Below are 72089 nucleotides of genomic sequence, written 5' to 3' on the forward strand. Positions count from 1 at the left end.
AAGCACAAGCAAGCCCTAAGTGTGTGTCAAGAGACAACAGGTGCATAAAGCAAACAGACAGGAGGGAAGGGGGAGGACACATTAACAAGGTGTTGACTGATCAATGTAATAAACTGGTCAGAGCACATCAGCTACCTATTCATTGTAAATGGCTTTGTAGACATCACAAAAGAGGTAAATTTTAAGGCTTACATTAGCCATGTGCAGCTCAAATGTTAGGGAAGACAGGACTGTTCTTATTCAAAGTCAGTTGATGGAAGAAGTGTGTACCCAGTGCAGTAGGGTAATTACTTTGCATTTACACAGTGTCTTTCATCCACGGAGATTGAAGCACTTTCTAAGGGTAGGTAAAGAATAGGATGGATGGGTGGATGAAGAACACTCACATAGCTTCCCCATCCATCCTATACTCAAAAAGAGTAAAATACCAACCAAGATTATGACAGAACTTTGGTGTGGATTTTCATTCAGCAGCTCCTAAATACACAGTAACAATCATCATCATCAAAGAAACCTTCAGACAAGATTTAAAAATGATACATTTAGTCTCCTCAGGATTGAAATGCTTTAATCTAACTAAAGTCATTGGGCTCACAATAGGGGTAGCTGGGTTAAAGGTACAGTAATAGCTTACGGCAGACCAGAGGTCAAAGTAGATCTAACAGTCCCTTCCGGCCGGAAAGGTTACGAAACAAGTCAAGTTTCATTACTGGAACATCTGAGCAGCCAGTAGCCCAGCATTCAACAGAAATAACCCCATCTTTGAAACCCCCCGTGTTCAGAAAGTGTCAAGGCCTGGACAACTTGATGAAAGAGAATTTCAGAATATCTCACCTTAAAACACTGACTGTTGATGGATTTAATGTGGAGGATAACTGCATAATTTCGCTTTTTCATGCTACGCACTTTGCAGTGTTTCTTTTAACAAGAATTTCTGTTCCACCAGTCTCACATCCAGCAACATAAATATTTAATATAGAATCTGTGAGCAGCATTAAGCAGCCATTATTTAACACACATACATCCCACCGCCGCCTCAAAAAACTGCCACTAATGTGTTTTTCTTCTCCCTCTCATGTAGAATTCTCACATGCCATCATTCCCCTAGATGTCACTAGTCTGAACTATGGGATGGCCATCATTCAGACCTGGACCAGTGACAGATTCAGGTTCTGAGCCAAGGTCCATGGAAGTGGACCTCAATGGAAAAGGCTCCCACTGATTTCAAAGGACTGTGAATTGAGCCCTTCAAGTCCAATATCTCCTGAACCATCATGGCTAGAAATAGCAGCTGTGAGATACCAGGCTTTAAAATCTGGATTTACAGAGCATCTCTATCAAGCTCGAACCATATTTTTGGTGATCATTGCTCTCTCCCTCCAACGCCTGCCTAGTTGGCCTCATGGTCCTATGTTGCCTGGCTGCAGAAGCAGAAAAATATGAAAAACTTGAACCAATTGAAAATGCTGCATTCCACAGGAGGTGTCAGATTTTTTTTGGTAAAATCTGAGGGACATACAGCCAGCCAGCCAGCCAGAGGCACTATGGCCCTCTAGGCTCCCAGAGTCATGGGATTATGTCAGAATCTCAGCTTGCTTTTTTTTTTTTTTAAACATGACTGTCAAGGTTCCTTCCCCACTCTGAACTCTAGGGTACAGATGTGGGGACCTGCCTGAAAGACCCCCTAAGCTTATTCTTACCAGCTTAGGTGAAAAACTTCCCCAAGGTACAAACTTTGCCTTGTCCTTGAACAGTATGCTGCCACCACCTAGCATTTTAAACAAAGAACAGGGAAAGAGACCACTTGGAGATGTCTTCCCCCAAAATATCCCCCCAAGCCCTTACACCTCCTTTCCTGGGGAAGGCTTGATAATAATCCTCACCAATTGGTAGAGGTGAACACAGACCCAAACCCTTGGATCTTAAGAACAATGAAAAATCAATCAGGTTCTTAAAAGAAGAATTTTAATTAAAGAAAAGGTAAAAGAATCACCTCTGTAAAATCAGGATAGTCAATACCTTACAGGGTAATCAGATTGTCCCTCTAGGCAAAACCTTAAGTTACAAAAAGACACAAAAACAGGAATATACATTCCCTCCCTCCAGCACAGCTTATTTTACCAGCCATTAAACAAAAGAAAATCTAATGCATTTTCTAGCTAGATTACTTACTAACTTAAGAGGAGTTGGAAGGCTTGCATTTCTGATCTGTTCCCGGCAAAAGTATCACACAGACAGACAGAACCGTTTGTCCCCCTCCCCTCCAGATTTGAAAGTATCTTGTCCCCTCATTGGTCATTTTGGGTCAGGTACCAGTGAGGATACCTTAGCTTCTTAACCCTTTACAGGTGAAAGGGTTTTGCCTCTGACCAGGAGGGATTTTATAGCACTGTATACAGAAAGGTGGTTACCCTTCCCTTTATATTTATGACAGGACTGTGAAGAAAAGCTTGAAAAGTGACTCACGTGTAACTGGTGCAGTGACATCTGCCTGAGTCTGCTGACAGCCCAAACCAATAGCTCTGAAAAGCGCAAACTGTCCCATGCATCTCAGTGGCACATCTGGGGCCCTGGCAAACACCATTCTCACAGAGGAGGATGCTGGAGGAGAGAGCAGCAGGCCTAGCCCACTCACTAAAGCAGAACTGGTGGGGTGAGTACTGGAGAGCCTCTTTGACCATCAGTGCCACTTTCTAAGAGAAAGGAGATCCCTACTGCTGCTGAGGGGAAACCAGGCCCCATTCCATTGCCCCTGCCTCTCTGGGAGGGGAGGGCCCCCTCCCACCACTGCAAAGGGCCGGGGCACACACAGGGATGGAGCCAGGGGGTTCCTCATGTCATGGAGCGTCTAGGGCCACCTGCATATGCAATACGCATGATGGCACAGTGGGAGGCTGAGGTTGTCTTGTTCAGGGTGGCTTCTCTTGAGGTTTAGCCACTCCTGCATAATGCGGTTCTTTCAGACTCCTGCCAAGAGAACCTGTAGACCACGCCACAATGTAGAGAATTCCCTGATTATAAAGGGCCTGATCCTCAGCTGATGTAAATAGGTTCAGCTCCCTTCATTTCAATGGCGCTAAACCCCAAGTCCCCAGCAATACACAGAAAAGTACAGCTAATCCAAGTAACAACATAATAACAATAAAAAATAACAGCAGTGTCAAAGTAAAACGCTGGCATGATATTTTGTCTGCGTGGTTAAAAAGTATAATGAGTCCTGATTTTATGGGAACTGGAGCTATATAAATACCTTAGGATAGATGTCAAGTATCAGGGGGTGGGCATGTTAGTCTGTATCCACAAAAACAACAAGGAGTTTTTTACCCACCAAAGCTTATGCCCAAATAAATGTTAGTCTTCAAGGTGCCACCGGACTCCTTGTTGTTTTTTTAGGACAGATGGAAGGCTAGGAAAAAAGGCAATTTAGGTAGAAATTAGCAGTAGGTTAATTCTCAGGCCACTTTTCTCCATACAGCTCCCTTTGGCTGCAGGAGGAGCGTTGCCCCGGAGTAGGATTGAGACAATATAAATGGATTTTCACTAAATCGAATGAGTGATCAGCGTTTCGTTGCGTGTGTGTGAATGTGGTGGGTCACCCCGGCCCCAAGTCTCCTCGCGCTAACCCCGTTACTGCCTAAGGAGATGTCGGGATAGGATGCCGTAGAGCAGGGATTATGATCTCGGAAAGAGCTGGAGCTTTGTTACAGGCACCGTTGGGGACACTTGTCGGGAGGGGGAGACTCCCTCGCCGCGGAGCTGCTGCCCCCCGAGGCACCTCTGGCTCCCCCATGGGGAAAGGGACGAGTCCCGGGTCGTGGCACGGCGCGGGGGGGGGCTCCTGGCACTGACACCGGGGAGGTCGCCGCGAGTTGGCTGCAGGAGAAGCGGGATGTACTGTAGGATGAGGCTGTACAACGCCCCCTCTCCTCCCGAGGGCTCGTCCGCCCATCCGCCCACGTGGCTGGGGGCCACCCCCCGCTGCTCCCGCCGGAGCTGCCGCCCCAGCCCTTTCCATAAGCCAGCAGCGCTCGGCGGCTCCCGGAGCGGGTCCCTCCGCGGCTCCCGGGGGGCGCTGGCTGGGGTCGCGGGGTGCCGCGCCCAAGCGAGGACGGGCGCCAGGAGCTGGCCCAGCCCTGCCCGGCTGGGAGCCGGCGGCCGCGCCCCACCCCCGGGATCAGCGGCCGGGGCGGGACCCGCCTTCGCGGCTCACTCCGGTGCAGCCGCGGCCCCTGCCTGCAGCCAGCGAGCGGGCGGGCGGGAAAAGTTGCGTCCGCGGGGCAGGGACTTCTCCGGGCGCGGGGAAGCTGGGCCGCGCCGCCGGGCTGCTGCCGCCGCTGCCGCCGCCTCCTTAGCCCGGGGGTCGGCGGAAGGAGCCGGGCTCATTTGCCGGCTCGCTCCCACCGCCAGCGGGATGGGCCGGGGGGGCAGCCCCGGCGCGGAGCCCCGCCCAGCCAGCAGCCGGGCGCCGTGAGCCCCGCACGCAGCACCGCGGGGTTGGGGGGGAAGCCCATGAGCCGCCCCCGGCCGGAGCTGCCCCTCGGCCCCGGCGGGGTGCCCCGGGACGGGCGGGCCGTCATGCCGGGCAGCGGGGAGCTGGGCAACGCCACCGCGCCCCGGGGAGCGGCGCCCGGCTACAACTTCGCCGCCTTGGTCTTCGGCGTCTCGCTCATCGTCTGCGTCGTGGGCGGGAACCTGCTGGTCTGCCTGAGCGTCTGCTCCGAGCGCGCCCTCCAGACCGCCACCAACTACTTCATCGTCAGCCTGGCCGTGGCCGACCTGCTGCTGGCCCTGCTCGTCCTGCCCCTCTACGTCTACTCCGAGGTGAGTCAGACCCTGCCTCCTCCAGCAGGCGGCCCGGAGCCCCGGGCACCCCGGCGGGTGCCCCCTGGGTGCTTCCCAGCCGCCTTGAGCCCCGCTGGGTACCTGGGGTTGTCACTGCTGCGTCCCCCTCTGCCAGACGGCGCCTGGCAGCTCTTCTGACTCAGCTCTGCGGCTTGAGCCGCAGCCACGCGGCCAAAGGACAGGGCTTGGACCCCAGTCACGGTGGGAATGCGGCTCTGAGCCCCCCAGAAGCTGGGGCCTGAGTGCTTGCTGCCCCCTGTCAGATTGATTTGTGGGGGGGGACGGAGGGGTTTGGTCTCAAACCTGAGTCCGAACCCAGGCCTGGTGTGCAGTGTAGACGTAGCCTCTGGGGCTAGTTCCACCAGGCTGGGGCGAGGGATTGTTTTACCCCTAGGGTTGTGTTTGTTTCTTTAGGGGCCTGTCAAACGGGTTCCAAATCAAAAGTAAAAGGCAGTTTCCTAAGCTTCTTTCAAGATAAGTCCACTCTGCCCAGCTGAAATGCAAGGTCAGGCGCATGGATGTGAAACATCTCAGCAATTGGAGTGAGGATCCGGCTGTAGATATTTGGATGGACGGTTATTATGCTGGTTGCACGAGTGGTGGCCAGTTTTGCAGAACGTCTGCCATCCGGGTCTGTAGGAGAAATCTCCTAGTGGTAACCCAGCCAAAAATACTTTGTGAGAGTAACTTTTCTGCTCTGCGTGGGGCTGGGGAGCGAGAGGTAGCAAATGTGGAACAGACTGAATGTCAGGCCTGTGTTAATTAGAAACTCTGATACAGCATATGCCTGATCCTATTTCGTTATCTCAGCAGAACTGTTATGATCAAAAAGAGCACTTATTTTCTGAAGCTTAGTTGTAGCGTATGCAAGAGGGAGAAGCTATAGAGCTGGGATGCTTTTGCCTTGCAGGTGTGAATAGGAATAGTTATCCTGCAGTAAAGCTCATCAAAGTCAATGGAAAGACTCCCACGGCCCATGAAAGACAATGCTTGGGCACTCAAGCTAGTGTTTGGATGTGCCCAAATCGTTTGAGAGGCAGCAGTTTTTTGCTCCAAAGGTGCACGTTGTGGGGGAGGGCAGACCAGAGAGAATTCCTGGAATTTAGTTGGGGATTGGTCCTGAGCAGGGGGTTGGATTAGATGACCTCCTGAGGTCCCTTCCAATCCTGATATTCTATGATTCTAAGGCCCAGCAGGGCTTGGAGACATTAGTAAAGCCAGGAAGCCCAGGTTAAAGTGATCAAGCAGCAGTGTCCTCCCCGTAATTGTCTGAAATCCCTGAGGACACAGCACACGGCGTGAGAACACTTTTGTGCTCACGCATGCACACACAGACATGAGTGAGAGAGACAGAGGCTTTACTGAGGGATTATAGGATTAGCATGGGGCTGGAGGAGAAGGTTAAAGTGCAGGTTAAGAGAGCTGGACAGGGTTGGGGCAGACATTGAGGATGTTGGGGAAACTGGAGGTTGTAGGCAAGGAGATCAGCTCTGAGGAGAGACTACCATCCAGCACCTGACCATATTGGGTCTGTTGTATATCATGAGGAAAATCAGGGAAAGGAGGCAGCAGGCTAGGGAGGGCAAGGTTTGGGGTGCCCTTACCTTCCTTGCAGCGTCCATGGACTGCTGAGCACTTTCCGTGATCTTCCTGGGGCAAGGGTTGTGCAGAAGCGTAAGCTCAGCTGTAAAGCCATCCAGCACCTGTGAGCCCTCGTGACACTCGCCTAGAAGAGCCCCATGCTCTGCTTCCCAGTCAGCCTCACTACAGGCCAGATTGTTATCTAGGTATCTAGGCATTGCTGCACTCATTGTTGCAATGCCTAACTGATTTAGGAGCCTACATCTAATCTTCAAAAGGAATTTAGGCACTTAGGAGCCTAAATTCTGATGACAGCTGATAACTGATTTAGGAGTCTAAATCCTATGTGTTGTAATGCTGAGTACAGCAATGACTAAATACCTTTAAAAATCTGTGTCTAAGTGACTTAGCCTTTTAAGTACCATTTCAAAACTGATTTAGGTGCTTAAGTTCCATTGACTTCCAATGAGATTTAGGTTCCTAAGTGCTTAAATCACTTTTGAAAATGGGACTTTGTTGTCTAGGTTAGATCTTGCAATGCTGATTGGAGCAACTCCTAAATACATCTGAAAATTTGGGCGTGTAGCACTCCACCATCTCGTCTCAGGGTCTTTGCAAAGGACCATTAGAGATACTGCTTGCACCTATGTTTGCCACTTGTGTGTGTAACCCTTCTGCCAGGCCAAGTTGATAGCAGCAAGGGTCGGGTTCAGTACACAGGGGTTCCCTCTCATCAAAGCAAATGCAAAACTGGCTTGAGCCCCCACCCAGTGACCTGGGAAAATCTTACACACCCCCTGGGCGCCTCAAAGAGGCAATACTTCCCCTCTCGCAAGCACAGAGTCTCGGTGTAGTAGAGAATCTTTAATAACATGAGGTAAACGACATCAGCATTAAATTGGGGAAACACCACAACTAGCGTTCATTAACCAAACCATGAGCAAAGACCCACCCCAGAGTCCCAGAACCCAAACGTCTCTTGAGTCCAGCAATCTACAAATCACCCAAAGTCCAAAAAGTCCAGCCCCAGAGTTCAAAAGTTCATCTGCATAGTGTTACTCCCCAGTCTGGCTAAAATGTGCCTGTGTGTGGGAGAAAGAGGTAAGGGGCACCTTACGTGTCCTGAAGCTGACTGCCCCACAGGGCTCTGCTCTGCTACGCTGTTTCACGAACAGCTCTGCTCCACCACGACCGGCTCTGCTCTGCACAGCTCGCCGTCTCACGAAGACACCGCTGTCTCACGACCGGCTCCGCTCTGCACAGCTCGCCGTCTCATGAACACACCGCTGTTTCACGAACGGCTCCACTCAACCATGACTAGCTCTGCTCTGCACAGCTCGCCGTCTCACGAACACACCGCTGTCTCACGACCGGCTCCGCTCTGCACAGCTCACCGTCTCACAAACAGTTCTGCTCACCTCGCTGTCTCACGAACACTCCGCCAGCCTATCCACGAACAGCACCGCTGCACTCTAGATCTTCCAGCACCCCACTACTTGACACAGTGCTCAGTGATTTCAGCTTATAGTAGTGGGAGCCTTAGTGCTGGTGCACCATAAGGCCAAAGTGAATGCAGCACAGTACCTGTAGCAAGACTCTTAATAGACCCAAAATTAGCTCTGACATTCCACAGTGGAGAGAGACAGAGGTGCAATTGGTGCTTCAGGCCCTCACAAAGGGGCCCACACCACCAATACCTGTCTCAAGTCTCTCTCAATTCACAGAGTTTTGGAACCCATGTCCTTTGCCTAGGGAGTGCTACTCAGTTGATGGTGAGTCCCTCCATCATAACAAAAGGCCAAGTACAGTTCCAAGCACAGTTCCCATAATCAGGGTAATAACAATTTATTCTTCCCGCCCCAATAACAGAGACACTGGGGATCCCACAACAGCCAAAGTGACCATTTGGGCAGTTATGGCCTCATTCTAGGCAGGGTGGGTGTGCCTATGCAAATGAGATCAGCCCCTGAAGTTCTTTTCCACAACTTGCCACACCTCACCACCAGATGTCAGGGTGGAGCCCATCCTGACTCTGCTTACATGTGTGCAAGTGCATAGATGACTTCCTAATGACTATAACCCACAGGGTTGCATGAGCACAAGTTCCTCTGTGGACTGACAGTGCCCAGCACCAAATACAGCAAGAATTGTATGCCATAGAGAGCTTCCCCTCTGTACTGGGCATTGTAGATGGCACAATGAAGTGCAATGTGTGCGTTTGGGGTGGGAGGGTGGGCGCAGAAGGACAACTGACACAATGCAGCCTCTGGGAAATACACCTATTCCTTGAATAGCATGGCTGTATGTGATGCCAACCAGGTGTTGACAGCTTGGATGGTTGGATACCCAGGATCATGCCTTTACTTGTATGTTCTGCCATTGCCTCCTCTGTTCACTCGATTTACAGCCTGAACCCCGAGCTTCATGTTGGTGAAGAGGGTCTGTGAGCACCTACCAGCTCATTCTCAGGGGGCATGCATGTCACTTCTGTAATCATGGTCTCAATTTCTGAAGCTGGGATTTCTCTTGTTCCCTCATCCTCTCTGCCATCTTCCCGATCACCTGTGCCAGCTCCAAATGCTGTGCACTGAGCCCCCACCAATGTTGTCTGAAAATAGCTTGGCTCTTACACTGTAGATCTAGGCCTCATTAGCATGTACAATGTGCTAGTTTACATATGTCTGTGAATCTAGAAGGCATTTCCATTCAGTCCTGAGTACCTGGGGAATTTCCTTGAGTTGGATGCACTTGAAAATCCCATAAGTGCTGGATACTCAGACAACCTGGGTGCAGCCAAATACCAGTTTTGAAAATCCCCAAGCTGCCCAACTCCCATGTTAGCCCCTTGATGGGGATCCCAGTAACTATTTCTGTTTCCATAAGCTTTTGAAAACGTTGATGCTTCAGAGGTGCTGAAATCCACAAATCAGTATCACCATTGAAAATCAGGCTGGAGTTTGTCAGAAGTGTCCCTTAATGCCTCGTGCTGCATTCCTACAGCATTTGAAAGCAGCATGGGAAAACTGTTTGTTTTCATATTACTTTTAAAAATCAGTAACCACCCTTTTCCTATCCCACACATCCAGTCTAATTTCAGAGGCTTTTCTAGCAATTCAGGTGCTGGGGCAAACACCAGACTGTTCCAGCCTGCTACAGGTGTCTCATTGCTGAAGTATGTTACACACTCATCCCAAAAAGTCACTTAACATCTAGATATAGGGAGAACAGCAGCAATACTGAAAGAGCATAGCATCGTAGAACAGCAAGGCTTTTAAAATCCCTTTGGCTGGGATGGAAGTACTTGGACAGCTGGGGCACACAGTAGTGGGAGCAGGTTTTCCAAGAAAAACTTCACCCACATTCTGTTTTGAAAGTTTACTTTGTTGTCTGAAAAAAGAAAAGAAGTACTTGTGGCACCTTAGAGACTAACCAATTTATTTGAGCATGAGCTTTCGTGAGCTACAGCTCACTTCATCGGATGCATACCGTGGAAACTGCAGCAGACATTATTCACACACAGAGATCATGAAACAATACCTCCTCCCACCCCACTGTCCTGCTGGTAATAGCTTATCTAAAGTGATCATCAAGTTGGGCCATTTCCAGCACAAATCCAGGTTTTCTTACCCTCCCCCCCCCCCCCCAAACTCACTCTCCTCCTGGTAATAGCCCATCCAAAGTGACAACTCTCTTTACAATGTGCATGATAATCAAGGTGGGCCATTTCCTGCACAAATCCAGGTTCTCTCACCCCCTCACCTCCCTCCAAAAACCACACTTTAGATAAGCTATTACCAGCAGGACAGTGGGGTGGGAGGAGGTATTGTTTCATGATCTCTGTGTGTGTATAATGTCTGCTGCAGTTTCCACGGTATGCATCCGATGAAGTGAGCTGTAGCTCACGAAAGCTCATGCTCAAATAAATTGGTTAGTCTCTAAGGTGCCACAAGTACTCCTTTTCTTTTTGCGAATACAGACTAACACGGCTGTTACTCTGAAACCCATTTGTTGTCTGAGTGCTCAAAAGGGGCTTTTGAAAAGTCCCCACTACTACTTGTTCAAGAGGTGACCCCAAGTCTTCTGCCTCCCAGTCCCCTGCTCTAAATTAGTGATCATGCTGTCTCTCATTCAGAATATGACCTTGTCTACATGCAAGTTTGCACCAGTTTAAAAAGACAACTTTCATTAAGCTGGGTCAATTTAATAGGGCTAGTCTATATTATATTATCACAGCCAGACATCAGTGCATCTAGAGGTTTGTTTCTGATTATATCTTGCTGGGATACAGTCTACATGGGGGAGAGTGTGAGAATGAATATGGGGTGCTTCATTTTCAGTGCTTGATTTTTTTTTTTTTTTCTCTGTTTCAGTCCAGGTCAATTCAAACTGCCCCACTAAAGTGGGCCAAGTTATGCTTAGTTATATGCTGGAGTAAATCATGGCAGTAACCCATTGAAATCAGTGGTGTTACTCTTGGATTTACACCAGTGTAACAGTTCAAGTTTGGGCTGAGTAGGTTTTGTGTAGTGAGGAGAACATTGGATCTAAGAATCCCAAACTTTGCATCCGATGAAGTGAGCTGTAGCTCACGAAAGCTCATGCTCAAATAAATTGGTTAGTCTCTAAGGTGCCACAAGTACTCCTTTTCTTTTTGCGAATACAGACTAACACGGCTGTTACTCTGAAACTTTGGAGTGGAGATCAAAAATTGGATCTGAATCTTTCAGCTCAGATACATCACTTGCCATAGAAACTAATTCCCTCATGGTCTTTCTTTGTCTCACATGTCACTTAGGGAAGGAAAGGTGAGCAGACACTGCTGCAGGTCAGAGAGGTGAGTGCGGATTCCCCCCTCAACAGGACAGGCCTGAGCAGCTTGCGATTTCTTGTTGAAATGCAGGAATCTCTTACTACAGATTTTTAGAGGCATTAGTGGTTCTATGGATAATGTGATTGAGGTTTACAGAGCTGACTAAAAGATTTAGACACAATTGGGGGTGAAATCATGGTTCCACTAAGTCAATGGGAGTTTTGCCATTGTCTTCAGTGGGTTTCACCTGTGACTCCTGTAATGCTTGCTTTCTCCCACCTTTTTGTCAGTGATTTATTCAAAGCAGGAGTTGTCATGCGATGTGCCTGTTTAGTGCCTAGCACAATGAAGCCCTGAACTCAGCTGAGGCGTCTGGCTGTTACTACAACAACAACAACAATAATAATAAATCAAAAGAGCTAGTTGAGGTTGTTGACGTGGGCTGTGTTTCTGTATCTCAAACACAACTTTCTTTATTACTGCTAAAACTCTAGTCCTCAAGAGAGGATTAAGGATGTTGCACATTTTTGACTGAGCAAAGTTAGGCCCTCTACTCAACATGATGGCCTTTCTCTGTTTGTCTTTAACACAATAACTTTGGAAAACCACACCTGATCAATTCCAAAATTTCAGGGAATGCTCTAGGCATTCCTGCGCAGAATCCTGTTGATTTTGATGAGAACTGGAAAAGCCATTTTCACTTATTTTTTAGCAGGACTGCACTGGGGTATGGCCAGGCTTGGCAGCATAATTGCACCAGTTGTTTTGATGACCCTGTCACGGAGTGTGTGGGAGTCAGTGCCCTGCACCCCTCTTCCTGGGATTCACCGTGACTCTCAGCCAGCCAGTAAAATGGAAGATTTATTGGACAATAGGAACACAGTCTAAAACAGAAAGCTTGTAGGTACAACCAGGACCCCTCAGTCAAGTCCTTCTGGGGGGCAGGGATCTTAGACCCCAGCCTTGGGGTTCCCTACATTCCACCACCCAGCACAAAACTGAAACCAAAAGCCCGTCCAGCAGGCTCTCTCCTCCAGCCTTTGTCCAGTTTCCTGGGCAAAGGTGTCATCTGGCCCCACCCCCTTCCTGGCTCAGGTTACAGGCTCATCCCCTACTATCCCATCCCCAATGCAGACAGTCCCAGTAAAACTAGACGACATTCCCCGGACAATTCGCCCCTCTCCATAGTGCGTCACAGACCCCACCGGCCATTGCCATGGGAACCATATCATGAAGCATTTCTAGTAGAAATCACAGGGATGAGGTCACGTGGGTGTGGCCTTGGGCAGAGTCCTAGGAGAAACAAGGCAGGGCATCCCCAAGTCTTAGCCTGTTGGCTTGGTGAGGTGGAGGATGCAGCTGGCTTTTGGATTTGTTGAGACCCAGCTGCTCCAGAGGGAGCAGCGTCAGTGTGTGCAGCTTGGGGAGACCATTCCACGGGTAAGAGCCTGCCCAGGGGATTGTGGGAGTGGCTGGGCCAGTTGCAGCTATGTGACTGAGCGAACTCAGGAAGAGAGAGGGCACCAGCTCTCCGTCCTTCCCTTTTAATCTGGGGGTGGGTAGAAAGGTACTTTGGAAGGGGGAGAAAAAGGAGAGAGACATATCTGGCATGGGGTAGGTGTTGAATGGGGAACCCTAGTATGGGGGAGCAGAAAATGGGGGGGATGACATATGGAGCCCCTGACATAAGGCAGGGTGTGTATACTACTTAGCGTATGCGCAACGTGCCTCAGGTGGCATGTGACCAGGGTTCATCACTGTGTTTGATTTGCTGATTGGATCATTAGCTTCCTTGGCACAGGCGGAGTACTGATGGGAATGCTGATCCATGACCCCGGGGTGGGTGGGTGGATATGTGTGTGTGTGTGTGTGTGTGTGTGTGTGTGTAAAAAGAATGGAAAATACTACTTTTTAAATTGTGAGTTTAAAGTAAGTTCCTTCATAGGTGTATTTCATCATTACCTGAATTTTACACTTTGTTATCTATATCATACCACAAACAAAATTGATATCTTTTAAGACTAAGTGACAATCCAAATGCCATTGATGTGAAACTCCTCCTTAGTGAGCTACCAATGAGTGCCGTGCAATTGCCCATGCTATGGAAACTACACGATATTGGAACTCGGAGTCTGCGAGGTGACCAAAAGCATCATGCTAAAATAAAATAAAGGATTATCTTAGACAACTTCACAATCAAATTGAGGTTTAGTTGAGCATTCTTTAAAATTGCTAGAGGTTATACATAGATTCTATGCATAGACTGTTTTTGTTTTTCAGAAAACCTGAAAAGCCATTTGCACCTAAAGTTGGCTAACCCATAGAGCTCAGCCTACAGAAGCAATGAAGTGTGCAGCCTTCTGCCTTAGGCTGAATTTAAAAAAAAAAAATTAACAATACCTAGGTCTACAGTTACAGTTAAGCTGTTTCTCAGAACAAGTTTAGGGAAAATAACCTTGTTCTGAGAAATAGCTTAACCATTTTAACAGAAACTATAATATATATATAATATAAAATCAGCTCAAATAGTTTTGTCTAGCAGAGTTAGAAACACTGAAAAATGGGGTCTTATAATGTTAAGAGTGTCTAGCTTTCATACCTGTGCTGTTTATAATAACTGAGAAAAGAAAAGATTGATGTAACGGTGGTGAGCTGTAAAGATTTTATGGCCAGGAGTTTGGGATGACTGTATTATTCATGGTTGGCGAAATGTATTGTTTTTTGAGTAATGCTGAGAGGCCATGTGACACAGAGGCCCATTGGTGGTTCACTATTCTGTGTCAGTAACTCTTGTGAGGCCTGACATACTCACTACACCTAACACAATGTTGTCATGATATTTACCCAAAAAGTGGCATGTAATATATCGTTGGAAAACTACAAACTCACTGATTATTAATATTCTTGCATGATGTATGTATGGTAAACCCATAAAGGACTTTATAGATATATGCTGGAAATACATGACTTTAAAACCGTGCACATCAGGGGGAGTTGATAAATAGGTTTCTCCAGACAAAAGATACATGATTTCAAAGATTTACCGAACTATTAAAAAAAGGGATAGGGATGAGAACTCCATAGCTGTCCATCACTTGGGGGACTCAAATGGCCAGAGCTCTTGAAATCACAGAATGTTGTGTCCTTCAACCAAGGAGGTTGATGTCTCTAAGAACTGAGTTTACGTGAGAAACCAGCTTAGGCAAAGATTTTAACTTGCTGAAATTAAGTTTTAGTCTTAGAAGTATATTTTTACTTTTGTTTTCTTGTAACCCTTTCTATCTTTATTCCTTAAGAACATAAGAACAGCCATACTGGGTCAGACCAAAGGTCCATCTAGCCCAGTATCCTGTCTTCCAACAGTGGCCAATGCCAGGTGCCCCAGAGGTAACGAACAGAACGGGTAATCATCAAGTGATCCATTCCCTGTAGCCCATTCCCAGCTTCTGGCAAAGAGAGGCTAGGGACACCATCCCTGCCATCCTGGCTAATAGCCATTGATGGACCTATCCTCCACAAATTTATCTAGTTCTTTTTTGAACCGTATTATAGACTTGGCCTTCTCAACATCCTCTGGCAAGGAGTTCCACAGGTTGACTGTGTGTTGTGTGAAGAAATACTTCCTTTAGTTTGTTTTTAAACGTTCTGCCTATTAATTTCATTTGGTGTGACCCCCTAGTTCTTGTGTTATGAAAGGGAGTAATAACACTTCCTTATTTACTTTCTCCACACCAGTCATGATTTTTTAGACTGCTGTTCTGTTCCCCCCTTAGTCATCTCTTTTCCAAGCTGAAAAGTCCCATTCTTATTAATCTCTCCTCACCACGGAAGCTGTTCCATACCCCTAATCATTTTTGTTGTTCTTTTCTGAATCTTTTCCAATACATCTTTTTTGAGATGGGGCAACCAAATGTGCAGTATTCAAGATGCAGGCGTACCATGGATTTATATAGAGGCAATACGATTTTTTCTGTCTTATTATCTATCCCTTTCTTAATGGTTCCCAACATTCTGTTAGCTTTTTTGACTGCCGCTGCACATTAAGGGGATGTTTTCAGAGAACTATCCACAATGACTCCAAGATCTCTTTCTTGAGTGATAACAGCTAATTTAGACCCCATCATTTTATATGTGTAGTTGGGATTATGTTTTCCAATGTGCATTACTTTGCATTTATCAACATTGAATTTCATCTGCCATTTTGTTGCCCAGTCAGCCAGTTTTGTGAGATCCCTTTGTAGCTCTTTGCAGTCTGCTTTGGACTTAACTATCTTGGGTAGTTCTGTCTTATACTTGGTATCACTTAAGCCTATGGCTTTTTGTTTAATAAACTTATTTTCCTTCTATTATAAAACAATATAGTGTTGTGTTTGGTCCAACTCCAGTTAAAGTAATGAGCTGCAGTGGATTGTCTCTTTAAAGGAGCAATGAAGAAGGTTCTTTCTGTGAGTGTTCCAGGAGAGGGCTGCACACTAGAGGGCAGATGATTTGAGGGAGGCTGAGAACTGGGAGGGTATTGGGGTCACCCTGTAAAAAGTAACTGGGCAGTGGAAGCCAGGGTGTGACCTGCATGCTTGTAAAGCTGGCTGTTGGTGTCAGGGCTGTGAGCCACAGTAGCATAGCATGTAAGGCAGTGGTCACCAACCGGTAGATCACTGAGACTAAGATCCACTGTCAGAGGCTCCACCATCGACCAGTCGATCATAGGGTTGCCAACCCTCCTGCAGCCAAACTGGGAGATCGGCCACTAACAGTCCAGTGATGCATCAGGACTAAGGCAAGCCCTGGCCCTGCGCCACTCCCGGAAGTGGCTGGCATGTCCAGCAGCGGCTCCTGGGAGGGGAAGGTCTCAGCGCACTGCCTTCGCCTGCAGGCACTGGCCCCCGCAGCTCCCATTGGCAGAGGGGCCAATTGGACCCAGATCCCATAGGCTCAGTCCAGTCCCTTAACCGCACAACCATCGTCCTCCTTGTAAGAGTTCTGCAGGTTGTTGTAAAGCTCTGCCAATAAAACCGTCATTCTACCACTTGTATCTGTCTCACGTTGTTTCAGAAAAGAATTAGTTTAAACATTGGAGAGGGGGAGAGGGGGGTTGTTTTTAAGCTATTTCAATCCCCACCCCACATACTCTACTTTTCCTGTTGGATTTACCTGCCTTTGCAGTATGAGTCAACTCTTGAGAGCTTTACAAGAGAGAACAACACTCTGTAACTAACTGAGTGGAGAAGCTTCTAGAGTAAGTTTTCTATAAATCCTAATGTTGTGACATAAGGTTTGATATCCTGCAACTGACCAGGGCTAGAAGCCTTATCTTGATGGACAGGAGCGGGAAATGCCAGCTCCCCAGTGGGACAAAGCATCCATTTCTCACCATAGTGGCTCATGAGATAGCAGATCTTAGATTATTGCCTGTCCGTCTGACACCTCAGACCAGTAAACTTAGGGGTGGAAGGGGCTCATTTCTATGTCAGGTTAATTCTGTCAGGCAGAGGTGGATTAGCGGGCAGAGTGCTGGAGAACTGTCAGAGGTGTGCAGGACAAATGTAGTTGATCATATGTATATCGCTATCTAATACATGGAAACTGTATGTTACACATGTGTACTGTACATGCATACATCTTGCACATGTGTACACACACCCGGGACTTACCTGCTCTGGGGGGTTTGTGGCAAAATATGGTCTTGAACACGCTTCAGTGAACACATTTTTAAACCCTACTTAGCTCCTGGTGTAGGCAAAGGAAGAGATATTTAAAAGCAAGTTAGCCGGTCATGGTCAACCTATGAGGGACTGTTTTATACATGGAAGGGGTTGCTTTGCCTTTCAAATGACTTTCCTTGCAAGTGTGCCTAGGGCCCAAAACCTGCTGTCCCCACCCAGGTCCATTTCCCATGGCTTCACCAGGAGCTGCACCTCAGTAAAGGCTGGGGGTGAGATCCTGGGGAAGGAACCACACAGTGTCCTTGTCTTGCTGGTGTGACAACCTCCAAGCAGCTGACTGGAAGGAAGGTCATGGGGAGAGTGTGGAGTGTCCCCAGGGATCCCAAAGATACTTCCGATGGAGCCACGCTGCCCATCGGTGATGGTGGTGGGGGCAAGGCGTAGGTGTCAGTGCACCTCTGGAGGGCTGGTGGCACAGTCGGTGTGGGACACTGTTCCTCTGGAGGCAGAGTAGCAGTTAAGAGCCCAGACCTGCAAAGCTTTGGGGGAAGGATGAGGGGCTCCCCATAATATTGTTAGGCTCAGAGTGTCTTACCCAATAAAGTCTGGTCGAGGCCTCAAAGAATCTCTTGTATCCCTGCTCCATCTGCACCCTGCCCAGCTTTGATGTCTTAAAAACCTGACTCCGCAAAGCACAAGTGGAGGGGCTTCTGCATTTCCTCTGAGGGAAAGGGGGATGCGACATCTCGGGCCTGCCCGTGCTTCAGCTGAAAGGAATGGGAGTTTTACTCAGCGCCTAGGGCAGGAGCAGGACTGGATGCATGCTGTACCAGTGTAAAGTATCGTGCACCGTGTGAGCGTTTTTCTTAATCCACGCTGAGCGATCACACTTTGAGACAGAACTGAACCAGGAAGTTCTACCGGCAAGCAGATTTGTGTGGCTTGGTTACGTAAACTACTTTGTCTCTTAGCTCTTTATAATTGATTAAGGAGGAAAGGAGAAGATTTTCAGTGCATCTGCTAAACTTAACATGCTCCGATTACAGGTCATCAGTGTTGGAGCCAAGGCATTTCTGGGTCTCTGGGCTGGTTATTTGCCCCAAACAGATACTTGAGACAAAGTACTTCTCAACCATTTATTACCTATTCCTTTAGACTGGGGTTAGATACTCTGGGTTTCTGTACAGTATAAAAGAGCATCTTGCTTGGCATGTGTGTCATGTGAGTTTGTTCACCTATTTAGAGAACTTTTCTACTGAAGTCCTAGATGAAGAATGAGAACACCCCTCCAGTATTTCCCATGGCTTTTTGGAGACCTGTATTCTTTCACTGATAACACTTAAAGATTCTATTGGAATAATGCAGTCTTAATAGGGCACACAAATTCATTCATCCCTAGAATTATAAGGATATTTATAATCTGGTGCCAGAATGGTTTTGAGGTGGTGGTGAAGACTTGTGATTACAGTCCAAAGCCTAGATTTTGAAAAGTGACTATATTTGGGTGCCTCAGTTTGAGTCCCTAACCTGAGACAACTTAAAGGGGCCTGATTATTCAGAAAGTGCTGAGCACTGACCTTCTGAAAGTCAAACCCCTTCAAGGTGTCTCAAGCTGGACAGCCAAAAATTACTAGTCACTTAAAAAAAAAACCCCCAAAAAAAACCTTGGCTGCAAAGATTAGACATGAGAAAGGACCTTGGGCAAATTGCTGGTGGTCCTTGTTTCTTCCAGCCAATTTGCTCTTCCTTCAGTCCTGTAAGAGGCTGGTTCTGGTTGACACTTTCCTGAGGAAAGAGGATGTTTTCTGATGTGCAGTGCAAAATATCTGTCTTCTAGAGTGAACAGTTTGTTTGGGTTAGTCAATGAGAGACCTCCAGCAGTGGCTGCTCCCAGTGCATCTGGCATGTAAACCGGAAATTCTTAGAATCTCAGATCCTGTAAATTACACCTTCACAAGGATCGTGTAAAAATCGTTTTACTGGTGTAACTTTAGCAATGGTCCTTTAGGCTGTGAGAATGTCAGTCTCTCTCTCTCTCTCTCTCTCTCTCTCAGCACCACTTCCTGAAGTCACCATAGTGCTAGTCAAAGAGGACTAGAGGCAGCTCCTTTCAGAATCCATCAGTGCTGCTCCTTATTCCTCCAGAGGGGCCATTCTTACGTGGTGCAGGACATCTTGGGTTAGCTCCACGAAGGGGACTTAGACTCAGCATTGCTATGCCTGACATTTCGGTGCCCTGCCACGTGGCAAATCCATAGCCTTGAACTAAGCACCCAGGCTGCCTACGTGTTACGCGCCTAAGAATGGGAGTCACAAAAACTCGCATGCTGAGCGGGGAGCCACCTAAGCTAGCTAGGAGGAAATGCCATGGAGAGGCATGTGGCCTATGCCCCTCCTTGCCAAGGGAGTTAGGTGCCTAAGTCCAGGCTGAAGGGGATCATATCCCTCCACGTTGGATTCACAGCCATGAACCCTCCCCATGAGCTAAGGCCAGAAGGGACCACTGTGGTCATCTAGTCTGATCTCCTTTATAGCACAGGCCTCAAAACCACTCTGAAAAAAAGGGGCAAGAAACCCCATACTGGATAATTATGGAAGACCCTGCCCATAAAGAAAGCTTCTTCCTAACCCAAGTCAACTAGAGATTGACTTATGCCCTGAAGCATTTGCTTTGTGTGCCTTCCAATACATCAGACTGTCTGTCAAAGTGAATCCTGCTAAAGGCAGCGTGCGTCACCTCTGCCAAACACAGACCTATGGCTGTCCATCTTCTAAGAAGTGATGTTAAGACAACTAAAGCTCTTTGAATAGGGACTAGTTTAATAGACTAGTTAATTAGCCTGGCCTCGCATGAGCCTTCAGCAGGCTGGTTATTGATGCAACTCTTGCAAGAGCTGTGCAAACCACACCTAGAGAATTTTGTAAGACCTAGTATATGGGATTTTTTTGGGGGGTGGGAGGGGTGGCGGCTGGGGGAAACCACTTCTACATTGAGTTCCGTTATCTGCTCTGTGTGAAGAGAATGTTCACTAGACAGATACCCAGTTTTGGCAGAAATGCTGCGGATGTTTCTTTCCCATGGGAAAAAACAGAGCACTTTTCCCCACTAAAAAGCAGAAAATACAAGTGGGTGGAAACTAAGTTGCCTTTGAGCACTATTTAAGGAAGCCTAAGCCATATAAAATCTTTAAAGCTTCACACTGTGTACCTTGACAGGCTAATCTCCTGCAACCTACTGTAATTAGGTAGCAATTCATTACATGACCTAGTGAAGCCAGTTCTGTCTCTATTAATTCCAAGTCAGTCAAGTATCAAAGAGAGTTAGGTGCCTTTGCTAATGCAGCCAGAGGGTCATGCTGCATGGCAACAAGTCATCGTTAAATGCTGCTAATACCACATGGAAAACAGACTTTTTCTATTTAGAAGTGATTCTCCTTTATATTTTCTCTCTCCTTCTCTGTTGGAGACTAGAGAGGAACTAAAACCCCAGGCTGAGACCTTTCAGAAGTGACTATCGATTTTGGGTCCCCAACTTGAGACACCTTAAAGGGGCCTGATTTTCAAAAAGTGCTGAGCACCTGCCCTTTGAGAATCAGGTCCCTTTAAAGCTGGGCATCCCAAAAATGCGGTGCCCAAAACTCACAGGGACTTTTGAAAATTTTGGCCCTCAGATCCAAACTTACTATCTTTCTAATAGTCGGACCCACCCCCCAGAATCTGAATGTGGCAAGACTTGAGGGTTTGATGTTGAGAACTGAATCAAAACGCCTTCCCAAAGCTCAAGGTGTTTGTATTTGGCCAATTCTAGAGAGAGGTTCAGAACATTAAATCTGATCTGAACCTCGATCTGGCTCCAAGGTTCTGGTCAGGGTGTTTGCCCAAAAATAACCATTATCCTGGAATCCATCTGGTCCTACTGCTCAGGAGAAATCACAACCTTGCTCTGACATCACAACTGGGTGCTATTAATCCTCATGCAGCTCCCTTCCCTTGTAAAGTATGTGTTTGGGAAGGATTCTGAATACAGTAGAATCTTGAATTCGCAAAGAACTCAGTGGACACCTACAATGTTAATAAAATCAAAGCTCTGATGGGAACTAGATTTTGAAACCTATCGCTTCTAAAGAGAGCAGAGTTCTTACGTGTGCAAAATCTTAGACCTAACTTCATAGACCATTCTTCTAACTGGAGCAGGGGAAGGAAAGTTGTCAGAACTTGGGATGGAGGCATTTTGGATTAAACAATTCCTTAAACTGAGTTAATAAAATAGAAATTCTACAGCAGGTCTTTGTTGATGGTTTCCATGGGGCATCAGCATCTCTTTAACTTTGCAGGAAGACCTGAGAAATGACAATATCATATTTAATTGGTCTGAGACTTACTGGGTTGCCTGAATGAGACTTGTCCAATGACAGCGAGCAGCTTCCAACTGGGGATTTCCCTGCCTCTCTTTTAAACTTCGTCCCTTCCTATTCTGGGGACTCAAAGGGATATGGTATTAATGTCGTTGCTTCTGTTGAAAAGGATGGTGCATGAGCATAGGGTTTAGACTTTCACACATCAAAGCTTTACTCACTCAGAGATGAAGGGATTCAAAGTTCAGTTCCCATTGTTGTGTGTACTTATAATGGCACTGAAGCCCTCACCAAGATCAGGGGCATCTGTCTGGAGAATGGGGGAACCAGAGCGTTACTGTCTCAAATCATAATTTGGTTTCTGGTTTGCTCCTGGTTGTGCTGCCAATTATAAAGGGCTTGTGATTAAACCACACTTCGAGCCCAGAGACAGGGACTTCTAAGCATCAGTAAAAGTGGCAAAATCTGACTCGCGGGGGGAGATGCTCACTCTGGAGCAGGATTTTCATTATATAATTGTAATTCCCCTCAAGCTTCTGTCCTGTACAGTGGAGGCCAGTGTGCAATGTGCACTGGTTCATTAGAGACTAGTGTATGTATTTTATCTATATTTATATTTTATATATATATATATATTTTAAAGGACATTTTTACAAAAAGTATTTACTTGGATGGCCCTTTGCCTGCCCTCTCTATGACTGAAAATGTTTGTGCTTTACCAAAAAAACATCTCCTTCTAGCCCCTGTCCATGGTCTGGGACACACATCTTGTAAATGACCTGAAATGTTGCAGAATCAACCTTGAGATTTCACTGAAGGATGGACACAGAGAGGGGAAGAGGGGTTGGGAAGGAGCAGAGTGTTGTTCAGATATACAGAGTATGTACAGCAGTTGGCATATGTGTCAGTTTGGCTCCAAGACAGCCCCCTATTACTGTGCTGGGAAGGATTCCCTGGTGCGAAAGTCCCCCTCTATAGCAAACAACGGGCAAGACTGAGCCCTGGTCTACACGGGGATGGTGGGTGGTGGATCAATCTAAGTTATGCAACTTCAACTATATGAATAACGTAGCTGAAGTCGACATACTTAGATCAACTTACCATGGTGTCTTCACTGTGGTGAGTCGACGGCTGCCACTCCCCCATCGACTCCGCCTGCACCCCTCGCCCTGGTGGAGTATAGGAGTCGACAGGAGAGCGCTCGGGGGTCCATTTATCATGTCTAGACTAGATACGATAAATCGATCCCTGCTGGATCGTTTGCTGGCCACTGATCTGGCGGGTTGTGTAGACATACCCTCAGAGTGTACTTTCAGCCCTGAGCAAGAGAAGGCATGAAGTTCTGCCACCCCAGAAAGCCAAAGCGATTCCAAGGCTCAGTTCCCTTTGACCTTCCAGCTTGTGCATTGGTCCAACCCAGCCGCAGCCTGCTTGCCACTTTGCATCCAGTCTTCTCCACCTTCAGCGCTCCTCACATCCTCACCTGAAAGGTGTGTCGGACATGAAGCAGCTGCTCTGCCTGCCTGCCCCAGGGCCCCTGAACTGGGGAAGCCCTGCACAATCACACAGCAGGAGGAACCTTATGCCCCCTTGCTTCCTTGCACAGCTGTGCAGGGCTCAGTCACAATAATTGAAGCTAGAGCTGAAAGAGGCCTATTGGCTCACTCAACCTGTCTCTCTGCCAGATTGTTCCTGTGATATTCCCGAGGAACCTGGGAGCCTCAGGTTTCAGTGAAATGGTTTTCTTTAACAACCCCGCCAACGACATAAGGGATGAGAGAGCATGGTCTTACTGAGAGAGCATCTAACCCAGGGGTGGGCAAACTTTTTGGCCTGAGGGCTACATCTGGATGGAGAAATTGCATGTAGGGCTGGGGCATGGGAGGGGGTATGGTGTGCAGGAAGGGGCTCAGGGCAAGGGGTTGGGGCAGAGGAGCGGTGCGAGGTATACGAGGAAACTCAAGGAAGGGGGTTGGGGTGCAAGAGGGGGTACGGAGTGCAGGAGCGGGCTCAGGGCAGGGGTGCAGGGAGGAGTGTGGGAGGGGGCTCAGGGAAGGGGGTTGGGGAGCAGGAGGGGTGCGGCAGGGGGTTGGGGTGCAGGAGAGGTGAGAGGTGCAGCAGGGGGCTCAGAGCAGGGGGTTGGGATGCAGGAGGGGTTTGGGGTGCGGGCTCCGGCCTGGCGCTGCTTAGCTGGAGCGGCTCCAGGGTGGCAGCAGTGCGCAGTGGACCTCAGGCAGGCTCCCTGCCTGCCCTGACCCTACGCTGCTCCCGGAAGCAGCCAGCACCACATCCCTGCGGCCTGTGGATACCTCCCCCGAAGCTCCCATTGGCCACAGTTCGCCGTTCCTGGCCAATGGGAGCTGCGGGGGGCAGTGCCTGCAGGCAAGGGCAGCGTGCGGGGCCCTCTGCTCCCCCTCCCCCAGGGGCCACAGGGATGTGGTGCCGGCCGCTTCTGGGAGCGGCGCAGGGCCTGGGGCAGTGCGGGAGTGGCAATCCCGCAGGCCAGATCCAAAGGCCCGATGGGCCAGATCCGGCCCATGGGCCGTACTTTGCCCACCCCGGCCTAACCTGATGCAAGTCACTCTCTAGCCTCCCTCCCTTGAGATACCTGCACTGTCCCCAGGATGGTGCTATGCCGTAGTTCCTGATGCTGCATATTTTGTTCACCTATCCCAAGCAATGGAGTCTCTGCCACTTGCCTTGGGAAACCGTTCCGCAGGCTAAAATATCTCGGTGCCCGGAGGCTGTTCCTGATATTCAGTTTAAATTACTTCCTTTCTGAGCATCATTCCATTGCCCCTAGTTCTACCCTCGTGTATCCTGCTAAAGAACTCCTCTTCATCTCCCAGGCACATACAGATTCTTAGCATGTCTCAACGGTGTTGCCTCTTAGCCAGACTCTAAATGTTTAGCTCTTTCCTTAAAAATATTTAGCTGTCTTTATCTTCCCCCCGACACTATCACTATCTCTATCTCTTCAGCGCCCACGATCATTTTTGTTGCTATTTTCTCAACTCCCTCTAGTTCCATCAATATCTTCCTGCTAATGCAGTAACTGAATGAGATATTCGGGCAGCCACTGCACCAGGGCTGTGTAAGAGAGTGACTGAGACTCTTCAGCTCGGCGATGGGATGTTTCCGCAGTACAATAAGCGGACGAGCAATAGTGCCCTAGCAAATGTCATAATTAACAGCGCTCTGTGAGATCTGTGTAGCTCTGTGCTGTTTTCAGCTCACATCCTCCACTTCTTCAGCTGCACTTGGGTCTCAGAATGCTATTGGCTCACCTGCAATGGGAAGTGCAACTAGGACACTCAAAGGTTACTGAGTGGGTAATTAGGTGTTGTATGGGGAGATAATTGGGGACCAAATATTCAGACTCTGTACTGATGTTAGCCATGCAGTCAATATGGACTTCCAGACTTCAGTCGGCACTCAGGGTCAGGGCCTGTGGGGACTAGCTTGCAGATTTTTGACTGCATCTGAAAGCATAAATGTCCCCAGGTGAGGATGAAAATTGAGCAGGGACTGTGCTTAGCTTTAGGTTTGTACAGCACCTAGCACACATGGGTGCACTACTGGAAGCAAATAACAATCATGGAGAGCAGGAAACTTCTGGAGATTGCAGTCCTGATTCTGGTCTCAGATGGGTGTAATGCTGTCAACCTTAGTGGAGTTACTCCTGATTTAGGGCTTCATCCAAAACCCCTTGAAAACAATGGGAGTCTTTTCGATATATTTCAGTGGCATTGGATCAGACCCTTATACTGGTCAGTGAGATCAGAATCAGGCCCCATATCTCCAGGCAAAACTAAGTGAGGGATCACTGGTCAAAATAACCTGGCCCCCTGAGAGAGAGGAGCAGATGCAATGTGAAGATGTGTGTATGCCTCAAACATCTGGTTTATTCTAGGGCACGATGCTAGCATGCCATGTCACCTTTTTGGGGGTTTTCCAAATCCATCCAAAATGCCATCTGTTTTATACGGCTTCAGAAGATTTAACCACTCCCTGCTGCAAAACATACAGCCTGTGATAAGATAAGAAATACAAGACTGAATTGCCAAGTGACCCTGATGCTGAGATTAGATTTAAAGCTATTGTTTAAACAGAAAGAGAACTCACCCAATACTTTTATTGCAGAAAGGTCAAAAGAGCCTCATAAATGACAGAACCTCTCAATTTAAAACCATATTATGATCCATACTATTTGACATCACAAATGTTGTTTGCTAACCTTCTTAGTATTTTGTATGTGATGGGACATTGCTTCTGTTAGCTGACTGTTAACTTTACCAAAAGCTGAGGGCTTGTCTACACTTAAAACAGCTGCGCAGCACTTCAGTGAAGATGCTGCCTACACCGGTGGGGCTCCCATCCGTGCAGGTACTCCACCCCCCGAGAGGCGGTAGCTATGTTATGGGAGAAGCCCTCCCATTGCCATAGCGCTGTCTACGTGGGGAGTTAGGTCGGTATAACATAGTTATGGATATGAAATAGTTATACCCTTGTAAGTTGCTAGCGTAAACCAACTCTGAGACTAGAGAATTTGCATTGCAAAGGAAGGGTATTATTCCTAGTAATGTGTTATACATTGTAACCCTGAAACTCCACCTTCATCAGTCCATTACAGAGCCAAGTCCCTTCTGCACTGCTCATGTCCATGCAAGCATTTTTATTAGCTCAAGGCTGGGCCGAAGTTCCTTGAATGTCTCCTTTCTATCAAGCCCACCCATCCATGCAGGTGATTGTCAGCTGGCTCCTTAAAGCTGGTTGAAAATCAGGAAAATTATTTCATAAAGAAATTCAAAATGTTTTTTTCCCCTTTCTGCAGGGTTCAGAATGGACTCATTTTCCATAAATGCTTTCCACAACCTGATCAGTTCAACCACTGGGGAAGGTCCATTGTGGGGTATATAGTCTGCAAAGTTTATACTCCAGCAATCTGTGCTAAACAAATGTGGTGAAGTTCTGGAATGAAAATTGCTGCTGGCACTTTTCCCCTGCCCTGCTCTAGGCCTGGTGGCTGTAATCACACCAAGAGATATCATGTAAAACTGGAGCCGTTTTAGCATACTCCCAGAGGGTTTGCTTGTTACCTCGTGTGGCAGGGTAAAATAATTGTGTAGTAACGAGCAGTAAATTATCTGCATAATTATTTGCAAATGGGGCATTCATACTTAGACCAAGTGAAAGAGGAATCACTTTTGGGGGTTCAGGATCTGTGAATTAACTAGGGAACCCATCTCGGATTAATCAGTTACCTGTTTGTTCCGAGGGCTCAGGGGTGGTGGTTATGGACTCTGATGGAAAAATGACTTTCGGGTGGGTTTCCCCCCACTCCAGTCAGCAATGGTTCTATTGTATCCCAGTTCTGCTGGGTGGTGCTTTGGGTGGAAACATTACAACATCACAACATGGGGAGTAGATGGCCAGCCCTCTGTGGAGAAAGAGGTGGTTAGGGACTATTTAGAAAAGCTGGACGTGCACAAATCCATGGGGCCGGACGAGTTGCATCCGAGAGTGCTAAAGGAATTGGCGGCTGCGATTGCAGAGCCATTGGCCATTATCTTTGAAAACTCATGGTGAACGGGGGAAGTCCCAGATGACTGGAAAAAGGCTAATGTAGTGCCAATCTTTAAAAAAGGGAAGGAGGAGGATCCTGGGAACTACAGGCCAGTCTGCCTCACCTCAGTCCCCGGAAAAATCATGGAGCAGGTCCTAAAGGAATCAATCCTGAAGCACTTACATGAGAGGAAAGTGATCAGGAACAGTCAGCATGGATTCACCAAGGGAAGGTCATGCCTGACTAATCTAATTGCTTTCTATGAGATTACTGGTTCTGTGGATGAAGGGAAAGCAGTGGATGTATTGTTTCTTGACTTTAGCAAAGCTTTTGACACAGTCTCCCACAGTATTCTTGGCAGCAAGTTAAAGAAGTACGGGCTGGATGAATGCACTATAAGGTGGGTAGAAAGTTGGCTAGGTTGTCGGGCTCAATGGGTAGTGATCAATGGCTCCATGTCTAGTTGGCAGCCGGTGTCAAGTGGAGTGCCCCAGGGGTTGGTCCTGGGGCCGGTTTTGTTCAATATCTTCATAAATGATCTGGAGGATGGTGTGGATTGCACTCTCAGCAAATTTGCGGATGATACTAAACTGGGAGGAGTGGTTGATACACTGGAGGGCAGGGATAGGATACAGAGGGACCTAGACAAATTGGAGAATTGGGCCAAAAGAAATCTGATGAGGTTCAATAAGGATAAGTGCAGGGTCCTGCACTTAGGATGGAAGAACCCAATGCACCGCTACAGACTAGGGACCGAATGGCTAGGCAGCAGTTCTGTGGAAAAGGACCTAGGGGTGACAGTGGACGAGAAGCTGGATATGAGTCAGCAGTGTGCCCTTGTTGCCAAGAAGGCCAATGGCATTTTGGGATGTATAAGTAGGGGCATAGCGAGCAGATCGAGGGACGTGATCGTTCCCCTCTATTCGACATTGGTGAGGCCTCATCTGGAGTACTGTGTCCAGTTTTGGGTCCCACACTACAAGAAGGATGTGGATAAATTGGAGAGAGTCCAGCGAAGAGCAACAAAAATGATTAGGGGTCTGGAACACATGACTTATGAGGAGAGGCTGAGGGAACTGGGATTGTTTAGTCTGCAGAAGAGAAGAATGAGGAGGGATTTGATAGCTGCTTTCAACTACCTGAGAGGTGGTTCCAGAGAGGATGGTTCTTGACTATTCTCAGTGGTAGAAGAGAACAGGACAAGGAGTAATGGTCTCAAGTTGCAGTGGGGGAGGTTTAGGTTGGATATTAGGAAAAACTTCTTCACTAGGAGGGTGGTGAAACACTGGAATGCGTTACCTAGGGAGGTGGTAGAATCTTCTTCCTTAGAAGTTTTTAAGGTCAGGCTTGACAAAGCCCTGGCTGGGATGATTTAGTTGGGGATTGGTCCTGCTTTGAGCAGGGGGTTGGACTAGATGACCTCCTGAGGTCCCTTCCAACCCTGATATTCTATGATTCTATGATTAACCTTACCCGAGCCTGAACCTCCAGCCAGGCTAAAAATTAAGGGATAACAAAGCTGTGATCGACAACGTGTGAATAAGACACCTGCATGGACTTCATCTCAGTGGGGGATTATAGCTAGGCCGGAGCAGGGATTACCTGATTTTAAGCCTTTTTTTTTTTTCTTTCCCCCTAGGACAATGCCAGACCTTGTGAATGTGTCTAGGATCCCCTATTAAAACACGTTGAAGTGATCCTTACAGTTCCAGGGTGCACAGATTCCCTACTAATCACATAAGCCTGAGCCAATCCGGCCCCCTGAATCTGAGCTGGGGTGGCCAGCTCATGCTCCTGCCCGCGTTGCAATATCTGCACAGCTGTTTTTAGTGAGGAGTGCAAGTCTGTGTACCCGTAATGACCTGCAAAGCCCTGTGCAGCGTCAGGGTCTGACATGCAGTGACTCCCCCTCTCTCTTTGCCTTCAGTTCCAGGGAGGAGTGTGGGCCTTGAGCACAGGTCTGTGTGATGCACTGATGACCATGGATGTGATGCTGTGCACCGCCTCTATCTTCAACCTCTGTGCTATCAGCGTGGATCGGTAAGCACCCCCCCTCGGCTACTTAGCCTATCCGAGCTTGTCTGTTGTCTGGGCTTTACAGCCCTTCCCCTGGGAAATCGTTGAAGGGATGTTTCCCCACCTGCCTTCTGCATTGAAGCGGTGCTGAGGTCAGATGGGCTGGGGCTTTCCTCATTCCCATGCAGGGAATCCCTAGCCCTGTTCCCCCTAGGGAAATCCTTCTTGGACTGAATCGATTTCCTCCATCTCCAGCCCCAGTTTTGGTGGAGTTTTGCTCCCTCATCTTTCCAAGCAGCCTGGGAACAGTTAATAGTGATGCCAAAGGCAGAAACTGGGCTGCTGAGAGCTGTCCCTTGTTGGGTTTGACTTGAGAGAGTGAATTATGTCTAGAATAAGCCTTCGGCCCCTTGGATTCCAGAGTTCTGCCCTAATTCCCAGCACAGAGGACCAAGCTGAGGCAAGCGGAGCGTTAAGTCTCAGGGCCCATTCAGTCCTGGCCTCTCTGCTTGGATGGCCAGTGGGTGTGGTGTAGACCCCAGTCCAATCAGAAGCTGGATTCAGACCAAACACGCTTCACACAGCTGTTGAATGCCTTCTTTGTTTCTGAGGCTGGGAGAGCTGCTATGCCCCACACCACGTGCAGAGGTCACCTGTTCCTTGGTGGCAAGCCTCCGTGGTGGTGGTCTTCCTATCACTTTGAAATAAGCAGAGCAGAACCCAGCATAGCAGGTCGGGATGATTTGGGTGGCAGCGGCATCACAAAAGGCTGTTTATTGTTCAGGGAGGCTCTTCTTCCCGGGGATTCGGAGGTGGCGGTGGATTCCTGAACAGAAATACGTTAGCTGGGCCAGTGAAGGGATGAGTAAGAAACAGCTGGGAAGTGATCACTTGGTCATAGGGCGCCCTTTGCAGAGCTCAGCTCCCTCTTTTCTCTGTGGTCCCAGTGCGCCAAACACCAGCCTGACCTCCTCCTGGGTGTGCGCCTGTAACAAGAATAGCTCCCTAAAAGATTTAATTACAGCCCCAGGCGCTCATTTCATTTACATTTCAATAGGCCGGCTATGGCATGTCAGCAAAATAAGAGTTGAGAACCTATTAACGGAGGATTAATAACTCTGTCAGAGGGTACATTCGCTACATCACCATTGCAAGCTGTGACTATTAATCCATGGTCAGTGTCTTAAACACCATGGGTTATTGCACATACATCATCTGCCTCCTGAAATCAAGTGACAGCAGCTGTCTGGAACCCGAGGTGAGGAAAGGAGAAGCTTTGCTAGCTCAGAACTGACTGATCCACATTAATAACCCGGCCGCTGCCATCTGGCACATGCTCGGTGACCTACGGTAAAATGCACTATCTCCTCCCTGCTGCAGAGGCTTTATATTGAGGGAGGTGAGTCTTGGTGAGGTGAATGCCAAAATCCCAGGTGGTGGTGGGGCACACAGGCAAGATGTTCTGTAGAAAGCCGATGGTGTGGGTGGGCGTGTATTACACTGGAGACCCAACCTGGGAATGATATGGCCACCCTCTCTCTAGGGGAGTAAGTGGCAATGTGTGGGAACTGTTAGTAATGATTAGGGTGAGGGGAAGGCAGCTGAGAAAGTGCCTCTTTCCTGTTGTCAGGGAACCGTGCTGTTCTCTTCCTTCTGCCATGCCGGGTGGCAAATAAATACCAGGTGCGGGGTGGGAGGTGTCAGTGAGATCAGGAGCTCATGCACTGAGTGGCACTTGTGGGTATGATGCACCATATTCTTGGGAATGATGAGGGGAGAGGCCGTGCCACCACACAGGGCTTCAGCGGCCAGTCTGCTAGAGGGAGCGACAGCCTGGGAAGGAACTGAGCATCCCTAGATGGAGAATGGGGGTGGTGAAGGAGACGGGTGTCGAAGCGGGGTCAGAGAAGAACCAAGGGAGCAGCTACCCTAGAACAAAGCAGTGAATGTCACGCAAACAAATGGCTGGACTTCGCCTTCCCTCCCATCCTTTGGCCACCAAACATGGCCCCCAAACATGGCAGGAGTAATAGATGTTAAGGCCAGAAGGGACCATTGGGTGACCAATCAGCCTGAGCTCCTGCATGGCACAAGTCGTAGAATCTCACCCAGGGATGAGATGAGATTTGTCCTGTCCTGAAGAGAAGCTAAAGTTCTGCTTATGTTAAGGGAATTCACACCAGTGTTACACCATGGATGTAGAGACAGCGGCACAAACCCCTATTGTGCCACACAACACAGGTGCCATGGGGGGCTAACGCTGGTGCAGCTGGCTCTGAGCTGCTCTTCCACTTTGTGCCGGTGCCGTGTGGGTGATGAGGATTTGGGTACATCAATGTAGCGATACTGCTGGGAATGGCCTTATGGTAGATATGGCCTAATGGTCCGATGGCGCTCTGCAGGGGAAGAAAGGGTCCCAGCCAGCAGCAGGATCTCAGCCTGATCCAGGGTTAGGTGTGAGAGAGCACTGACGGCTCCATTTACTGTCAGAGTCATTGCCCAGCTAACTCACCCAGTGATCGGTGAGAGAAGAGGACACACTCTGCTGGCACCACGCTCCCAGATCAGGGCAGCTCCATGCTACCAGCCTTGACCCTGTTTTCTCTGTGTCACAGGTTCATCGCCGTTTCCATCCCACTGAACTACAGCCGGCAGCAGATCGACCTGCGGCAGCTGATCCTCATCTCCACCACTTGGATCTTTGCTTTCGCCGTGGCATCCCCGGTCATCTTCGGCCTCAACGACGTCCCAGACAGGGACCCCACCTTGTGTCAGCTGGAGGACAACAACTACATTGTCTACTCCTCCATCTGCTCCTTCTTCATCCCCTGTCCGGTCATGCTGGTCCTCTACTGTGCCATGTTCCAGGGACTCAAGCGCTGGGAGGAGGCCAGGAAGGCCAAGCTGAAGAGCAGCATGTATGTGGGCGGCAGGAAGCTGTGCTGCCCACCTCCCGTCATGGAGAGGAAGCAGGCTGAGATCAAGCTGCAGGAGCGCAGTCTGTGTGACCGCTCCGAGTGCTCTTTCCCCAGGGGGTACATGATGAACAGTGGCATCCAGACTGTCTCCTACCCTCACCTCAAGTACTCCCACCCGGGACACAAACAGGCCAAGATCAATGGCCGGGAGAGGAAGGCTATGAAGGTGCTGCCAGTTGTGGTCGGTGAGTGGATGGTCCTCATTACGTGGATGCTAGAGCAGTGGAGTGCGGGGGGAGGAGGGGGGTGACACTGGGGCTGGGATTTTCGGAAAGGCTTGGTCCATTGGGAACTGTCTGTGTTTAAAAATTGGCCTCTAATTCAGGTGCTGTCTTGAAAATCTGCCCCCCGTTGTGGGCTTTTTTAAGCCCCTGTAAATCTGGTCCTGAGTGCAGTCGAAAATCTGGCCCCAGGTGGGCTCTTCTATTATAACAGGGCACCGCTAGCCTTCTTCCCACCCACCCCCTAGCCAGGATTAGCATTTGACTGCCTCAGGAACCCCTGGACTAAGATCTCGCCTGGTGTTTCAGTCTTGCCGTCATGCTTAATACTTCAGCGTGATTCATACCAGTGGGGATGCCTCCAGACTCTTCCCTTCCAGCTCTGCAGTGTTCTCCTTGGGTGCAAGACTGGCAAGGAAGACATGGTCCCCATATACCCTTAATGCAGCACTCCCAGCATGGTGAGAATACTGGATGCTGTACTGGGAGGAAGAAACATGTCACCAGTTCTCTGATCTCATGCCCAAAGGGCTAGGGTGAGATCTGTTTGCTCACGGGTGATGGACAGAAATGCTTCCCTAAGCAGCAAAGATGGGAGTATTTGAATCCTTTTGTTTAATGCAAGGATCCCATGATCATCAGCACATGGTAGGTGATTGTCCATCCCAGGCAGCTGGCTACGGATAGGACAGGGTCCCTGCGATTCCCAAGCCTGGCTGCAGCACTGTGCTCCAGAAAGTGAGCTTGCATTTAAATAAGCACGCAGGCTTCAATGGGCAGAAGCAACTGGTGAGGTTTAGTCTCTAATGCATGATGACTCGTTGGCCTTGGTAGTTTGGACTGTCTGTGAGGTATTTCTAGCCTGTCTGGAAGTGAGCAGTACTGAAAGCCTCAGGAAAAGGCCTAGAGGTTTGGATAATTTAGTTTTGCTAAGTAGCTGCACTTCGAAGTGCAACTGAGGACCAGGTCCTAGCGTGGCGTGGGCAGATGGTCCAGGGGTGTAAGGTGACCCCGTGCTTTCCCACCGCAGCTACTTGCACTGCAGGACAGAGGTAGTCTCTGTGGAGCTGCTACATCCTCTCCTGTGCAGGTGGGGGTGGGGGGAGTGGGCAGGGCTGGGTGAGGAATAGGTAGAGCCAAGGGCTCCATTACCACCCTCCTGCCCCCATGCACATGCCAGGGGAAGGTATGCTTTGCCAGGTGCAGGGCACTCCTCCTCCCCCCACCCCCACCAAAGTGAGGGTGAAAGAGGCCAAGTCAGCTTCTTGTGCTGCCCCCTGTGTGGGATGCAGGGAAGAGCTATGATTTAGCCCTGCAGTTTCGCAGGTTTGATGGATCATCATGACTAATTGAGCACCTAGAACTAGAAATGATTCTCTGGCCATCCTGGCTCATCTGCTGTGACCTGCAATGCACTAAGTGAGGGAAGCAAAGCTGCTCTGACCAGGGGTAATCTTATCTCATCTCCCCTGTCTGAAAATACTCATACTCCCATATGGCAATCCATGCTGTCCTCTCTTATGGCTAATGATAATGCTTATCCTAAAACCTTTACAGCTCTTTAATCTGATAGCTGAAGGCATAGAGAAACACTATATTTTATTGGACCAGCTTCTGTTGGTGAGAAAGACAAGTTTTTGAGCTTACCCAGAGCTCTTCTTCAGGTCTGAGAAAGGGGAACTCCCAGCATCACAGCAAAACACAAGTGGGACAAATTGTTTAGCATAAGTAGTTGGCACATATTGTAAGGGCCCATTCAGGGTAGAGTGGCCCATTAACACCTTTGCAGTCAGAGGACAAAAAGAGGGGGTTAATGGGTACAGATTGTTGTAATAAGCCATAAATCAGTGTCTCTGTTCAGTCCATCCATTACTGCGCTCTGATTGACCTCCATAGTTGTGAAATCGGCTGCAGGAATGTGGGGTGGGGCTGGGGATGAGGGGGCTCCAGGCTGGGACCAGTGGGTTCAGAGGGTGGGAGGGAGATCAGGGATGGGGCAGGTTGCTGGGGCTCTGAGGGATGAGGGCTCTGGGTGGGGGTGCGTTTTTTTGGGGGGGCTGGGGATGAGGGGCTTGGGGTACAAGAGGGGACTCTGGGCTGGGATCAAGGGGTTTGGAGGGCTGGAGGGAGGATCAGGGCTGTGGCAGGGGATTGGAGTGCAAGGGGTGGGGCTCAGGGTGCAGGCTTCGGGTGGCGCTTACCGCAAGCAACTCCTGGAAGGATGTCCCCCGTCCAGTTCCAAGGCGAGGCCAGGCGGCTCTGCGCACTGCCCCGTCTGCAGGTTCCACCTCTGCAGCTGCCATTGGCCAGGAACCATGGCCAAAGGGAGCTGCGGGGGCGGTGCCTGTGGATGGGACAGCGCACAGAGCCACCTGGCCACACCTCCACGTACTACGGGGGTCATGCTGGCTGCTTCCTGGGACCTGCACGAAGTGGGACAAGCTTCTGACCCTGCTCCCCGGCTGGACCTCAGGGCCAGATTAAATGGGCTGATGGGCCGGATGTGGCCCACAGTTTGCTCACCCCTGGTCTAGAGGGTGGGGGGTCAGTTTGTTCTTGAAGTGGTTTTCCAGGAAGGCCAGCTGTTCTTATAATTGATCCATGTACAACAGCACTGAGACCCTCATTATGGGTGTGTCAAAAGGCCGCAAAGACCGTGGGGTTGCCCCCACCCCCCTTCTGTTCTGCATGCTCAAGAAGTCACTGTTGTTAATCTCTCACTGATTCAAGAGCACTAGGAGAGAATGTTGACTTTTTAGGCCTTCCAAGCAGCAAAGCCAGACCCCTGAGAACTGCCAGAGCCCCAAGCCGAGCCAGATTGTGTGTCTCGGATCCTGAAATGTTTTACAGTGATAAGGAAACCAGCTTAAGACTCCAGTTAACTATAACGAACCTGACATTACAGGCTCTTTGATTAGCAAAGCATGACTCAGGGTAGTTTTTTGTTTCTCAACTATGCAAAACCTGAGCTGAAGGAGGGCCAGCTGGATGGGCTAATGGGTCTTAATCTACAACTTGAGGAAGGGGTAGAGCATGGATGACTGCAATCCAAACCAAGCCAGTGGGTCAGCAGGTCAGATGAGGATTTTTAGTGTAGGAAACTTGGAAGCTGGCACTTCACGTGACCTTTGCTAGGGGAAACCGACCTAAGTGCTTTTGTGGCCTCTGTAGGATCTGAGCATCTGCCACATGGTTATGAATTTAAACTACCCTACCTCCAATGGATGGTAGCACAGAGAGCCTAGAGTGACTGAGAACAGATGGGACAAGCAGGGTGTGTGTGTCTGGAGAAGGGGCTTCTGCTCTGGTGCATCTGCCTGTGGTTTGGGGTTGGAGAGTATTTCAATCACATACATCCTGAATGAAAGGCAACAGTTATACCCACCCTGTATCAACAAGGTTTAACCTAATATCCTGATACTTGTTTTTCTCTAGGCTATGGGTTCTCAATTTGGGGTCATGAAAAGGTCAGTGGGTCTTGACAATCCTGCAATGGAAAAGATTGAGAACCCCTGTTCTAGGTGATTGATTGGTATCCCCTCCTTTTGATGTGCAGTTTGATGTTGGCACCACACTTGATCTGTGTCTGTAATGATGCAGGAAGAGACGGCTAGAGAGGTTGCTTAATGCCTGTCCTGGTTCCCACTTCCTCCATTTGTGTCTCTGTGTATATATCTCTGTCCATCGCTGTAACCCCTTCTTTAGCCCACTAAGCCAGACAGTTGCATGGCAATTCTCTAATATCACAATACAGTCTCAGGCTCTTTGGCTGTTGGCTTACCTGCTCTGTTGTCTGTATTGATACTATACCTAGACTAGAGGATACAGTCTGTAATATGTATTGGACAGTAATGCCTAGACCACATTGTACAGACAGGTTGTAAAAGACAGTTCCTCTCAAGACACAAATAGAAGGAGGGTATTTCACAGAGAAAGGAAGTGACTTGCCCCACTGGGTTACACAGCCTCACCTGTCAACCCACAATCTACCTGTAGCATTTCTCCTCTTCCCCCCCACCCCCCACCATGGTACTCGTGTGCAGTGTTTGACTTTGCTGTCTGTTCTCTTTCACAGGCGCTTTCCTCTTCTGCTGGACACCCTTCTTTGTAGTACACATAACAAGAGCCCTGTGCAAATCCTGCACGATCCCCAGTCAGGTCATTAGCATTGTCACGTGGCTGGGCTACATCAACAGTGCCCTTAACCCCATCATCTACACCATCTTCAACACAGAGTTCAGGAAATTCTTCCGCAAAGCTTTGCATGTCTTCTGCTAAGGTTGGTGCCTGCTGGAGTCAGGGAGGAACTAAAGCACAAGGCACAGCAAGCAGTAAAGATGACACTGTGTTAGGTTTTTTTGTTTGTTTTTTTTTTGTATAGCTCATTAAAGTTTGATTTCTTGCTACATTCCTGTGTTTTACACTTTTTCCATGCATGGGGAAAGGTTCTCATGTTGAAAGCACAACAGCCTGCCCCAATCCTGGGAGGAATTGTCCATGGAGTATAGTACCCATGGCCTGATGCACTTCTTAATATGCAGGAATAAAAATTGGACCTCTGATCAGTTTGCAGTGTTAAGATATGGAAGGTGCCAAAAGAGAGAGACACTGTAACAGCCAAAGTGACCTATGGTCTGTTGTTCTGGTTCTTCCATTAGCCAATGCCCGATACTTCAGAGGAAGGTGTGAGACTGTCACATGGTGCCTCTCCATACCCTTGTGGAAAGACAATTGAGAGGAGTCTAATTTAGTTTTACTCCCCCTTTACTTTGAGGGCTACCCCAGCATCCTGTTGGATAGATGTTAAAGGGCACTGGTCCCATGGCGCTCACTGTAAACTGACCAGGTGACCTACTGTACAGGGAAGGAGGTGTGAGTTTAACTACTAACAGCTAGGTGCCCCCCTATTGGCACTGCTGCAGTGTGACTCTGTGGGGATTAATATGTACTGATCAGGGAAATAGTGGAGAATATTTGAAAGCGCAGGTTCATGTGTTAAGTGAAGAACACAGGAGAAAATATTTTAAACCCTGATAATGGACCCATTCTGGCTGAGCAGTCCTTGCTCCCCTGGCCTGGGCTAGTCGAGGCTTTCCCTGGGGAGTGTAGTTAGTGCCCCTGCTGTGCCAGGCATGAAGATGGCCAAGTGCAGAGCAGGGCACATGCTACCCTCCCTCAAGAGGGAGTTACTGCTCCCCTGGAGAAATCCTGGCCCCCTCTGGCTCGCTGCTACATTGGGGCCCTCCAGCCCCACTGTGACAGGCCTCCAAGGCAGATTCTTAGCCACATTATCTGCTTTGTTGCAGCCAGCATCTATCCATGCAATCACAGAGTCTCATGCCTATTTCAGGGCAGACTGCCAAGAAGCAGGGTAAAGACCCCAAACTAGTTGTATGTTCTAGAATTACATTTCACCAACCCTGATACAAGTGTGAACTCCTAAAGCACTTTAGCAGTCCTACTATGGCATCACAGACAGTCCCCTTGTGCTTTCCAGTCTATTTTGCTACCCAGGCGAGCTGGCCTTAGTAATAGATGGTTGCTAGACCCCAAAATAGTCAGGTTACTCCCAGTCCCAATCACTTAACCCCAGCTCAATTGTACTCCAACCAAAGACAATGCCTGTAGCCAGTCCTGTAAACAAAATAAATAATAGTTATTACAAGGTTAAAGCAGGCAAACATGTATACTAGGGCTGTCAAGCAATTACAAAAATTAATCATGATTAAATAATAGAATACCATTTATTTAACTATTTTTGGATGTTTTATACATTTTCAAGTATTTTGATTTCAGTTACAACACATACAAGTGTACAGTGCTCACATTTATTTTTGATTACAAATATTTGCACTGTAAAAAACAAAAGCAATAGTATTTTTCAATTCACCTCATACAAGTACAGTAGTGCAATCTCTTTATCATGAAAGTTGAACTTACAAATGTAGAATTATGTACAAAAAATAACTGCATTCAAAAATAAAACAGTGTAAAACTTTACTGCCTACAAGTCCACTCAGTCCTACCTCTTATTCAGCCAATTGCCCAAACAAGTTATTTTTACATTTGCTGGAGGTAATACTGCCTGCTTCTTGTTTACAATGTCACCTGAAAGTGAGAACAAGTGTTTGCATGGCACTGTTGTAGCCGGCATCGCAAGCTATTTATGTGCCAGATGCGCTAAAGATTCATATGTCGCTTCAACCACCAGTCTAGCGGACATGTGTCTATACTGATGACGGATTCTGCTCCATAACGATCCAAAGCAGTGTGGACCGATGCATGTTCATTTTCAATATTTGAGTCAGATGCCACCAACAGAAGGTTGATTTTTTTTATTTTTGGTGGTTCAGGTTCTGTAATTTCTGCATCAGAATGTTGCTCTTTGAAAGCATGCTCCACACCTTGTCCCCTTCAGATTTTTAAACCTTGGGTTGAGTGCTGTAGCTATTTTTAGCAATCTGCTATTGGAACCATCTTTGTGTTGTCAAATCTGTAGTGGAAGTGTTTTTGAACAACATATATTGGATCATCATCCGAGACTTCCGTAACACAAAGTATATGGTAGAAAGCGGGTAAAACCATGGAGCAAGAGACATACAATTCTCCTCCAAGGAGTTCAGTCACAAAATTAATGAATGCATTTTTTTTTTTTTTAACAAGCATCATCAGCATGGATACGTCCTCTGGAATGGTGGCCGAAGCATGAAGGGGCATATGAATGTTTAGCGTATCTGGCACGTAAATACCTTCCTTGTAAAGCCGGCTACAAAAGTGCCATGCGAATACCTGTTCTCACTTTCAGGTGACATTGTAAATAAGATGCGGGCAGCGTTATCTCCTGTAAATGTAAACAAACTTGTTTCTCTTATCGATTGTCTGAAAAAGAAGTAGGACTGAGTGGATTTGTAGGTTCTAAAGTTTTATATTTTATTTTTGAATGCACTTATGTAACAACAACAAAATCTACATTTGCAAGTTGCACTTTCATGATAAAGAGATTTCACTACAGTACTTGTATGAAGTGAATTGAAAAATACTATTTCTTTTGTTATTTTTACAGTTCAAATATTTGTAATAAATTATATTAAGTGAGCACTGTACACTTTGTATTGTGCTGTAATTGGAATCAATATTTGAAAATGTAGAAATACATAAAATATTTAATAAATTTCAATTGGTATTCTATTGTTTAACAGTGCAATTAAAACTGTGATTAATCGACAACCATAATATATACACAAATGAGTTAGTCTATGGTTCCAAAAGGTGACAGAGTTGTAGTAATCTGTCAGCCTTGCATGTCTTTTAGGGCTAACCCAGGTTGACTGTGGGGATCTCTGCTTCTCTTTTGTAGCTCCAGCTCTGTGAGGGTCCAAACAGCAAAAAGAGAGAGGAAAATTTTTCTGGTCAGTTATTTGTATTGCCTTCTTCCAGAATTCAAGCTGATGGGATGAGCCCTTTTGCACCTCGCTCTTCATGAGTGTGATGTCCCAAAATGGCCCATTTAGTTTTGATGGGCAGGAGACGATTGTGCCTGACTGGGTTCATGATTACAAAGCAAAAACTTAAATATTACATTATAGCATGTGATAAAGAGTGAGATTAATGTATGCAGCAATTTACAAGAATATCAAAGTCTAAACCCACTGTCACAAATCCAAACCCCATCTTAACCATACAACACAGAGGTGAAACAGACAAGTTTCCAGCAATGCATTCATCAATGCTCAGCTGAGGCCTAAAGCCTGGGCAAGAGCTGGCACCTGGTCTTCCAGCATCACTCAAGGTTTCTGACAGGAGATAAGGATGTATTTAAAACATATGAAAAAGAGCAAGGTCAGATTTAACACAGCCCACTTAGTGCAGGGAGCTGTGACCTAGCGAACAGAGCTCAAGGTTAGGAGCCAGGAACAGGTCAATTCTCATCCCAGCTCTGTCACTGATTTACACTGACACACCCCTTATGGTGGTCTGATTTGTCAGAGGTGTCGAGCAGCCCAAGTTCTCCTTTGAACTCGATGGGAGCTTCAGGTGTTCAACACCACTGAAAATTGGACCACAGTTACCTCTCTATACCTTGACTTCCCTAGCTGTGAAAGGGGGAGAATCCTTATTACCTCACTGGAGGCGGGGGGAGAGGAGAGAGTGTGTGAGCGTGAAGATTATAAATGCTGAGTGTTAGGATCTGGGCACTGAAAATGACATAAAAGGGCAAACAAACAAAATACAAGTGGTCTGCTTCTGTGAGACAGGGGAATTGCCCTGCCACAGAGAGAGGATTTCATTCCGACAGTACCACAGCCATCAGACTGTTGCATATGAAGCTGTTAAATGCTTTGACTTTCATTAGAATCCAGATGTTCATTTCCCCCTGAACTCTCACAGCTGGAGTTTCAACTGTTCCATTCTTTCTAATGAGCTCCTGAAATACTAAGCAAACTCTGATGAGAGGGACCCTGCTGCTTTCTGACAAACACATAGGGGTGGTAAGTAGTGGAAGAAAGCCAATTTGCAGGCTAGCTGAAGCTCCTTTCTAATTAGCTGGCGGCTTTGCAAGGAGAGCCAGGCTCAGCAATAAACCAATGCTCTCATTTTTATAACAGATTACCCTAGGCTTACTCCCAACATGGTCAGTCCCTGGAAAGTTTGTTTTTACGCCATATACATATCAGGACTGTCACATCTGGTCTCCTCTGCCTTTGCTGGAGTGTCTTTGGGAACATTCACACCCTAAGGGAAGGGGCTAGGAGCACTGAACACTTAATGCAGACTAGTGTTAATTAGGCATTGGAGTTAAATGGACATTAAAGTTTTAAGTCTCACTAAAAGCAGCAGCCCCTCTCAAAGGCTACCCCATCAAGCTGCTGTGAATTCATGAGTGCCCCAAGTGCAATTCACTAGGCAGAAAGCCTTGTCTGGTCTCGCACTTTCACCAATGCTAGCACTGGTTCAGCTGACGCAGCGGTAGCATGAAATTCCCATTAGTGGGAAAGTTGGAGAGTCCCCTCGGCCATGGGGGAATCGTTTTCTACTGTGCAAAGCAAGCACTTTTCTTTTTCCTCATTGAACTCTTTCAGGCTTGCTTAGCCCTCCGAAAGCAGCACACAAGAAAGGGGCACAAGGCCCCGTTTACTTATTTTTGCAACTCACTTTTAAAAGTGAGCAGAACAGTGCTTAAAATGATGCAAGCTGTGAACAATCCAGAGAGGCAGACTGAAAAACATCAAATTTGCAATGTAAAGAGAGAGCTGGAAATCAGCTCCTTCTGTCCCTCCCATGGCCTGTGCTTCCCTGGCTGGTGCTAATGGAAAAATAGCTCTGGGAATGGGGATTTTGTCTTTGCTGGGTTTGAAGATACTACCGCCATCACCTTCCGTAGTGAGGTTATGGCTAGACACTAACAATTTGCCCCCTCAGCCAGGGATACACATGATCTTCCCTGGGTAAGATCCGCTCCACCACAAAAATCCATCCCTATCCATCAAATCCTCCCTCCCTCCCCATACCCAGCAACTCTTCCATCCCCTCCCTTGACAACAGTGCTTCCCCTGTCCCTGTCCCTCCCTGAGACAGCTCCTCTTCCTCACCATAGCACTGGCAGGTGGTTGTTCTGTGAGTGGGTCCCCTGTGGGGCAGATCTGGAAAGTGAACAAGGAACGGAGGTGCTCTCACCTAGCTCTTGGGAGAGGGAAGCAGCTCTCCTTTGGCCGTTGGGTGGGGGGAAGAGAGCTCCAGGCCCTCTCCCTGTACCAGCTTGGCCTCATTTCTCCTTCTCCTTTCACACAGCTGAAGCAGCCAGCATGGCCAACAGAGGGGGAGAGCATGGTGCACCCCCGAATGCACATTGAGCAGCTGGAGGCCGTTGTAGCAGCACTGGGAGAGCTGAATGCTTCACTGAGCAGAGCCAGCTCTAGCATTCTGAGTGGGCTGTGACATGTTTTTCTGCTACCTTCCCCACTGTGTCCCAGAGTCTGTCCGGACTCCCTCCCTTGTCCCCCAAGCCCATCACTGCTGACAGAATCCCAGGACATTCTTCCCCCCTGCTCCCCGTCTTAGCCCTCGTGCTGGGAACAGGAAGATGGATCCACATTCCCAACACAGGGCTCCCCAGGCAGGGCCCCAAAGTCCTTTGACTGTGGCCTGAAGGGCCATGTCAGCTCTTTGGCTGCAGACTTTCACTGTACCACAAGAACACTTGCTTCCTGAGCCACAGTGGGCCAAATCCATCCCTGGGGGGGAGGGATAGCTCAGTGGTTTGAGCACTGGCCTGCTAAACCCAGGGTTGTGAATTCAATCCTTGAGGGAGCCATTTAGGGATCTGTGGCAAAAATTGGGGATTGGTTCTGCTTTGAGCAGGAGGTTGGAGGAGATGACCTCCTGAGGTCCCTTCCAACCCTGCTATTCTCTGATTCTATTAACTTCTCCCAGGGGTGAGTTGGGCCCACTTTGCCGTGCACCGGCACACCGATACTGGCCTCAGAATTAATTCCCTCGCCTCCTGAAGCCGGGCATGCTGGGGGTGGCAGTAAGGTTTTCCTTCTGCAATTTGAGCGATACAGTTGTGGGCCTGTCAGTTTCCCCCAACATGGCAGGTGCCTTTATGTGCAGCTAATTCCAGCAGTTGACATAATCTGAGTGTGCAGCCCCACAACATCCCAGCAGGAGGGACTTCATGCCGTGACACAAGTGCTCCAGAAAATGCTTCGCAGCTCCCGTGCGTTATTTCCCACTGAGTTTAGAGGAGATGTTTGACTGGGGTTTCTGGCCTTTTGATTCAAATGATTTTGCAAATAAGAAACTCAGGGCTGTGGAAAGTCTGGCAGGGGAAAACAGGAAACTGGGGTCGGAATCAGGAGATATGAAAATATTTTAATAATAAAAAGAGAGCGGAGACAGTGGGGTCAAGAGGTTAGAGCAGGGGAATGGGGGTGAGTGAAAACAGCACGGGTGAAATCCTGGCCCCATTGAAGTCAATGGGAGTTTTGTCATTGACTGCAGCAGGGCCTCCATTTCACCACTGGATTCTATTTATGGCTTCACCACTAATACACGTTAGCTTGGGCAAGTCTCTCATTCTGTGCCTCGGTTCCCCCCCCCCCAGGGGGTCACAAGGTTATTACATGGGCGGGGGCGGGTCGTGAGCTGTCAACCTCCACCCCAACCCCTGCTTGCCTCCAGCATTTATAAATAAAGTGTTTTTAATTTATTAGCGGGGTCGTTCTCAGAGGCTTGCTGTGGGAAATGGTTCGCCCTCCAACAGTAGCAGTATGAAACTATTTTTCTCTCTCTCTCTCTGGTGGCGCATAAAGTCCCTTACAATATAATGAACCTGACAGGGGTAAAAACGAGGGGAAGCGGGGGTTGGCCGGGGGGAGAAAAAAAAGAAAGCCATGAAAATAGTTATTTCAAGTCTAAAAGCGAAGAGCCTGTAAAGTCTGCAATATTAACACTCAAAGGTGCTATTTTCAAACTAATCTTCCTATTACCTAAGGCCTCTCTTCTGTGTTCTGGTGTGAGATGCTGTGGCAAGGCACAGTTGCACTTTGTTTATTCTGCCAAAATAAGATAATGTCTTTGTCAAGAGCTTTACACTAACTTGAAGCCACAACTTTGCTTCTGATGAACTCAGAAGTATCTCAAGAAAGTTTTGCTTTCTAGCATTTATTAAGCAGATGGGGGACCAACCCAAGAATGGGAACCAAGCATAGTTTAGGTCATGAAAAGGAACAAGCCAAGCCACCCTGAATATGCTCCAATTACCTATGAGAAGTCACAGAATATTTCCTTTTCCCCAATATGTTCTCGATTGAGATCAATAACTCTTCACACAGACTGCCAGACAGCCATCAGATAGCGACTGATAATCATTACCACCAACCTGTGTTGGATTTCAATCATCCTCCTATGGAAAAGGGCTTCATGTTCCATCACAACTATCTTCCAAACCATCCAGTTCTTCTTGGTAGCAGCTGGAGCTCCAGACAAGAGACTGTTATTGGTAGAAGCAATCTTACTCAAGAGAGACCATATGTGATACCAGCAGTACAGGAGCCCAACATGAGAGATTACAAACCAGTTTCCACCTTGTTAAAATAAATACTGGTTTACTATTACAATAACTTTAGGGTCCCTAGATTATAAGGCCAGAAAGGACCATTATGATCATCTCGTCTGACCTCCTACATAACAGGTCATGGAGTTTCACCAAACAGTTCTTGCATCAGTCCCCTCACTTCTGCCCATGTGTCAGTCTACTGACTGGGACTGTGCTTAAATTTTAAGCCAGGACATCAGCTCTATGATGAGTGACACTAGTTCATGTTCAATGAACAGAAACAATGGCTAAGGCACATCAGTAGAAGGTTCCAGGCCTGTATCAAAAAAAGCACTGAGGAAGAATTTTTCACAGGTTGATGGCAAGCCTCAGGTCAGTGTATTACAGTAACTCCTCGCTTAACACTGTAGTTATGCTCCTGAAAAATGCAACTTTACGCGAAACGATATTAAGCGAATCCAATTTCCCCATAAGAATTAATGTAAATAGAGGTGGTTAGGTTCCAGGAAACTTTTTTCACCAGACAAAAGACAAATATATATATACACACACACAGTATAAGTTTTAAACAAACAATTTAATACTGTATACAGCAATGATGATTGTGAAGCTTGGTTGAGGTGGTGGAGTCAGAGGGTCGAAGAGGGTATTTCCCAGGGAATGTCTTACTGCTAGATGATGATCTAGCACTCCCCTGAGCCCTCAAGGATTAAAACATTGTTGTAAATGTAGCCCCACACTCTACAAGGCAGCCCACATGGAGGGAGGGGAGACAGCATGGCTGACAGAGAGAGAGAGATGTGCATTGCCCCTTTAAGTAAGCTGCTCAACTCTAAGTACATTGCCTTTTTAAGTAGATCAGCATGTTGAGACAGCAGCTGCTGCCAGCAAGCTCCCTCCGTCCTGAGCCCTGTCATGTCCCCCCCCGCTCTATGGTGATGGGGTAAGCAGGGGGTAGGAGCAGGGGGGGGGGGGACACCCTGACATTAGCCCCCTTCTTCTCCCCCCCACACAGCAAGCAGCTCCAAGGCAGAAGGCAGGAGCAGCACATGGCAGTGTGGGGAGGGACAGCTAAACTGCAGGCAATTGATGGCCTGCTGGGTGGCTGCCGCACAGGGAACTTACGGGAGCGGGGAGCTGATAGGGGGGCTGCCGGCCCACCCTGGTTCCAAGCCCCCACCACTAGCTGCAACGGGCTGCTCTGCCTGCCAGCAGTGGACAAAGCAGGTGGCTGCCAAACAACGTTATAAGGGAGCATTGCGCAACTTTAAATGAGCATGTTTCCTAATTGATCAACAACATAACGAAAAAACGTTAACCGGGATGACGTTAAGTGAGGAGTTACTGTACTCTTACACAGGAGTCTGGGACACTTAGCCTGGCTAGTCTAAGTCACTAAAAGGGATTTAATTGAATTAGCCATTTTTGTAGAGACTTACTTAATGGTTCAGCATTTTGTTTTAATCGCTGCAGTGAAGTCCCGATGTCAGTACACTAATGCCAGGAAAGAAACCATTTTATACTCTTACTTTGGCTCAGCTAGATCCAATTTTGGCAAGACGGCTGCCACAAAAAGGCAGCTGAGAAACACCAGCGTCATGAAACTTCACCTTACTGTGCTGAGCAAAATATGTCCACGCTGTCTGTTTAATGGTGCTCTGGCAAACACACTTGGTGTAAAAGGAATATTACAGATATGTGCTTTCATGATTTCACTGTATTTTGTTTAACAACATGACATCTTCTGTTTATATACACATGCAGAATTTCCAATATGTAAAACTTTGCCCTGGAAGAAAAAATGAATCAGAAAAAGGACTTCTAATGACAGAATATAGTTTATGATGTACGTTTTTAAAGACAATTAAATTAAACAAATGAAGGAAGATTTGTTTTTTCAAATGAGAGGTAGGGTAGCATGGGGTGGAATGGAACACTGGCACATCTTAACTTTCGCTCCAACCACTGTAGATGGCCCTCAAGAGAGATGGCTCTAACATTGTAATCTGCAACGGAGGGGTTTCAAAGTCTTGCAAGCTTAACTTCACAGTCCAAAATTCCTTCAAGTGAGGGTGGCCTCCTGATCAGCAAGTCTAGTTATTTTTCCCAGTTCACATATCTTTAGTGTCTCCTTTGCTAAGATTCTGTGTAGACCTCCAAAATGCAAATGATGTCACAGTGTTCAAGCATCTTCATAAGACGAGCTCCCTGAAGAGAAGAGTTCAGTTTCCAGACATCCAGCAATACGAGCTCCCATCCAGCTTGCTGATCCAGCCAAGCACCTTCCCTTGTTCTTTTCTGGGACCTCAGAAGTAGATTTTTCAGACAGAGACTTTCTCCATGACACTGTCTGTGACGTGCACTTCATCCGCTTGCACTGTGACTGTGGCTGACTGACCGCACATGTGCTGGTGATCCTTCCAATCCTGCAAAGGAGCACGCAGAGAGAATGTGAAAAGAGACAGCGGCAGGAGACTGTAGGTATATCTAAAGAGCAAAAAAAAAAAAAAAAAAAAAAAAAAAAATCAAATCTGTGGCAGTTACTCTCAGAGCCCAGATCAACTAACTTGGGCTTCAGAGCCTGGGCTCCAGCCAGAGCCTCTACATTGCTCTGTTTAGCTCTGCTACGCAAGCATAAGTCAGCTGACGTGGGCTCCGAGATTCCCCACTGCTGGTCTTTTCTGCTATGTAGATGTACCCTGTATGATCTCGTGAAAGCGAACAGCAGTAGCACCAGATATGGACTTGAGAACTTATTTTTATAGAATGTCTGTTTCCTCAAAGAATCTGTAAATATTTATCAGGCTTTATAAACCGTATTAAGGAACCGCTTCCCCTGACACTGGGCTGAAATTCAGCCACTGCTTAACAGTGCACAGAAAACAATACCAATTTAGGAGAGGACATAAGGAATAAAATATCCTACTGAAATCACAAAGGGAATTTAAATAGGCAGAAGGTCAATTCTCCCAATTGGAATTTAGTCAGGACACAAGTCAGCTACCCCACCATTGTGAAAAACACAGCAGGAGTTTTAATTATCACAAAATGAGGAGGACCTTGGTTGTAACCCTCATCTGAAAAACAACACAGCACACTTCTCGCATTGTGCTGGGGCACTGTTTCACTATGAACAGGGGACAGTTGGCCTTGACCAATATCCCTCTCTGGTAATATCCTCTCTTATCTGCTGGTTTCCTATTCAAATATTAATCAAATCCAACCCTGCTTAGCTCATGAGATGTGATGGGATCACAGACCAGGAAGGGAAGGAGGCAGATCATAAATGAACTTGTCTAATATATACCAGCAAGAGAAGATAGAGTTTGGAGTTGCAGCTACAAATAGCTGGATTAAACTACTGTACTGTATTTTTTCAGCATCAGCAGCGGGCGAGGTGTTTTGTTCATTTGGAGAAGGCACCTGCATTGTCTAGTAAGAAAGTGAAATCGTGACTGTTCAGTATTTTACAGTGAACAGCTTGCGTTATGTTGTGTATGTTACGTTGAGGTAATCTGGTGGGACTGCTGCCCTGAGACTCTCAGGAAAATGACTTGTAGGTTTTAGGAGGATATTGCAGCAAACATTCATTCATTTTTTGACTATTTTGACAATTGCATTCTAAGTGGGAAATACAGCAGTAATTACTATTCAAGTCAAAACCAGGCAAACAGGATACAAGAAGAGCATTAAATTTGTTTAGTATTTAAAAAATTGTTTGTTCTCACTGTATTTGGCTTCAACCAACCGGACTGAATTAGGACATGCTCCAAGAACATAACTGGCTAAACTAAATTTTTGGTTCACCTTTAAGTTCTGGCAAGAACAGGTCCAAAATGTGCCAGTAAACAAGACGTGAGGAACACACAGCACAGAAGATTTAAAATGTTATTAAAGCTAATGTTAAAGGGTGTATAATGCACAGGTTGGGAAAAGAGTGTCTGTACACCTGGGTATAGGGCTTAGATTATCCCAGGTTGGTTTAAAAGTCACACAATACCACCACACCTTTCCATATTTGTTTTTCCCTCCTGGGAAACCCTGAGTTACTTCCTGGTTTGCTTAAACCATGCCACAATCCATTAATTTGTATTATCACCAATGGCAGAGATCTCATGCTACCTATGGTATCAGTAACACCACAGACCAATGTATTCTGGCAAGTTGTTAAAGCAGGAAGAGCCAGGGCAGGGTACACATTAAATCTTATTTCTGTGCCTCTGTGACATTTTGGGGATCACTCAGGCCAGTGAGGGGTTCTATCACCACCTGCCCTGTCACCCTGAGTGCCTCAGTGTGATGCTGTTATGAGTCAGAGCCCTGACACCAGCAGCCAGCCTATAAGCATACAGGTCTGATCCTGGCTTCCCCCAGCCTAGCTATGCCTTGCAGCCCTTCTGATCCAGAATCTCCCCAAATCCATCTACCCTATGTTGTTAACTCCCAGACACTCAGACTTCTCCCCTTCGGTTCATCACCCCTGACGGAGTGAAACCTGACCCCTTTAGCAGGTCATTGTGGGACACACTCCCCACAGTTTGCACAACAGAGACCTGTTTGGGGTAAAAATAAACAAAAGGTTTATTTAATAGAAAAATGCAAGCCGTCACAGCCTCATGTGCCTGACAATTCACTTGGTGAGGGGGTCAGGACCTGTTTCAGGCCTGACCTGGATTTTTATTTTACCTTGGGAGTTCACCTTGAACAGGTGAGTTGCCAATCTTAGAAAACCCTCTCCAAATATTACAAACAGAGGGGTGGTAGCAACATCAATGAACATGTAATTGACACGCAGGCACAGGTTAAGTGTGCAGTGTATACATGGGGCATGCATGAGGTTACAATGAAGGTTGTGTGTTACACCATGAGGGAGATTAACGTGTTGTGTGAGTGTGTTTCCTTTATCAGTTGGCACTTGAAGGAGACTCCTAATGACAATGCGGAGTCTGTCAGAGTCAGTGGAAATGTGTCGTGCGAGCATTAGGGGACAGTTAACTTATTTCCTTGTTTTTTTAGGGATTGCATGATGAGGGATGTCACACTTAACTACCCTTAATCTCTTTTTAAAGGAAGTTTTAGTTTCTGCGATACAGATAAATGATGCACATAAACAGAAGAACTTCACTGAAAATGGTCTCATTTTCCTCACCTCTACTGTGGCTTCTCTCTGATTGGCAGGGTCTGTTTGGTATACTGCCCCAGCATGCTCTCTGCTGGTGACGTCACAACCACCACAGCTCAGCACTGGAACATGCAGGCAGGCTGGCTATAGGGACACATACGTCCCAGTTGTACATTTGCCTTTTAAAAAAATATGATTGACAAACTTACAAGATGTGACAGACCCTGGGGATGGTAAACAGAAAAAACACGAATAACCTAAAAAATGCGGGAAAAACTCCCCAAGAACAAGAATGACCATGCTCTTACAGGCAGCCTGTATGTTCTCAGTCATGGGTGTAATGCTGAGTGCCTGCTGAGGTTACAGTGTGAACAGCAGCCAGTGATATGTCAGGTCTGCAAACTGTAGACTCGCATTAGAAGATAAGCTCACATATACTAATATGCTGGCCAGTCCTTTTTACCCTGCTTATTTGGGGGTATTCAGTACATGCTTGAACCTGTTTCGCCAGCTATGCTGATTGCCTTTAGACAGTGGTATCTGTGACTTATAAAGAATCCATTACCTTCCGCTGGCAGAAAGTTGAGCAGTAATTGACTTTATGGCATCCGGTGCACTCATTCATTGCCTCCCGACCACAGTTTACACAGGACTGCTGCAAAAAAAGGACAAAGTGGCCGGGTCAGGGATGACAAAAAGCTAGATGCTTTCAACTCAAACAGTAGTCTGAAGGCTGAAGCTCATAGCAGTGAAAAGGTAAAAGCAGCATAATGGCTCAGGGAACAGTCTTGGAAATCCACTCTCCCTTCCATCTTAGCTTAAGTCCCTTCAGAAAGCAAAACAATTTTGAACCAGCATAGCGATTTCCCAGTACTCCATCCGTCTGCCTCTCTGAAGAGCAAACAGAGACCCAAAGCTATGAATCAGACCCTGGGACATTGGGGAAACCTTGCAATGTATCACACAGAGGCTCCTCCCACAGTGTTTTACTTAAGCTGACCTGATGTACCTGAACACGCCGTCAGCCAATGGAGGTATATACAACTCTTCGTTACAGTGGATTCCTTTCAGAATCCACCAACAAGCTCTTTACATCTCTCTCCAGGCAGAAGTTTAACCCTTCAGCCTCCTTCAGATAAACTCAGGGTTTAACAAGAATGGACCAGGTACTCAAACAGGCTTGGAAAAGGGAACTTCATCTAAAATTAGCTGCAGGTAAGCGTTAAGTATGCATCGCTCTAGTGGAACCGTCACAGACAGATATACTCTAACCCCCAGCTGGGCTCCCCAATTTTCATTACAGATACATAACAAAAACTTTTATTTTACCAGTGTGCTTAGCTCCTTTACACCAGTTTATTACTGGCCCTGACTGTGATAGAAAGGTGTGCATGGAAGTTCAAATAGCTGGCTCACACACCACATTTAATTTTCTCTGATTTTCACAATGGCGGGGGGGGGAATCCTACATACATGGAACATTATGTGAAGCAACATCTAGGCACATGAAGACAAAATGAGGACTGAATTTCCGCTTTCCTGGCTTTACTAATTGAAAAGAACATGATTGCTAATATGATCAAAACAGCAATTTCCTAACAGGGAAGAGAGACAGAAGGAAAAAAGGCTATTTTAGAAGCACAGACCCAGAACCTGGGGGTAACTGCACCATCTCTCTTCATACAGAAAGGATGAATGGATTCTGTAACTGCAACACCTAGCTTCATAAATATTTTGATGTCCATTGCTTTATCCCTATCTCAATAAAACTTCAATTAAAAATGAAAAGAGCTGTATATTTAAGTGGGAGGATCACTTAACCCGGGCAGTCAGGGTACATTTTTTTACAGCTCATTCAGTTTCCAACTCATCAAATTACTGATGTGTCATTAGCAAGTCGGAGCAATGGTGTAATGCCATCACAGGAAGTAGTTCTTGGCTGTGAATATATTGTCACACTGCGGCAACATTAACACAAGCCATATTTAGTTTAGCTGCTGCTTCTCTCTTTCAGGCACAACTGATTTAACATCCAGACCCCTATTAACACTCAGCTCATTCACACTGTCTGTTTGCATCTTATCTGCATACCTAGAAATAAAGCCAGTTCAATAAAACTATATTCAGATAGTGCTAACGTTCAGACATAAATGCATAAAAGCCAGGGAGAGAGTTAAAGCTCCCACACCTCATGTGAACTCATCCCCACTGATCCTCAGCAAAGTCAGTCTTTGCTAAAGAACACTCTTAAAGCATGTGACATTTACAGCTGGGATTTAAAGGCTGCAACAGCAGTCTTGTTCTTACCTTGATGATAATTTCTGTTTTACCATCGACATCTTCCGTTTGTTGAAATAACTGGTTTTGATATTGCTGCAATGAAAGAGACATTGGAACCATTACTTGGTAAATGTATCATGATTGTAAGGTGTGGCAGCACAGGGAGCTGTTTATATCAAATGATTAGTGTGCCTCGGCGTGGTGGTAATATAAATAATAAAGATACCATTACTTGAGCTCATTCTTTTGCACTACTGGATTGGGGGCATCTGAATGAGCCATTACCATTCCTTAAAAGAAGGTGACACTGTGGGGTCCACTCGAGGTAAGCAAAAGAGCCTGCATGAAGACGTTTTGCTTTGATCAGACATCCCGGTTAATTGCTCATGTAACTGTCATGTAACCACAGTGTTAAAGCAATCCCACTTCTCCACTCCACCCAAACAGGAGCTCATCCGTTAAACTGGGTGTCTGAGGGCATGTCTACACTAGGGATGCACAACATCGTGTAGATGCTTCCCACACTGATGGAAGGGGTTTTTCCATTGATTTAGATAACTGACCTCCCCAGAAAAAAAATGAGCAGTACTTGTGGCACCTTAGAGACTAACTAAGGTGCCACAGGTACTCCTCGTTCTTTTTGCTGATACAGACTAACACGGCTACCACTCTGAAACCTGACCTCCCCGAGCGGCGGTAGCTAGGTTGATGAAAGATTTCTTCTGTCAACCTAGCCATGTCTACACTGAAGGTTAGGTTGGCTTAACTACAGCACTCAGGGGTGTGAACACGCCTATACACATGTAGCTAGATCAATCTAAATTGTAAGTGTAGACCAGGGCTGAGTCTTGCATGAGATGACACTTACCAGAAGAAGCAGTGCAGGTAACAATGGTATACGGCTAAAGGCATTTCATGATCACTAGCTTGAGTCAAATTTCGCTTGAGTAAATTTGCCTCAGACCACTAAAAATCCACATCTACACTACAATAGAAAACTGCAGCACTGAGTCTCAGAGCTGGGGCTGCAGTGTACACATTTGGCCTCGTGCGGGAGCCTGGGCTCTGACCCCATGCAGGGGGAGGGTCTCAGAGACTGGGCTCCAGCCTGAATGTATACACTGCAATTTTTAGCCCACAGCTGAGCCCCACAAACCTGAGTCAACCGACCCGGGCCAGCTGAGGCTGTGTCACAGGATTTTTATCGCAGTGTAGACGTACCCAGGGAGACCAGATAGACTCTGGAGGAATGGAATAGCCCATAAACGAGAACAGGGGGAAAAAAACCAGACAAAATAAATGTCTCAAACCTTTTAGAAACGACACTGGGCTGTGCAATCCTGTCCCCCAAAATACAAAAACAAAAGTGGGGGTAAAGGCTCCACTGCAGTCCAGCTACCCTAGTAGAACTAAATGCCAATCTAGTCAAGTCAAAGAACATGCATGCAAAACCCTATGGATTTACTATAATCTTCACACTAACCGAGTAGACACATTTGGCAAGGACAGACTGGCAAAGCTGGATTTTTTTTTTAAATATCAGACCAGGTCTGTAACTTGGTTTCTCTGAGATGCAGCGGTACAGCCATCTGCTCTGCTGTCTCGTATTTGCTGGCATAAGTAACCGGTCACAAAGCAGTTCGCATTGGGTGTGTCTCAGAGGACTTTCAGTTTTTTTCCCCCCCAGTCAGTTTCTGAGTACAACAGATGTTCTCTTCTCCCCCCAACCTCCCGTGGGTCCACATAAGGAAGGAGTGAAACCAGATTAGATTCAGTGCTGACCCAGAGTTAAACCTCAGGGGAGTTTAAAAAAAAACCCCTGATATACCACCATAAAGAAAAGTAGGTTTACCTGAGAATAGGTCCCCAACACTGAAACAGATTAAGGGCTTAATTTCAGATCATCTTTATGACCTGGCATCAAGGCATTTACGTTCCTGTGAAACTACAACCTTAGAAATCCTTAAGTTACCATGACATGGGATCAAATTAAGAAACTCTTGGGAGCTGGAGAATAATAGACGGAAATATCTCACCCCTTATAGCAAGAGGCTTGGTTTAGCTCTGGTTTTATTAAATGAAGAGACTCAATCTATGTAGCATGCAAAGTACCATGCACAGAATCTTTAATACTTCTAGTCCTGCTTAGACACAAGTGAACAGAGTCATACTTGCAGCAGAATTTAATAAGTACAATTTTCTGCCTAGAATTTGATGCCAAAATTCTGTCCAAGCTAAAGGCAACCTCAGTGGAACAGCAACAATAATCACTACTTAGAGATTGTGTTTCTACTTTGGAGTCAGTTTTAATCAGAATGACGTTTCCTGGGCAAAGGGTGACCTCAAGTCTTGAGACAGACTGGAACTGACAATTTACACCAGCTGAGAATCTGGGTCTGACCTCCACATTCTAGCTAGTGTTTGCTCTTTCGCCACCTTGCCAGATATTTATTTGCGCAAGAGAGGCAAAGAGTCATGCTGGAAAGAAAATGCATGTTCTTCCAGGAAGGTGAAAACAGGCCTTGTAGTATCAAGTGGAAGGCAAACTACCTATAATACCAATTAGCTAACGTGAAGTGTGGGAAAATGCCACACTGCTTCTATAATTTTTTTTTTTTTTTTTTTTGCACTCAATGCTCTGGTCTGTATGACAGCAATTAAGAACATAAAAGTGGCCATACTGGGTCAGATCAAAGGTCCATCTAGCCCAGTATCCTGTCTTCCGACAGTGGCCAGTGTTTTCACAGGGAATGAACAGAGTAGGATCAAGTGATCCATCCCCTGTCACTCATTCCCAGCTTCTGGCAAACAGAGACTAGGGACACCATCCCTGCCCATCCTGGCCAATAGCCATTGATGGACTACCCTCCATGAACGTATCAAGTTCCTTTTTGAACCTTGTTATAGCCTTGGCCTTCACAACATCCTCTGGCAAGCAGTTCCACAGGTTGACTGTGTGTTATGTGAAGAAATACTTCCTTTCGTTTGTTCTGAACCTGCTGCCTATTAATTTCATTTGGTGACCCCTTGTTCTTGTGTTATGAGAAGGAATAAATAACACTTCCTTATTTACTTTCTCCACACCAGTCATGATTTTATAGACCTCTATCATATTACCCTTCAGTCATCTCTTTTCCAAGCTGAAAAGTCCCAGTCTTATTCATCTCTCTTCATATGGCATCCGTTCCATAATCCTAATCATTTTGTTTCCCTTTTCTGAACCTTTTACAATTCCAGCATATTTTTTTTGAGATTAAGTGCAGCATGTTAAATATTCCCCTCCAACACATGCACACACGAGCGCAGTCCAAACCAGCCACAACAAACCCCTCAGCAGTGGTCTACACAGTCACACAAACAGATGCACCATGCTGATAGCCAATGAATTCTAGCTCTAGGGGGCTGCCACAGGCTGTGAGCTCCATAGCAGAGGACTTTTCCCCTACCTAATTTTCAGTGAAGAGATATAGGATAGCCACCAGGAAGCACAGCTATCAGGTACCCATTCTAGGCCCCACTCCTTCCTGGAATACGCAGATGAAGATATTTTCACCTCCACTTAATTTATTTGAACCAGGAGTCCTCCAATTACGGGCCACAGACCATCAGCAGTCTGCAGAAACTGAGCCACTTGAGACCCAAGCAGAGGGAAACTGAGTGTGGAACTGAATCAAGAGACTCTCTCTCTTATAATATGGTCTCCAGAAAAATTTGGAGAACCACTGATCTGAACTGTGCCTATTGCTGTCCTATGTAGCATAATCCATATACTAACTACTTTTTGTGTACACCTAGATTCCTTAAATGCCGGACCCTTTTTCATTTAATTTCATGCCTCCTGCCCTGATCTGTTTCAATCTTTCTAGGAAAAGAATTCAGACAATCCAGCTGTTAAATGATCTAATCTTTAGCCTGGTCTTTAAAAGTAGCATCCCCTCTAGCAGTGTTACATTGAAGGGATGGGACTTTTTCTATTGTTTTTCTACATTAATTCACAGAGGAATGATATTTTATATTCATATCTTTGGCTTAGGGTCTTGGGCTTTTTTAATGGCTTAAACAGTATTCATTTTGCACAGAATATGGGAACGGATTTTTGGTGGGTTTACATTTTCTCTAAAACCTGCTCGAACTAAATGGCAGCTTAACAAACACTAAAAATGTTAGATTTTGCAGGCATTTCGGGCTTTGTGTAAAGTTGTGCCTTTCATCCATTCCTTTTGGGCTTATCCTGAAACATTCTAAGCACCTCCTATGAAATGCTGAGCATCCTCAACCTTTAAATGCAGAGTATCCCCCACCATCATCCCACTCTTTTTAAACAAAAAGACACGGTGAAACCAGAATTCAGTTACCAATCAAATGTAGTCTTTTAAGGGTCTTTCAATAAGGGTGGCTGAGAATTTTACTTGATTAGAAAACAGGAATATCAAAATATGAAATATCAAATCATACTTCCTGGACACCAATAAATATTTTATTGTTTAAAACACAAATACTGAGACCTTCATTTTTATACAAACACATGAAATACCAATAGTTGATAAAAAAAGGATTTTCTTTAACGTGTGATAAAAAGGATTTTCTTTAACGTGCGAGATCACTTTTAGCCAAAACACAGATGTCTGTCTGTCACTCACAATAAGCTGACCGTATGCAAATGATGTCTGGCGTTTCCATGTGAAAACATATAGCCATACACAGAACTAAAGTATCAGCTGCATGCACGCCAAATGTTCACATATACTGGGTGTGTCTTATGGGCACTGAGGTCCAAAGTATTTCAACAGATGTCAGTGTCTCATATCTGGGACTAGTTCTAGGAAGTCTCTGATTGCAGAGAGATAGTAGAAGTGGTCTCAGTTCAGAAAACCTTTGGGGTGATGCATAATAAAAAGTAGCTTTTAACACTGATTTCATTATAGTTTTAAAATGCTGGAGTTATTTAAACTTTGAAACTCAGACATGATCAACACTGTATATGTGTATCAATGCTCTGGACCAGTAACACCAAATTACAGCGAATTTGTAATGGTTCTAATGGACTGACAACGCATCCTAACCATTTGTAGCACTGAGGCAGTACTACCTGCATGAGACACTCTGGTGTGCAAACTGAGACAGTTCTACTGTAACAGTAACTGCGCCAAGGGGGTTGCTACAGTAAATGGTGGAATCTTATTTTTCAGCTTTAAAAAACTGCTATGAGGATAATTTAAAAAAAGTGTCTGATTAATACATAGATTCTCAACCAGGGGAGGGTGATGTCAGACTTTCTAGGGGGCACAGACATGGGTGCCAGAAATAAAGGGGCTAAACAGCCATTACCCCCCCACTTTTGAGAACCTGAACTCAGCGGGGATGCAACTAGGGGGAGTCCAGGACACCCCACCCAGAGCTAGGAGGCATGGGATGGCAGAGAGCTTTCCTTGCTGGCATGACGGAGGAACGGCTGAGCCAAATCTGAGTGAGTGGAGTTATGATCTGGTGTACGGAGTTGCAGCGTCACTCCATTTTAAAAGGTGAGGGGTGTTTTTATAGCACCATTTGACATGCATTTTGATGAAGCAGTAATCTGACCAGTATGCTCAAAACAAACACATTAGCAACAGGAGGTGGCAGTATTCTTCTTGCTATTGTAAAGGGTGGATGCTTCAAGTTAAAAAAAGAAAAAAAGAAGTGCTAAGGTGGGATGTGATTCAAAATGACTGGGAATGGCCTGGATTAATACTTTGTACTTCAATAATGCCTTCCATCCAGGGCTCTCTCAAAACTTTTCTAACACTTGTTAAGACTTCACCAAACCTCTGTGAGGTAAATACTACTGTTATTTTATTGATGAGGAAACTGAGGCACAGAGCCATTAAGTGACTTACCCAAGGTCACATAAGAAATTTGTGGCAGAGCGGAAATAGAACCTGGAATAGACTCCCAGTCCTGTACTTTACCCACCAAACCATGCTCCTTAAGCCAATTTCTATCAACTAAAAAAAAAAGGACAGTCAAAATTAGTCCCTGAATATATACGTAGACTTAAAAATTACAATTATATCTTAAAAGAAAATATTTGAGATGTTCAACTTACAAGTTTGGAGTTTGTGATCCTACATTTCCATTAAGAAAAGGAGTACTTGTGGCACTAATAAATTTGTTAGTCTCTAAGGTGCCACAAGTACTCCTTTTCTTTTTGCAAATACAGACTAACACGGCTGTTACTCTGATACATTTCCATTGTAACAGCTGAGGGCTTCACAAACATCTAAACTGGAGCATTTTCCGGCTATGAGCATGAGATCTGTGATGCTATCATTGGTCAGAGGCAAATAAACATCTGAACACAGGATTTGGGAGATACATGATGGAGGAATGGATTTTCGAATATTCCTTTTAAAAATGTGAACATTTGTTGTCTTCATATATATTCCGTTACTGTATCTGGATGAATTTTCTTTCTAAAAGAAAGAAGCCAGCCTTAAACAGTCCAGCCTTAAACCCACACACTCACTTGAACTATCTAGTGTCTAGCGATTGCCACAGGTTCCTAAGTATACCCAGTGATCTACCACTCCTGCCCAACTCAGACACAACAGACGACTTTAAGGAACGAACTGCAGCCTAAAGCCTGTTTTGCTGGCTTTCATCAATTTATATGACACAACGCTGAATATATTTTTATTTGCTACATTTAGCAAGTCCCCTTTCCCAAAAATTCTCTCTCTGCAACCTCCACCCCTTAAAAAAAGATTTAAAAAAAAAAACATTCCAGTGACTCAAATGAACCATCATCAGACAGTAACATTAGTACAGAATATCAGAAGGAAGGTCTATGTCAATAATTTGACTGCAAATGTTTTTTTCAAATCAATGGTCAAGTAACAAATGAAGACCTAGCCCCAGCACAAATCTCTCTTTCAGTCCACAATGACTGAAAGTGGAAGTCTGTCTTTCACATGGTTATGAATTCTACAGATCTCAACACAAGAAAAGCAAATACCACTTTACTGTACATGGCACAGCTTGATTCACTTCAGCAACACCAATTAAATTGCTGTCATTTGGAAATTGCATGGTTCATTTGCAATATTTAAGGATTAGCCTGTCTTTAATAGTGATATCAACACAGCTTCACTATTTCTCACTATCCAAAAAGACTAAATCAAAGGTAATACATGGGCAAACTTTCCAGTTTGCTTTCTTCTCCTACCAGTGAATGCACACTTCAACTAAGCTAAGCATTACATATAAGGTGTCAAATGCCAAGATAAGAGTCATGTCGCTGAACTGAGCAACAATTCTGCAGATGTGCAAAGAGCGAAGCTTGTATTAACAGCTGTAGCAACAAAGCTTGTTACTGAACAACCCATTAGTGGAAGCCGGCTGATTTCCAATCTAACAGATTTTTTTCTTTAATCCTGTTGTGTGTTAAATTCACATTCCAGGAAGATCTGACTCCATAGCTCTGTTCTGGTTTAATCCCTTATTTGGGCTTGCTCTGCATTTCTTATCTAATGAAAAGATCTTTCATTTCAAAATACTTAAAACGTAGCACTGCAAAGCGATTGCACAAAACTGGTGGTGATCCTGAACAGAGGTAAGATAGCTACTACATTCAGCATTTCTGTTAATTAAAACTGATGAAAGCCCCTCCTGATTTGTCTACAACTCTACATTAACCAGTGGGGATTCTCTGAACATAGAAAATGCACATTTGCTCTGTTCATTCCAGGTACTGCTACAGAATGGATTCTCTTTACATTTAGCTGGTTCATGCAAAAAGTAAAGTAGATATTTACAAAACAAGGTTCCTGTCCAACACTGAACTGTGGAGATTTGAAAACTCAATTAGAGTAGCAGTTACTTGTGATGGAGCAGTCTCTGCAAGATCCCCACCCCATGCTCATCTTAAGTATCAGAAAGTTTACTTCAGCTACAAAAGGTTCTTGTGTTACAGACTAAGACAACTGGCTTTCAACATTGTCAGATCCAGACAGTGTTTGACCAACATAATTAAAAGTGGAAAGCCCAACTGTTTGAGAATAATTAAAATAAATGCCAATGTTATGATCCCTGCCCATGCACCCTGAGCTCTTCCCTACAGTGAAATTCCCTAGAGTAAATATAAATCAAGAAATAGCTACATGAAAAATAATCCAGATTTGTTTTGCTTAAATATATTTACCAATAACGCCACATACTTTTATTATACTTTTTAGCAGGGTTTTCATTTTTTCCAGATATTATTGCAGTTGGTTCCATTAGACACTAAAAATCATGGACTCAATAAAGATACTGGATTTATGGTTCATTACAACAATCCAGAACCCAGTAACCCTCCTTTCTCCTATGACTGCAGAGGTTTTAACCGCACACTTCACCTTGAATGATTTCTTGCAACATGCATTAACTCCTTATACTTAACAATCCGTTCCACATCGTACTTAGCCATGACACTCTGAGTGCCTTCCAAAGACCTGAAGAAGAGTTCTGTGTAAGCTCAAAAGCTTGTCTATTTCACTAACAGAAGTTGATCCAGTAAAAGATACTACCTCCCCCAGCTTGTCTCTGATTTTTTCCAGAAGGCATTTGCTGAAAAAGTTAATTTAGACAAACCTGGAAGCACCGATTCCAATTATTATTGGTTGGATAAGTTTTGCAGACCCAAAAGAAAATTAGTATTTTTTCTGGTTGGGTAAAGGGATCTGTGCAGCCACAAAAGTAAGAGTTTTACAATTGTTATTAAGGGTCATTATAAATGACCACATCACCTACACAATTTCTCAAAAGAATGCAGTGCCACTCAGCAGCACGAGTATCAGCAACATATTACAAAATAAGAATGTAAGAGGCAGAGATGGTACAGCTGGGGGTATATGTTACTGACAAAAAAGTCACTCTCTCTCACAGGCTCACAGCAGTTGCCCTTGTAAATTAGCGCTCTGAACTGCTGTGCAACAGCTGGATTTGATCCCTCACTTCCTGTGCCAGCAGAGAATAGGAGTAGCATAGTGAAGTGAGTAAACGCAGCCCTGGTGGGAGGGTAGCAGTCTGTATTGCCATCAGAGATGCCTTTATATAAAGTGTGCGTAGCATCAGTGGCCTTCTAATGAGAGCCCCAACCAGCCTTCTTCATCTGGGAGCCCTGAGGAAAGACAGGGCATAAACTGGAGAGGGGGAAAAACAAACAAACAGACAACAAATTATAAAACAATAAAAACATCTGTGCCTGCAAATATCTCCTCAAAGACCTGTGGGTCGGATTCTCCAATGCCTCATATCGTATGTAGTCCTTACATCTATATAACTTGGGTGCTAAATCAGAAAATAGCATTTGCACACACTATGAACAGGTGTAAAAGACTACACCAGTTGGAATGCAATGGAGACTTAACCCCCTCTCCCCCCATGTGTGTGTTAATCAAGAAAGAATCTGTTTCTCAGTACAAACAAAAGTCAGTTTTGTTAAAGTAACTAAAATCCTGCTCAGACTGTCCTGCTAGCTCTCAGCTCTGGCATCGAAGTCCTGCCAGACACGGTCTTTCATGGATTCTCTCTATACCCTTATCTAGGAGACCCACAGAGCTGGAGTCAGCAATGGCTCTGACAGTATCAGAAGTTCGTATCCATGGCAATAGATGCTAGCTACACTTTGTTATTCAGCAGTAAATAAGACAACAATTTGCTGAATAAACATTTTGCCCAATGTAAACTCCCCTCCTCCCCCAAAAAACAAAAACAAAACACACTTTGCTCAGTAACATGCCACTGCCCCATCCCTTGCTCCTCTAGCAGGAAGTCAGCAGCTTGAGTAGCATCTTTTAAATGTTTGCTCGTTTGCCATAAAGAAAGCAGAGTAACTGTCTAGTTAAGCAGTTGGAGCTTTTGCTATTTCTTAGTTGTGTGGTATATAGGTCTTGCATGAAATCAGCATCCCCTTCCCAGACACCAACTGATCCTCGATGCCAGGGCTCAGAATCTGTGACCACTGAAGCAAGAATTTAAACTATTTCCGTAGCACCCTCAGCTTCTTAGAATCCCAGAGTGCCCTCTTCCCCCACCACAAGACACGAGTAACTGAGTGACTTCAACAGAAGTTATGAGGATCCTGCAGGGGTGATGAATAGGACTCGAGGTTTCTGAGACTATCCTCATTAGTCAATCTTTCATTCCAACCACAGGGGAAGCCGAGTAAGGTAGCACTTTGCTCACTTAGTAGTCGGAAACAAAGATAATACAGACTCGAGCAATGTCATCTCTTCCAGCATTGTTACCTCTTTCCTCTCCACGTCGGCTTGGATTTTTGCTTGAGTAACAGCAGCCTCCCGGAAGGAGGAGCTGGCCTGTTTAGCCTGTTCAATCAGGGTCTTCAGTTGCTGGGCTGTGTTCAGTAAGGAGTTGACCATCTCCTCCAAGTACAGCCAGCTCCGTTGCTCTGTCATCTCTAGTCCATTCACCACTGAGGGGGATATGGCTTTGGTGGGGGTAGTGGGTGGCACAGCCAGGGCAGGAAGAGACGTCAACACTGAATATTAAGAAAACAAAACAAAGCACATAGGATTGAAGTGTTTCAACTCCACAAGATGCTTCTTTTCATATCTCAGCTAGAAGTTCAATCTAACCAAAACCCAGTTAAACAAATATGATCAAGCCACTCAACAGATTAGTGACAGAGGTGTGTGGAGTGATCCCGTGTGGAACTTTCAAACTTGAGGACTGAGGAACATATGCCCTTGAAAAACTTAACTCACGGTGACAGAGGGGTCTGTAAAACCTATGACTTATTAGGGAGGGAATTAGCTACAGTGCAACTCTAGTGAAACCTAACGCAGTCAACTTGACAGCTGAGCTTTTTGGAACCTAGGTAGGCATGGAAAAAAGATTGGGGCCCTAGGAGCAGCACAGTAATTGGCTGTTTCTGCTACAATGATCAGCAACAAAATAGTTAAGGTGGACATTTGTCAACTTTGAGTTTCAGAGCTAGCTACATATTAAGATGAATGTGTGTGGTGGAGGCAGTTCACACTCAGAGCTATTGTTTCAGGCTGTCTGCAAAACTCAAGACAACAAACTGCATTCATTTACACCTGATTCACATTTAAGAGGATTGCTTCACAACCATGAGGGCTAGATACATTTTTGTTTTTGTTTTAAATGATAGCTGAAATTCCAGAATATAACTCTGCAGCATAATTCTGAGAAAAATCCCAGGCCACAAAATCCACAGGACCCTGAATATACTGAAAAGCTCTTTGAGGGATGAAATTCCCATTCTTGGAAAATGTTGCAATTCTTCTAGAAACCTTATGGAGGAGGATAAAGGTGCAATGAGATGGGCAGGCTTGTACTGTAGCCAAAATATTCAAAATTGGAGCATGCTAAAAGTTAATCTACTTCCATATTTAAGTACCTAAGGAAGGTCTGATTTTCAGAGATGCTCAGTTAAGGTCAGTACGAGGGAGTATTCAGCTCCTCTGAAAATCAGGCCTCTTACTTAATTGCCTAAAATGGAAGTAGGTGACGAATTTCAGAGAATTGAGAATGCTAGTCTGTAACTATACCCTTCATAAAATGAGTTGAGCAGAGTCACATAGGATAAAGTGTATCTGTTCACATTGCATACACTCTTGATCTTAGATTCACAGGTGGAGTCAGCCCGGTGAGCCAGCGTAGCAGGAACAGGACCACAACAAGAGCACTTCTAGCTCCGGAGAACACAGATAAATTATTATCCTCATATTCTTATCAGCACTGGATAACTGGAAGGACGGGCAGGCCTGAATTGTAGGTAATAGCTTTATTTGTTATAAGCAGATGGGGCTGTGACCTGAGAAGTACAATCACAGGTCACAGAGCCATGAATAAGCAGGAGCAAATGCAACAGCCAGGACTATCCTTATTTGCCATATTCTCACATGAAGCAATTAGTTAGGAGACAGTTAAGGCTGACTGTGTTGCAGAGGAGTGCAGCCAATCCCTTCTCCCATTAAAAACATTTACACACACACCCCACTTCTACACCTTTTAAAAATAGCCCTAAATGTAAGAACATCTGGAAACTAAGTTCAGGTAGTCAGGCAATTCCCCACTGCTACATGTTCCTTCTTCACTCACTGTCATCTGAACTAACACAAAGCAAAGCAGGGACCACAAATTCTTACACATTGTTTTTGCAAGCGTTCACGATGTCAAACTGACTCATGTAACATGTGGGAGGTTGGCTGCACTAGCATTCACTGTAGCATGGAATGTTTAGCAAAATATGAGATTAATACAGAACGATGAACATTTAACAGACTATAACTGCACCGTCCCAAAATTTATATTCTAAATCTCTCTGGGAGTCTAATTATGGCGAAGTCAGACACACTTGCTACAGCAACGGTGCATTAGAAAGAACAAAATATCACTTCTCTTTGCTCCCAGCCATGAATTTTTCATATTTACCATATTGCTAAAAAGGTGTACGAAGGAATTTAACAAAATCCCACCAACTTTCAAAATATATTAGCTATCCATATATGTATTTCTATTGTGTTAGTCACAGGAAGAGTATCTTGGAGTGTTAAAAATGGCCAAATGAACTGCAGTGATAAAATGAAAACTGAATTAATCCCAGATTTACAAGGAAAACAGTCACTCCTGCTATTAACCAGGCTGTGGAGGGGGGGCATCCAGTATTGAAATAAGTTTACATTAAATGTTAAAAAAAACATTATTCCACTGGTTCACTGAAGTTAGCTTGGAATGAACCATTCAATGACATAAGATACCTTGCAATCCACAGCATCTGTGGCTGACTGCACTCAGGAACCTCTCATTCGCATCTCTTTAGATCCAGTAACTTTCAGCACTGTCACAGATTTCTGGCTTCCTCTTCAATTGGATACACCCTGAATGCACTGTGCTGGTGAAGTTACTTTCACCGGGGAACCTTGCTGGAGCCGCTAACTGGCCTAGAAGGGATCGATTAAGTGCCCCCTTTGTTATATTGCACAGTTTCACAAATTGTGTTCTTCAACACATTCAGTTCCCAGTGAAATCTTACTCAATTTGAGGAACCCTCCTTGTAATCATTTTAGAATGAGTATCTAAAAATCCACCAAAAAATGGCCTTACTCAATCAGATCTGTTAGCTATGAAAGCGTGGCAACACAATCTGGTACTTTATTTCAATAATTTTTCCCTGTCAATATATTCACCAAGTCTCTTGCTGTTATGTTTGGCTATTAAGATGAAACAACCCATGGTGGCAAGGATTCACAGAACAAAAACAAACAAGCAGAGCCTTCAGCTTTAGCAGGCTAGTAATCCCCAGCATAGCTTGCCATTGCCAAAGCAGACACCTATGAGTATACTAGGCACAAAAAGCAAATGTTAATACTAGGGCTGTCAATTAATCGCAGTTAACTCATGTGATTAACTCAAAAAATTAATTGTGATTAATCGCACTGTTAAATAATAGAATACCAATTGAAATTTAAATATTTTTGGATGTTTTCTACATTTTCAATTATATTGATTTCAATTACAACACAGAATACGAAGTGTACAGTGCTCACTTTATATTTATTTTTATTACAAATATTTGCACTGTAAAAAACAAAAGAAATAGTATTTTTCAATTAACCTAATACAAGTACTGTAGTGCAATCTCTTTATCATGAAAGTTGAACTTACAAATGTAGAATTATGTACAAAAAAATAACTGCATTCAAAAATAAAACAAAGTCCACTCAATCCTACTTCAGCCAATTGCTCACACAAACAAGTTTGGTTATAATTTGCAGGAGATAATGCTGCCCACTTCTTGTTTACAGCGTCACCTGAAAGTGAAAACAGGCATTGCAGGGCACTTTTGTAACTGGCGTTGCAAGGTATTGATGTGCCAGAGATGCCAAACATTCGTATGCACCTTTATGCTTCGGCCACGAGTTCAGAGGACATGCTTCCATGCTGATTGTAGAATAGCAGGGTTGGAAGGGACCTCAGGAGGTCAATCTAGTCCAACCTCCTGTTCAAAGCAGGACCAACCCCCAATTTTTGCCCCAGATCCCTAAATGGCCCCCTCAAGGACTGAACTCACAACCCTGGCTTTAGCAGGCCAATGCTCAAACCACTGAGCTATCCCTCCCCCCAATGACACACATTATTAAAAAAAAAAGTGTTAATTACATTTGTGACTGAACTCCTTGGGGAGAATTGTATGTCTCCTGTTCTGTTTTACCTGCATTCTGCCATATATTTCATGTCATAGCAGTCTTGGATGATGACCCAGCACATGTTCGTTTTAAGAACACTTTCACAGCATATTTGATAAAATGCACAGAAGGTACCAATGTGAGATTTCTAAAAATAGCTACAGCACTCAATCCAAGATTTAAGATTGTGCCTTTCAAAATCTGAGAGGGACGAGGTATGGCGCATGCTTTCAGAAGATTTAAAAGAGCAACACTCAGATACGGAAACTACAGAACCCGAACCACCAAAAAAGAAAATCAACCTTCTGCTGGTGGCATCTGACTCAGATGATGAAAATGAACATGCTTCAGTCCGCTATGCTTTGGACCCTTATCGAGCAGAACTCGTCATCAGCATGGACGCATGTCCTCTGGAATGGTGACTGAAGCATAAAGGGACATATGAATCTTTAGCACATCTGGCACGTAAATATCTTGCAGCACTGGCTACAACAGTGCCGTGTGAACACCTGTTCTCAGAGTCTGGTGACATTGTGAACAAGAAGCGGGCAGCATTATCTCCTGCAAATTGTAACCAATCTTGTTTGTCTGAGCGATTGGCTGAAGTAGGACTGAGTGGACTTGCAGGCTCTAAAATTTTACATTGTTTTATTTTTGAATGCCTTTTTTTTTTTATATAATTCTACATTTGTAAGTTCAACTTTCATGATAAAGAGATTGCACTACAGTACTTGTATTAGGTGAAAAATACTATTTCTTTTATTTTATTACAGTGCAAATATTTGTAATAAAAAATAAATATAAAGTGAGCACTGTACACTTTGTATTCTGTGTCGTAATTGAAATCAATATATTTGACAAGGTAGAAAACATCCACAAATATTTAATAAATTTCAATTGGTATTCTATTGCTTAACAGTGTGATTAATCACGATTATTTTTTGTAATCGCTTGACAGCCCTGGTAAATACTATCATTGTTAAAAAACACACAATGGCACATTTATACACTAGTGACAGAAGCATATCTACAAATACCATTGGTCGCAGAGCAATGTCCAACACAGCTGGAAATAATGGTGTTAAGGATATAATAATGAAGTTTTCAATTCTCACCACTGTCTGATGATAGCCTTTGAGAAGGGTCAGAATAAAATTTCTCTTCCTACCAAGTTTGTCTCTCTATTTGGCATAGGCAGATCCTCCTCTGTCTCCTGCGTGATGAATACACCTGAATGTAACAGTGCTTTCAGTAACAACTTCAGGCTAAGTCTTCATTTAGTGCAGCAGCACTGTGAATGATAGCTCAGCTCTGAAGAAGGTGTTTGACAGAGTAAATGCTGCTGCAGGGTACAAAATATTGTTTTCACTAAAATGGCAGCTACCGGCTCTAGAGTTATGATAGGAAGTTTACTACAGGGGAGGTTCTTGAAAATAAAGCAACACACCAGGACTGAAATCTTCAAAGCATCTAAAGGATCTATCCTATAACTTTAATGGGAACCGGACTTTGAAAAACTCAGCGTAGGTATCTGGAATCATAGGGATATTGTCATTAGATACTAACAGCCCTCTTCAGGTTGTCAGACTAATTTCCCAAAGGAGGCTGTGATCTCCTCAGCAGTGGTGAAAGCAAAGCCAGAGAAAACCATCTTTGTCCTCTTTTGCTTCAGACTGGGGAAACAGAACTTAGCACAGTGGAACCCTAGCTTTCAGAAACTCAAATACAATGAAACACCATTTATAGGTCCCAATTCAGGAAATCATTCCTGTTCATTTTACGCACAGGCTTATGCCTAAGTACATACTTCAAAGTAAGCACAAGCTTAAGTGCTGTCCTGAATAGGGATGGGTTTATGTGCTTTCCTGAACTGGGGCTGTACTGAAGTAAACTGAAAGTCCTCAATTGCTTCAATACACTGCAGCAATGTATGCAATGCAGTTTTGATTGTAGTGAACCTCAGCTTAGTGAAGTTCTTGTCAAGAAAAGTGATTTCACTGCATCAAATATTGAATATTCAGTAAGTCAGGGACTGAAATAAGTGTAACAACATGTTAGCAATTTTCAGGTCATAATTTATCACTCGATATACCAACGATAAGAGAAAGACAAATCTTGTCATGAATTTAGATGAGGTTAGTACTTCCTGAAAACCAGAAGTAGCCAACTGTATGATACAGTAGGTTGGGCAGGTGACCTTTACTGACAGGTAGCACTGCAAGTGCAGGAACATGAAGCAGATGACTGACATTTTTCCCCGAAAACCCTTATTAAGACACTAAATTAAAACAGATGTTTGCACACTATAATCACAGTACCACTTGTATTTAGAGACATAAAGGAGACCTGCCCTCTTTCATAAGAGATTGTTTGCCAACAACTTCTTCCAACGTTGGATTTTCTACACAATAAGGACTACAGTTTGACATTTGATAACACTATCTAATAGGAAATATTTGTGCTCTCTCAGTGTTAGCATACGACTCGGTAAATGCCAGTCAATGTTTACAAACTTCATTCACTTCCCTTGTGAAAAGACCAATATTTAAGCAATAGACTCAAGCCCTGAAAGAGAAGCAAAGATTTAAATTTATTTTTGACCGAGCAGAAATTTATCGCATTGCTCTACCCGGTAGTGCGAAGTGTAGCTGTAAAATGTCATATGCTACTTCGGGATTAAAGAGAATCAAAATCTGTCTGGAAAGATATATTTAAAAGTTATCCCAAAGCACATAAGGTAGCCAACTAACTGAATAATTTCGCAGTTCACAAAAATTCTCACATGCCTACAAACTGATCAGCAGAGGCCTAGCCTCGCTTTAAAAATATTGTTATTGTAACATCTTGTATTACAGGCCACAACTCCAAAACAAGTGAATACAGGCTTTGCAGATGTGCTTCCTGTCCTGAAATATCTGTGCCATCACACTGTGCCAAAACCCAACTTCTGTCAAAACAGAAAGCAAATATTGAAGAATATGAGTGGCCTGGTAATTATGTTATCAAATCTTTGCTTTGTAATGTGGACTTCAGTTTATCTGATAAAAGCACTAAAAAATAGAAAGGCCTGATGAGGGTTAAAAAGGGAAGAGGAAATTAATTTTTCCTTCTGGTTTACAAGCTGCCCAGCTCATTTCTGTATTTACATATCCATTTCTTGGAACATAAGAGAATTAATAAAAGGGCTTAAAAACTGTTCACCTTCAGCTCCTGAGTGTTAATAACCTCAGCATTTCATTAGCTGCCACATGAATAAACATCCATTTGGCTCCATCCTGAATGGCTTCATAGAATCAGAAATTAGAGAAGCAAAAGGCCCATTAGGTCATCTAATCCAACAACCAGCCCGAGCAGAGTACTTGCCTACTGTATGCTTGCTGTCCAGCTTCATTTTAAAGCAGTGGCCCCCGAACTTTTCAGGGTAATGCTCCCCCTTACTCCTGTCTGCACTCCACGACTGCCAGGGGGGTGGTGAGGACTGGACACTGACGTGGGTAAGGGGACCGGAGCTGGGGCCAGGAACAGAGACTTGGACAGGGGCCGAGGCTGGGGTCAAAGCTGCGGTCAGGCTGTGGTGGAGGCCAGAGCTGCAGCCAAGGCCAGGGGAAGAGTAGGGTTGGTGGCACTCCCTCCCTGTCCTGGCCCAGGCCCCGCTGTGCCCCCCGAATGTTCCTCCATGCCCCCGAGGGGGGGGCACATCCCACAATTTGAGGACCACTGTTTTAAAGGGACACCATGAACTTAGAACAACCCAACACTTCTGTCTGGAATGTCTATTCCCTAGTAATTGTTACAAGTGACATGGAAGATTAAGTGGAAGAGATCAGTGTTAGAGACCACTCTATAGTTGAATGTAAAAGTTACATTAATACAACATTAAGTTTGCATCAAATAATTATATAAAGTGTTCAGACCCCACTGAGCATGCTTGGATGTGATCTTTCAATTGCTTATTAACTTTGATTTTAAATTGCACCCTCCCAAGCCTACCATAGGCTATAGACTAGTTAGGAGGAGGATGATGGGCATAGTTGTGGGAGTCAGGCATTCTGGGTTCTGCCATTATTTTGTCATGTGACTGGACAAGTCATTTAACCACAGTTTTCCACATCTATAGAATGATAACACTTTCTCAGCACATAGGTATTGTAAGGGTTTTTTAATTGTAAAATGCTTTAAGATAATCAGAGGAAAGGCACAACAGAAAAGTGCAAAGTGCTATTACAGGTTTCCCAGTCACAGGAAAAATGGCTGAAGTTCAAGACAGGTCAGACTTTTAAACAATAAATTTAAATTCACCTTTGGGCTGAAATAGTGAAAGATATGAACCACTTATGCCAATGGAAATTTGCATTCCAGTGATCACTGTACTCCTTACCAATTCTTATGCAGAATAGCTCTATGGAACCCTATGGGCCTGCTCCCGCTCCCATTGAAGCCTGGTGTCAGCTGGGGCCTCTAGGTGCTACTGCAATACATATAAATAACAGCAGCACATCTCCCCTTAATTTCAATGGGGCAAGCTCTATGAACATAAAGCATTTTGCCAACATTTCGTGACTAAGCTCTTTCTTGAAATCGGACCATGTACACAGCTTTTCAAAAAAAAAAAAAAAAAAAAACAAAAACACAACCTACCAATGATAAGCCACACAAAATTAATATATTAAGAAAATCTTCCACTGATGTGTGGGACACAGCATCTGTAAGATGCCACCTTACTTGTCAATACAATCAGGATCTACATATTCAATTATTTTCAAACCAAGATCTGTCCCAGCAACAAGAACAGGAATTCAAGAGACAAACATTGTGAAGGAGGGATATGTTTAGATCACAAAATTTTTTTCCCATTCTTTCAGACTGATACTTTTAAACAATACGGATGGAAAGTTATTTTGCTTATACTCAAACTTTACTTTATACTCAAACAGTATAATTCTGTTTGAACAAAAACTTGTCATGTTTCTTGATAGATAGCACAAGAATCCATACTTTGGTTATCTACTTTACCAGAACTCTTCTGTACTGATTATTGGAACTGGTAAGACAAAACATTGCAGTTCATAAGATTTGTGCTAATTTTTGGAACTAATTAGTAGAAAGTAAATCTTTTCTCTGTTCAGAATACTATTATCACATTGACTTCAGAAGACAAATATATAAAGGGCACAAGTCAGTCATATTCAGATCTTATCCTACATCCACTAAAAAAATCATTGCTACGCTGGCATCAGGTCATTAGTGCTGTATGGAAGGACTCTAGCACCTATGCATTATATTGCACTGAGTGCACTAGAGAACACACATTTTGGGAAAATAAAAGGTTATCAGCCAAGTATTTAGACTTTATGCCTAGAAAACGCATGCAGTTCCCAATCTGCATAGTGGCAATGTTTTGGAAATAGCTTGTCCCCTTTTCAAATCCAGTAAACACCTTCCCCAGTTTTCAGATATATCACAAAACCTGTCAGTTGCCATTCCTGAGGGACTGGTTAAAAGGCACTAAGTGCATCTCAGTTATCAACCTGTGTAACTCCCAGTTTGCTGTTGACAGGTTGAGGTTTTCTTGACAGGTTGACTACGTGTCAAGTTTTACTGAATCAAATCCCTGTTTTACAACTGTTGTTTTGGTGTAGAAGATAGCTTGTGAGGCAAACAAGGAGAAATTCCCCATTCCTTTAAAAGGAATCCTTCAGACAAGCACCACTCTCCTTCCATGCGGAAGGAGAGGGTCAGCTACCTCTCCAAAGGCCTGCAAAGGCCTCACTGTGCATTCTGTGATTGATACTGGGAAAGGGGACGGAGACAAGCTGACCTGAGGAATGGGAGGGGACAGCAGATGTACTTTGTCCACTATCCAGACTTGGAGAGATCAAGTGAAAATAATACATCCCCAAGTCTATATGAACTTTTCGGTGTGGCCACTGCAGCTAAAGGAAACCCTAGCAGCATGACTCCCACAATTACAGGGAGCTGGGAGGGGATCCTAAAAGGGGTCATACTCAATGCAGAGGGAATGATCTGGGCCAGTGTTTTTCTTCTTAGAAGTCATAAGGCACACCATAGTTTCACTGAGCAATAAGCATGAACTACTCTACATTTAGGAGGGACAAGGCCTATTCTTAAGCAATAATACTGTTATTTTCCTTTCTCCCAGTGGAAAGCAATCCCAGTCCAGTGAACGTCAATGGAATTGAAAGCAGTGTCCCAATCGATCACTTCTAAAAACACCTATTTATCAGTTATGTAGAATTTTTTGGGGTGCCTCTTTCAAGAAAGAGGACATTAAAGTGCACAGTATTGTTATAGCCCTGTCAGTACCAGGATATTAGAGAGACAAGGTGAGTGTGGTACAAGTTTTAGAGTTTACACAGAGCTCTTCTTTAGTATCTACGTAAG

General features: G+C 45.4%; 2 protein-coding genes across 2 annotated transcripts in view; one reads left to right on the forward strand and one right to left on the reverse strand.

The window, feature by feature from the left end:
• The first annotated feature begins 4509 nt into the window (after nt 1-4509).
• Nucleotides 4510-36423, forward strand: DRD4 (dopamine receptor D4). The gene is made up of 4 exons (XM_077819873.1): nt 4510-4821; nt 28745-28857; nt 31449-31996; nt 36108-36423. The coding sequence occupies exons 1-4, from the start codon at nt 4510-4512 to the stop codon at nt 36308-36310; spliced, it is 1176 nt and encodes a 391-aa protein (XP_077675999.1). The 3' UTR covers nt 36311-36423.
• An 8225-nt stretch (nt 36424-44648) lies between these two features.
• DEAF1 (DEAF1 transcription factor) overlaps nt 44649-72089 on the reverse strand; it is a 45038-nt gene continuing 17597 nt past the window's right edge. The window contains 7 exon segments of the mRNA XM_077818223.1: nt 44649-46516; nt 49778-49867; nt 51520-51561; nt 51563-51585; nt 57369-57398; nt 57401-57476; nt 61761-62011. Of these exon segments, the coding sequence (XP_077674349.1) occupies nt 46412-46516; nt 49778-49867; nt 51520-51561; nt 51563-51585; nt 57369-57398; nt 57401-57476; nt 61761-62011 (617 nt within the window). The 3' untranslated portion in view covers nt 44649-46411.

The sequence above is a fragment of the Eretmochelys imbricata genome, chromosome 6 (genome assembly GCF_965152235.1).
Source record: "Eretmochelys imbricata isolate rEreImb1 chromosome 6, rEreImb1.hap1, whole genome shotgun sequence".
In the NCBI taxonomy this organism is placed as follows: domain Eukaryota; kingdom Metazoa; phylum Chordata; order Testudines; family Cheloniidae; genus Eretmochelys; species Eretmochelys imbricata.

Bases quoted from the DNA above. Each gene is read 5' to 3' on its own strand.
- DRD4 (XM_077819873.1), top strand. From the start codon at position 4,510: ATGAGCCGCCCCCGGCCGGAGCTGCCCCTCGGCCCCGGCGGGGTGCCC. The intron at 28,858-31,448 runs GTAAGCACCCCC...TCTGTGTCACAG, and splicing joins TGTGCTATCAGCGTGGATCG to GTTCATCGCCGTTTCCATCC. The intron at 31,997-36,107 runs GTGAGTGGATGG...TCTCTTTCACAG, and splicing joins GGTGCTGCCAGTTGTGGTCG to GCGCTTTCCTCTTCTGCTGG.